Source organism: Mobula hypostoma, chromosome 28 (genome assembly GCF_963921235.1).
Source record: "Mobula hypostoma chromosome 28, sMobHyp1.1, whole genome shotgun sequence".
NCBI classification, from domain to species: Eukaryota; Metazoa; Chordata; class Chondrichthyes; order Myliobatiformes; family Myliobatidae; genus Mobula; species Mobula hypostoma.
In genome coordinates, this window is record NC_086124.1 from 34,961,081 (window position 1) to 35,023,580 (window position 62,500).

Consider the following 62,500-nt stretch of genomic DNA (forward strand, 5'->3'; position numbering starts at 1 on the left):
GGTAGTGTGTTAATATTTACAGTGGGTCTCCATGGAGTGTGTTAATATTTACAGGGGGTCTCTGGGTAGTGTGTTAATATTTACAGGGGTTCCCCGGGTAGTGTATTAATATTTACAGGGGTTCCCCGGGTAGTGTGTTAATATTTACAGGGGTCTCCTGGTAGTGTGTTAATATTTACAGGGGGTCTCTGGGTAGTGTGTTAAGATTTACAGGGGGTCCCCGGGGAGTGTGTTAATATTTACAGGGGGTCTGCGGGTGTGTGTTAATATTTACAGGGGTCTGCGGATGTGTCTTAATATTTACAGGGGGTCTCCGGGTAGTGTGTTAATATTTACAGGGGGGTCTCCGGTTAGTGTGTTAATATTTACAGGAGGTCTCCAGGTAGTGTGTTAATATTTACAGGAGGTCTCCTGGTAGTGTGTTAATATTTACAGGGGGTCCCCGGGGAGTGTGTTAATATTTACAGGGGTTCCCCGGGTAGTGTGTTAATATTTACAGGGCGTCTCCTGGTAGTGTGTTAATATTTACAGGGGGTCTCCGGGTAGTGTGTTAATATTTACAGGGGTTCCCCGGGTAGTGTATTAATATTTACAGGGGTTCCCCGGGTAGTGTGTTAATATTTACAGGGGGTCTCCGGGTAGTGTGTTAATATTTACTGGGGGTCTCCGGGTAGTGTGTTAATATTTACAGGGGGTCTCTGTGTGGTCTGTTAATATTTACAGGGAGTCTCTGGGTAGTGTGTTAATATTTACAGGGGGTCTCCAGGGATTGTGTTAATATTTACAGTGGGTCTCCAGGGATTGTGTTAATATTTACAGGGGTTCCCCAGGTAGTGTGTTAATATTTACAGTGGGTCTCCATGGAGTGTGTTAATATTTACAGGGGGTCTCTGGGTAGTGTGTTAATATTTACAGGGGTTCCCCGGGTAGTGTGTTAATATTTACAGGGGGTCTCCTGGTAGTGTGTTAATATTTACAGGGGGTCTCTGGGTAGTGTGTTAAGATTTACAGGGGGTCCCCGGGGAGTGTGTTAATATTTACAGGGGGTCTGCGGGTGTGTGTTAATATTTACAGGGGGTCTCCAGGGAGTGTGTTAATATTTACAGGGGGTCTCCAGGGAGTGTGTTAATATTTACAGGGGGTCTCCTGGTAGTGTGTTAATATTTACAGGGGGTCTCCGGGTAGTGTGTTAATATTTACAGGGGGGTCTCCGGGTAGTGTGTTAATATTTACAGGAGGTCTCCGGGTAGTGTGTTAATATTTACAGGAGGTCTCCTGGTAGTGTGTTAATATTTACAGGGGGTCCCCGGGGAGTGTGTTAATATTTACAGGGGTTCCCCGGGTAGTGTGTTAATATTTCCAGGGCGTCTCCTGGTAGTGTGTTAATATTTACAGGGGGTCTCCGGGTAGTGTGTTAATATTTACAGGGGGTCCCCGGGGAGTGTGTTAATATTTACAGGGGGTCTCCGGGGAGTGTGTTAATATTTACAGGGGGTCTCCGGGTAGTGTGTTAATATTTACAGGGGGTCTCCGGGTAGTGTGTTAATATTTACAGGGGTTCCCCGGGTAGTGTGTTAATATTTACAGGGGTTCCCCGGGTAGTGTGTTAATATTTACAGGGGTTCCCCGGGTAGTGTGTTAATATTTACAGGGGTTCCCCGGGTAGTGTGTTAATATTTACAGTGGGTCTCCTGGGAGTGTGTTAATATTTACTGGGGGTCTCTGCGTAGTGTGTTAATATTTACAGGGGGTCTCCTGGTAGTGTGTTAATATTTACAGAGGTTCCCCGGGTCGTGTGTTAATATTTACAGGGGGTCTCCGGGTAGTGTGTTAATATTTACTGGGGGTCTCCGGGTAGTGTGTTAATATTTACAGGGGGTCTCTGGGTGGTCTGTTAATATTTACAGGGAGTCTCTGGGTAGTGTGTTAATATTTACAGGGGGTCTCCAGGGATTGTGTTAATATTTACAGTGGGTCTCCAGGGATTGTGTTAATATTTACAGGGGTTCCCCAGGTAGTGTGTTAATATTTACAGTGGGTCTCCATGGAGTGTGTTAATATTTACAGGGGGTCTCTGGGTAGTGTGTTAATATTTACAGGGGTTCCCCGGGTAGTGTATTAATATTTACAGGGGTTCCCCGGGTAGTGTGTTAATATTTACAGGGGGTCTCCATGGAGTGTGTTAATATTTACAGGGGGTCTCTGGGTAGTGTGTTAATATTTACAGGGGGTCCCCGGGGAGTGTGTTAATATTTACAGGGGGTCTGCGGGTGTGTGTTAATATTTACAGGGGTCTGCGGATGTGTCTTAATATTTACAGGGGGTCTCCGGGTAGTGTGTTAATATTTACAGGGGGTCTCCGGGTAGTGTGTTAATATTTACAGGAGGTCTCCAGGTAGTGTGTTAATATTTACAGGGGGTCTCCTGGTAGTGTGTTAATATTTACAGGGGGTCCCCGGGGAGTGTGTTAATATTTACAGGGGTTCCCCGGGTAGTGTGTTAATATTTACAGGGCGTCTCCTGGTAGTGTGTTAATATTTACAGGGGGTCTCCGGGTAGTGTGTTAATATTTACAGGGGTTCCCCGGGTAGTGTGTTAATATTTACAGGGGTTCTCCGGGTAGTGTGTTAATATTTACAGGGGGTCTCCGGGTAGTGTGTTAATATTTACTGGGGGTCTCCGGGTAGTGTGTTAATATTTACAGGGGGTCTCTGTGTGGTCTGTTAATATTTACAGGGAGTCTCTGGGTAGTGTGTTAATATTTACAGGGGGTCTCCAGGGATTGTGTTAATATTTACAGTGGGTCTCCAGGGATTGTGTTAATATTTACAGGGGTTCCCCAGGTAGTGTGTTAATATTTACAGTGGGTCTCCAGGGAGTGTGTTAATATTTACAGGGGGTCTCTGGGTAGTGTGTTAATATTTACAGGGGTTCCCCGGGTAGTGTGTTAATATTTACAGGGGGTCTCCTGGTAGTGTGTTAATATTTACAGGGGGTCTCTGGGTAGTGTGTTAATATTTACAGGGGGTCCCCGGGGAGTGTGTTAATATTTACAGGGGGTCTGCGGGTGTGTGTTAATATTTACAGGGGTTCCCCGGGTAGTGTGTTAATATTTACAGGGGGTCTCCAGGTAGTGTGTTAATATTTACAGGGGGTCTCCGGGTAGTGTGTTAATATTTACAGGGGGTCTCCGGGTAGTGTGTTAATATTTACAGGGGGTCTCCGGGTAGTGTGTTAATATTTACAGGGGGTCCCCGGGTAGTGTGTTAATATTTACAGGGGTTCCCCGGGTAGTGTGTTAATATTTACAGGGGTTCCCCGGGTAGTGTGTTAATATTTACAGGGGTTCCCCGGGTAGTGTGTTAATATTTACAGGGGTTCCCCGGGTAGTGTGTTAATATTTACAGTGGGTCTCCTGGGAGTGTGTTAATATTTACAGGGGGTCTCTGCGTAGTGTGTTAATATTTACAGGGGGTCTCCTGGTAGTGTGTTAATATTTACAGAGGTTCCCCGGGTCGTGTGTTAATATTTACAGGGGTTCCCCGGGTAGTGTGTTAATATTTACAGGGGGTCTCTGGGTAGTGTGTTAATATTTACAGGGGGTCCCCGGGGAGTGTGTTAATATTTACAGGGGGTCCCCGGGGAGTGTGTTAATATTTACAGGGGGTCTCCGGGTAGTTTGTTAATATTTACAGGGGGTTCCCCGGGGAGTGTGTTAATATTTACAGTGGGTCTCCAGGGAGTGTGTTAATATTTACAGGGGGTCCCCGGGGAGTGTGTTAATATTTACAGGGGTTCCCCGGGTAGTGTGTTAATATTTACAGGGCGTCTCCTGGTAGTGTGTTAATATTTACAGGGGGTCTCCGGGTAGTGTGTTAATATTTACAGGGGGTCCCCGGGGAGTGTGTTAATATTTACAGGGGGTCTCCGGGGAGTGTGTTAATATTTACAGTGGGTCTCCGGGTAGTGTGTTAATATTTACAGGGGGTCTCCGGGTAGTGTGTTAATATTTACAGGGGGTCCCCGGGTAGTGTGTTAATATTTACAGGGGTTCCCCGGGTAGTGTGTTAATATTTACAGGGGTTCCCCGGGTAGTGTGTTAATATTTACAGGGGTTCCCCGGGTAGTGTGTTAATATTTACAGTGGGTCTCCAGGGAGTGTGTTAATATTTACAGGGGGTCTCTGCGTAGTGTGTTAATATTTACAGGGGGTCTCCGGGTAGTGTGTTAATATTTACAGGGGTTCCCCGGGTAGTGTGTTAATATTTACAGGGGTTCCCCGGGTAGTGTGTTAATATTTACAGGGGATCTCTGGGTAGTGTGTTAATATTTACAGGGGTTCCCCGGGTAGTGTGTTAATATTTACAGGGGGTCTCCTGGTAGTGTGTTAATATTTACAGGGGGTCTCCGGGTAGTGTGTTAATATTTACAGGGGGTCCCCGGGGAGTGTGTTAATATTTACAGGGGGTTCCCCGGGTAGTGTGTTAATATTTACAGGGGGTCCCCGGGTAGTGTGTTAATATTTACAGTGGGTCTCCAGGGAGTGTGTTAATATTTACAGGGGGTCTCCGGGGAGTGTGTTAATATTTACAGGGGGTCTCCGGGTAGTGTGTTAATATTTACAGGGGGTCTCCGGGTAGTGTGTTAATATTTACAGGGGGTCCCCGGGTAGTGTGTTAATATTTACAGGGGGTCTCCGGGTAGTGTGTTAATATTTACAGGGGTTCCCCGGGTAGTGTGTTAATATTTACAGTGGGTCTCCAGGTAGTGTGTTAATATTTACAGGGGGTCTCTGGGTAGTGTGTTAATATTTACAGGGGGTCCCCGGGGAGTGTGTTAATATTTACAGGGGGTCCCCGGGTAGTGTGTTAATATTTACAGGGGGTCCCCGGGTAGTGTGTTAATATTTACAGGGGGTCTCCGGGGAGTGTGTTAATATTTACAGGGGGTCTCCGGGTAGTGTGTTAATATTTACAGGGGGTCTCCGGGTAGTGTGTTAATATTTACAGGGGGTCTCCGGGTAGTGTGTTAATATTTACAGGGGATCTCCGGGTAGTGTGTTAATATTTACAGGGGTTCCCCGGGTAGTATATTAATATTTACAGGGGTTCCCCGGGTAGTGTGTTAATATTTACAGGGGGTCTCCGGGTAGTGTGTTAATATTTACAGGTCGTCTCTGGGTAGTCTGTTAATATTTACAGGGAGTCTCTGGGTAGTGTGTTAATATTTACAGGGGGTCTCCAGGGAGTGTGTTAATATTTACAGGGGGTTTCCAGGGATTGTGTTAATATTTACATGCGTTCCCCGGGTAGTGTGTTAATATTTACAGTGGGTCTCCAGGGAGTGTGTTAATATTTACAGGGGGTCTCTGGGTAGTGTGTTAATATTTACAGGGGTTCCCGGGGAAGTGTGTTAATATTTGCAGGGGGTCTCCTGGTAGTGTGTTAATATTTACAGGGGTCTCTGGGTAGTGTGTTAATATTTACAGGGGGTCCCCGGGGAGTGTGTTAATATTTACAGGGGGTCCCCAGGGAGTGTGTTAATATTTACAGGGGATCCCCGGGGAGTGTGTTAATATTTACAGGGGGTCTCCAGGGAGTGTGTTAATATTTACAGGGGGTCTCTGGGTAGTCTGTTAATATTTACAGGGGTTCCCCGGGTAGTGTATTAATATTTACAGGGGTTCCCCGGGTAGTGTGTTAGTATTTACAGGGGGTCTCCGGGTAGTGTGTTAATATTTACTGGGGGTCTCCGGGTAGTGTGTTAATATTTACAGGGGGTCTCTGGGTGGTCTGTTAATATTTACAGGGAGTCTCTGGGTAGTGTGTTAATATTTACAGGGGGTCTCCAGGGATTGTGTTAATATTTACAGTGGGTCTCCAGGGATTGTGTTAATATTTACAGGGGTTCCCCAGGTAGTGTGTTAATATTTACAGTGGGTCTCCATGGAGTGTGTTAATATTTACAGGGGGTCTCCGGGTAGTGTGTTAATATTTACAGGGGGTCTCCTGGTAGTGTGTTAATATTTACAGGGGGTCTCTCGGTAGTGTGTTAAGATTTACAGGGGGTCCCCGGGGAGTGTGTTAATATTTACAGGGGGTCTGCGGGTGTGTGTTAATATTTACAGGGGTCTGCGGATGTGTCTTAATATTTACAGGGGGTCTCCGGGTAGTGTGTTAATATTTACAGGGGGGTCTCCGGGTAGTGTGTTAATATTTACAGGAGGTCTCCAGGTAGTGTGTTAATATTTACAGGAGGTCTCCTGGTAGTGTGTTAATATTTACAGGGGGTCCCCGGGGAGTGTGTTAATATTTACAGGGGTTCCCCGGGTAGTGTGTTAATATTTACAGGGCGTCTCCTGGTAGTGTGTTAATATTTACAGGGGGTCTCCGGGTAGTGTGTTAATATTTACAAAGGGTCCCCGGGGAGTGTGTTAATATTTACAGGGGGTCCCCGGGGAGTGTGTTAATATTTACAGGGGGTCTCCGGGGAGTGTGTTAATATTTACAGTGGGTCTCCGGGGAGTGTGTTAATATTTACAGGGGTTCCCCGGGTAGTGTGTTAATATTTACAGGGGTTCCCCGGGTAGTGTGTTAATATTTACAGTGGGTCTCCAGGGAGTGTGTTAATATTTACAGGGGGTCTCTGCGTATTGTGTTAATATTTACAGGCGATCCCCGGGGAGTGTGTTAATATTTACAGGGGTTCCCCGGGTAGTGTGTTAATATTTACAGGGGGTCTCCGGGTAGTGTGTTAATATTTACAGGGGGTCCCCGGGGAGTGTGTTAATATTTACAGGGGGTATCCGGGTAGTGTGTTAATATTTACAGGGGGTCTCCGGGTAGTGTGTTAATATTTACAGGGAGTCTCTGGGTAGTGTGTTAATATTTACAGGGGGTCTCCAGGGAGTGTGTTAATATTTACAGGGGGTCTCCAGGGAGTGTGTTAATATTTACAGGGGGTCTCCGGGTAGTGTGTTAATATTTACAGGGGGTCTCCAGGGAGTGTGTTAATATTTACAGGGGTCTCCGGGTAGTGTGTTAATATTTACAGGGGGTCTCCAGGGAGTGTGTTAATATTTACAGGGGGTCTCCAGGGAGTGTGTTAATATTTACAGGGGGTGTGTTAATATTTACAGTGGGTCTCCAGGGAGTGTGTTAATATTTACAGGGGTTCCCCGGTTAGTGTGTTAATATTTACAGGGGGTCTCCTGGTAGTGTGTTAGTATTTACAGGGGGTCTCTGGGTAGTGTGTTAATATTTACAGGGGGTCTCCAGGGAGTGTGTTAATATTTACAGGGGGTCTCCGGTTAGTGTGTTAATATTTACAGGGGGTCTCCTGGTAGTGTGTTAGTATTTACAGGGGGTCTCTGGGTAGTGTGTTAATATTTACAGGGGGTCTCCAGGGAGTGTGTTAATATTTACAGGGGGTCTCCGGTAGTGTGTTAATATTTACAGGGAGTCTCTGGGTAGTGCGTTAATATTTACAGGGAGTCTCTGGGTAGTGCGTTAATATTTACAGGGGGTCCCTGGGGAGTGTGTTAATATTTATGGATGTACTCGGGGAACTAACATAGTGTTTGTGTTACCTATGCATCTCCCTCTTTTCCTCTCTCTGTATGCCCGTTCCTCTTCCACAGCAGGCCGCTGCGAGACTGGGGTGTGAGGCGCCAGTGGATCCATGGGACCGAAAGGCACATCTGTCGCCGAGGGAATGCATCTCCTGCTAGCCGTGGGTGTGGTGGGGGTTGGGTGGGGGACAGTGTCAGGAGAGCAGGGCCACAGCTCGAACCCACCCATGTCTCGATAATTCTGCTTTAATTTTGTTTGTATAAAAAATCTACAAAACTACTTGCTTGCGTGTGCCTGAGTCCATTCTGAAGGTGTCTATATTACTCCCAACTCCCTTGCCCTTGCATTTCCCTCTTCCTTTCCCATGCCTCCTCCTTTCTTCTTCACCTTACCGAAATCCATATAGGCATCATCCACTACTCTTCCTTCATCACTCCCCGTAGTCAGCTCTTTGGAATACCTCAAAGTTTCAACTGATATGAGCTGTCCATGAGCTAAACCATGTGGACTGCTCCAATTCAGGCCTTGTGATGAGAGATCTTGTCCCTGAAAATCCCCTCAAATAACTTCCCTACAACAGAAGTCAGACTCACTGGCCGCTTTTTCTCAACTATTGGAAGTACATTTATTATCAAAGTATGTATGCAGCATACAGCCCTGAGATTCGCCTTCCTACGAACCATGTGTCAAAGAAACACCATGGAACCCATTCAAAGAAAACATCAAATCCCCAACATGCAACAAAAGCATCATGCAAACAGCACTAAAAAAACACGAGTGAAATACACAGACTATACAACAACAAACCACCGTAGTCACGGGAAGAGTCCAAGCATATTCATATTCAGTCTGGTTCGGTTCAGTTCAACCCAACCCACTGCTGTGTCTTCAAAATTCCATATCAATATAGGGTCTTTTAAGAGACTTTTGGATAGGTACACGGAGCTTAGGAAAATAGAGAGCTGTAGGTAACCCTAGTAATTTCTAAGGTTAAGAACTTCGTGGGCCGAAGTGCCTATATTGTGCTGTATGTTTTCTATGTAAAATGGCAGCCAGAAACACACCGTAACATGAATGACAGAGTCCAATCACGTTGATTAAACCCTGCCCAAGACCCAGGACTCTGGCTGGGTAGAGGGGGTCTATTCAAATGCAGGGACCTTCCTCTTGACACTTTAATCGCAGAGAATTGGAGTCAATCCTGGGCTCACAACCTGTCTCCAGGGTTCTCGGCCTAGAGGCTGCGTACTTTGCTAGAAACCTCACTGAAACCCCTTGGAGACAGCAATGCACCAGATTGCTGAGTTGGCCCAAAAGCATGCCGGAGAATACGGGGAAACCAAGTAGTTCTGTGAACCGTCTGAAGGATGTCACCCTTGGCCGTGTTGTTCATTGGCCCTGTCCTCACATCAGGTCTACTCCAGTCTTCTGAAACTTGGCTAGCAACAGGTCCTCTATGATTTCCTCCCATAAAATCTGGAGGGTGGGGGTGTACTTGCCCGCCTTAATGAGACTCAAAACTACAAATGCCTCCTTCCTTAAACATCATCCAAGATCTCTCTGCTTATTACCCTCATTCCTTTGGGTTAGTGTCCATGATATGGAGAAAGAGACGCTAAAAATCTTAGCCATCTCCTGCAGCTCCACGCACCAGCTGTCCTAATGACCCAGTCTCTCCCTGGTCACCCTTTTACAGAACAAACCCTTGGGATTATCTTTTGACCCTGCCTTCCAAATCCATCTCGCACCCTCTTTCTGCCCTCTTTTTATATTCTCGTAAACCTTTTGTATTCATCAAGGGATTTATTTGTTCCCAGCTACCTAAATGCAATGGCTTTTTCCTGACCTACGCCCCTGCATTGGTGGAAGTCGGCCATGGTTGCTGTATTGCTGCAGTGCCATGTGTGGCTGTTTCCACTGGTACAAGTGAGGCAGTCTCTCTGCACACATTGCACCTGTAGTATGCAAGCCAGGGGCTGCCCAGTAGTTGCCCGTCAGGATTGAGTTTAACATAGGGCTGCCTTAGAGTCTTCCGCTTTGCATTTTTCCTCAGGGTTTATTCCCGCAATCTTCCCGATGAATGGGCAGTGGAAGATTGAGATCAGAGTTTTCCTTGTCCTAGATGAGTTGCTAACCACAGCTGATGAGCCCCATCCATCTGTTCATTTTTGACCGGAGCTTCAATATATCTTGTCAGCTGGGGTTCCCTGAAGTTGATAATGTCTATTCTTCACTTGAACAGGAACGTGGACTCGTTTTCCAACCCTTTTAAAAGCCTCCCACTTGCACCCAGTGCGATTGTGCCTCGTGCCCTTGAACTTGGCCGTGCTTCAGTTCAGAGCCTTAATCTGTGAATAAGGAACTTAGAACAGAACCTCACAGATCCAGTGTCACTGACATATGCTGCTTTTCTGCACCAGTATCAGAATTAGATATATATAAAATTAAGAAGTGCAAAAAATTAGGTAATCTACATTGCTTTTCAGACATCTGATAGTGGAGGGGAAGAAGCTGTACCTGAAATGTTCAGTGTGTCTTCAGGCTCCTGTAGCACCACCTTGATGGTAGTCGTGAGAAGAGTGTATGTCCTGGGTTAGATTGATTGTGGCCAAAAAGGATGTACTATTCTATGTTCTGTATTCTCATCCTCCCAAAATGAATTCTGACATTGCATTTACCTTCCTTACTGCCAACTCGACCTGTTTTCTCCCTGATTAGAAAATAATCTACACCTTTCTTCCTTCTGCCAAAGTGCATGACCATACACTTCCCTACACTGTATTCCATCTGACACTGTCACCTCTTCTTGTCTTTGTTGGGGTGGAGGAAGGGTTGTGATGGTGAAGTACAAGTTTACGAGGGGGTGCAGGGGAATGACTGAGAAGCTCCTCCCACGCCTGGGGTGATATGTGGGAGGTTCAGAGGGAGGATATTTTTCTATCCCGGGGTGGAGGTATTGGAATCCACCAAAAATATGGCCATCAGATCAACCAGAAGGGGGTATCAGAGCTCCGGTATCCTTGTGGGTGACCCCACTCTCATGCCATGCTTCCCACATCTCGGTGAAAGTGTTGTTGATCACCCCCGGTCCCCAACACATGTGTTGGAGGAGTGAAATGGGATTGAGTGGTTGGCTGTCAGCACGGTCTAGCTCAGGCAAATGCAGAGTGTCAGTGTGCCCCCTCAGAAGTCTCGGGATGGAAGGTGGACGTTCTCAACCACCGGCCAGCAGAGGTGGAAATGTCTGTAAAGTCTCATCAACTCTCGCAGCACAGGAACGGGACCTACGGACCATCTCATCCCTGTCCTGAGCTAGTTCTGTTTGGTCTATCTTCTAAAACTTTCCTGTCCAAGTACCAGTTAAATGTTAATGTGCCTGCCTCAACCACTTCTGGCAGCTTGTTCTGTACATGCACCACCCTCAGTGGAAAAAGTTGCCCCTTGGTTCCCTATTAAATCTACTCCCTGTCACCTTAAAGCTGTGCCCCCTAGTTCTTTATTGCCCAACCCCAGGGGAAAAGACTGCACATTCACCTTATCAGTACACCTCTGTGGTCACATTTTCTTACAGGCATCATGGGGAAATGAGATACAACAAATGGTATTGTGATTCAGAGTTTATGGATTGGACAATTGTGTTTATGGACTGTGGACTTTTTCAGACTTCCAGTTTTTATATTGTGTTTTTAATGGCCCGTTCGTGTTCTGTTTTGTTGTGCGAGGGGTGGGCGTTTTGAGGGTTGATATTCTATTAGTTATTTGTGTGGTGGTGGGGGGTCAATGTTCTGTTTTGTGCATGGAAGGGGGATTTTGGGAGTTGATGATTGGGATGCTATTCTTTTTTGTGAGTGGGTTTGATGTTTCTCTGAACGACTTTCATGTTCTTTCTTTGTTTCGTGGCAATCTGGAGAAGACAAATTTCATAGTTGTATGTGGATACATGCTTTGATAATAAATGAACCTTTGAAAAACTACTCATAAACAAAGACTGACCAACAACCAGTGTGCATATAAGAATAACACCGAGAACATGATTGTGGACTCTGAAAGTGAGTCCGTAGGTTATGGAATAAGTTCAGAGTGGAGGTGAGTGAAGTTATTCACACTGGTTCATGAGTCTGATAGTTGTTGGGTAGTCGCAGCTGGTCTTTGGAAAAATTGGAAGAATGGGCAAAAAAGTGGCAGATGGAATACAATGTTGAGTAATGAATGACAATAAAAGGAACAATACTGAGGACTATACTAAATGGGAGAAGGTTCAAACATCAGAGGTGCAGAGGGACTTGGGAATCCTCGTGCAAGATTCCCAGAAGGTTAACTTACATGTTGAATCTTTGGTAAACCTACCAAATGTTGAAAAGACTAGATAGGGTGGATGTGGAGAGGATGTTTCCTATGGTGAGGGTATCCAGAACTAGAGGACACAGCCTCAAAATTGAGGGGCACCCTTTTAGAACAGAGGTAAGGAGGAATTTTTTTAGCCAGAGAGGAGTGAATTTGGAATACTTTGCCACAGACCACAGTGGAGGCCAAGTTAATGTGTATGTTTAAGACGGCAGTTGAGTTTCCTGATTGGTCAGGGCATCAAAGGATATGACAAGAAGACAGGTTTGTGGGATCCGGGATCAGATTCAAAGGGCTGGATGGGATAGAATTTATCAAATGTGTTTAGGAAAGTTTCCTAAATCAATATATAGAGGTCCCAACTGGAGAGAGTGTGATACTTGATCTCCTATTAGGGAATGAGACAGGGCAGGTGTCAGAAATTTGTGTAGGGAAACACTTTGCATCTCATGATCACAAAATAAATATGGAAAAGGAAGTCTGGTCCTTGGGTTGAGATTCTAAATTGGAGAAAGGATCTGACGAGTGTGAGTAGGGACGGATTGTTCTGTGGCAAAGGTGTACTTGGTAAGTGGGAGGCCTTCAAAAGTCAAAAAAAATGAGAATACAGAGTTTCTATGTGCCTATCAGAATTGCAGGTTAGAGAACCTTGGGGTTTGATACAGAATAAGGCCTTGATGCAGAAAAAGGAGCATAGCAGGTATAGGCAGGCAGGAACAAATGAGGTACTTAATGAGAATAAGAAATAGAAGAGAACACTTAAGGAAATCGGAAGGGCTGAAAGAAGGCATGAAGACAAGGTGAAGGAGAATCCTTTGGACTTTTACCAAAAGACATAGGAGCAGAATTAAGCCATCTGGCCCATCGAGTCTGCTCCACCATTCAATCATGGCTGATCCTCAACCCCAGTTCCCTGCCTTCTCCTGTAACCTTTGATTCAATGTCAAGTCAAGAATCTATCAATCTCTGCTTTAAATACACCCAACAACCTGGCCTCCTCATCTGCATGTGGCAACAAATTCTGCAAATTCATCACCTTTTGGCCAAAGAATTTTCTCCACATCTCTGTTTTGAAAGGCCGCCCCTCTATCCTGAGTCTGTGTCCTCTTGTCCTAGACTCGCCTATCATGGGAAATATCCTTTCCACATCTACTCTGTCTAGGCCTTTCAACATTCGAAAGGTTTCAGTAAGATCCCCCTCATCCTTCTGAATTCCAGCGATTACAAACCCAGAGCCATCAAACGTTCCTCATATGATAACCCTTTCATTCCTGGAATCATCCTTGTGAACCTCCTCTGGACCCTCTCCAATGCTAAGATGAGGGGCCCAAAACTGTTCACGATACTCAACGTGAAGCCTCACCAGTGCCTTCAGCATCACATCCCTTCTCTTGTGTTCTAGACCTCTTGAAATGAACGCTAACATGGCATTTGCCTTCCTCACCACCGACTCAACCTGCAAGTTAACCTTCAGGGTGTTTTGCACAAGTCCTTCTGCATCTCAGATTTCTGGATTTTCTCCCTGTTTAGAAAATAGTCCACATATTTATTTTTGCTACCAAAGTGCACGACCATTTATTTTCCAACATTGTATTTCATTTGCCACTTTCCTGCCCTAATCTGTCTTCTGCATTCTACCTATTTCCTCAACACTACCTGCCCCCCCACAACCAATCTTCATATCATCTGCAAACTTGGCAACAAAGCCATCTGTTCCATCATCCAAATCATTGATGTACAGCATAAAAAGAAGGGTCCCTACACCGCCCCCTGCGGAACACCACCAGTCACTGGGTGACTTTTACAGAGATATTAAGAGCAAAAGGATTGGAAAGACCAAATTAGTCCTCTGGAAGACCAATATAGTCACCTATGCATGGAGTAGAAAGAGGTGGGAGAGATCTTAAATGGATTTCTTTTGGCACCTATATCTACTCGGAAGACGGACAGAGTCTATAGAAGTGAGGCAAAGCAGTGGTGAGGTCATGGACCCGACGCAGATTACAGGTGAGGAGGTGTTCACTGTCCTGAGGCAAATCAGGGTGGATAAATCCCTGGGGCCGGACAAGGTGTTCCCTCGGACCCTACGGGAGGCAAGAGCAAAAATTGCAGGGGCCCTAACAGAGATACTTAAACCATCCTTATCCACGGGTGATGACTTGGAAGATGGAGGATGGCTAATGATCTATTTAAGAAAGGCTCTAAGAATAAGCCATGAATTTATAGGCCGGTGAGCCTGACACCAGTAGTGGGTAAGTTATTGGATGGCATTCTAAGGGACTGTGTGCAAGTATTTGGATAGACAGGGACTGATTAGGGATAGTCAGCATGGATTTGTGTGTGATACATCGTGTCTGTCAGTTTTTTGAGGAAATTACCAGGAAAGTGGATGAAGGCAAGGCAGTGGATGTTGTCTACATGGACTTTAGTAAGACCTTTGGCAAGGGGCTGCATGGGGGTCTGGTCAAGAGGGTTCAGTGGCTTGGCATTTGGGACGAGGCAGTAAACTGGACTCTGAAAGATCTGCATGATAAAAGTGTGGATTAATTCTCAGCAAATAGATGGCCTTCATTGGTCAGGGCATTGAGTACAAGAGTTGGGAAGTCACGTTGTAGCCATATAAAATTCTGGTCAGGCTGCAGGTGGATATTGTGTGAAGTTCTGGTCTCCCTGTAACAGGAAAGCTGTGGGGAGCTTTGGAGAGGGTGCAGAGGAGCTTCACCACGTCTGGATTAGGGGTCATGAGCTGTTGTTTGACAAACTTGGGCTGTTTTCCCTGGAGAGGTGGAGGCTGAGGGGAGATCTGAAGATTACAAGAGGCAGAGATACAGCGGAACTTTTTCCCCAGGGTGGAAATGTCTAACACTCATTTTAAGGTGAGATGGGGTAAGTTCAAAGGAGGTGTGAGTGGCAATTTTTTTTTAGCCAGAGACTGGTGGGTGGCTGGAAGGTGCTGCCAAGGGTGGTGCTAGAGGCAGACGTGATAGAGGTGTTTAAGAAGCTGTCAGACAAACAGACCCACATGGAAATGCAGGAAATGGGGGACACAGACATTGTACACTCTCGTAGTCAATTGATTAGGTACACCTATACACCTATTTAATGCAAATATCTAGTTTGCTAGAGCTGCTTGGGGGGGGGTGGGTTAAACTAAATTTGCAGGGGGCAGGGATCCAAAGTATAAAGGACAGGTGGGGACTACACGGTTCTGGAATATTACGTGTGAAGTAGAGAAAGGTGAGGCGGAACGAGTGATAAGGAGGATACACGTGCAGAGGGATGGTCTGACGGAGCACGGAGTTAAATGTGCAGAAAGAGTAAGTAAATTTAAGAAGGACAACATAATTCAAGGGGTGTATAGCCCGGTGAGAGTTCGGGGAGCTGGGTTATGCACAATAGGCAGCGATTTAAACAGAGAGAAGAGAAATGGGTTAAAAATTCTATATCTGAATGCACGAAGTGTCAGAAATAAGGCGGATGAGCTTGAAGCTCAGGAGTGAATGGGTAACTATGATGTTGTTTGGATAACGGAGATATGGCTGCAGGGGGATCAGACCTGGGAATTGAATGTACAAGGGTATACGTGCTATCGAAGGGACAGAAAGGTGGGCAGAGAGGATGGGGTGGCCCTGTTGGTGAGGAATGAGATTCAGTCCCTTGCAAGGGGGGACATAGAATCAGGAGAAGTAGAGTCAGTGTGGATAGAACTGAGGAACAGTAAGGGCAAAAAGACCCTAATAGGTGTTACCTACAGGCCCCCAAACAGTAGCATGGATATTGGGTGCAAGTTGAATAGGGAGTTAACAATGGCATGTGGCAAAGGAAATGTCGCAGTAGTTATGGGGGATTTCAACATGCAGGTGAACTGGAAAAATCAGGTTGGTACTGGACCCCAGGATAGAGAGTTTGTAGAGTGCCTACGGGATGCATTTTTGGAACAGCTTGTACGAGAGCCAACCAGGGATAAGGCTATTCTGGATTTAGTGTTGTGCAATGAACAGGATTTGATAAGTGATCTTGAAGTAAAGGAGCCATTAGGAGGTAGTGACCATAATATGATAAGTTTTTATCTGCAAGTTGATAGGGATAAGGGCAGATCAGAAGTGTCAGTATTGCAGTTGAACAAAGGAGACTATGGAGCCATGAGGGAGGAGCTGGAAAAAGTTGACTGGTCAGATATCCTAGCAGAAAAGACAGTGGAACAGCAATGGCAGGTATTCTTGGGAATAATGCACAAGGTGCAAAATCAGTTCATCCCCCGGGGAAGGAAGGATTCAAAGGGGAGGAAGTGGCCACAGTGGTTGACAAAGGAAGTCAGAGATAGCATAGCATTAAAAAAGTATAACAGAGCTAAGGTGAGTGGGAAGACGGATGATTGGGAAATTTTTAAGGAGCAACAGAACTTAACTAAGAAGGCTATATGGGGAGAAAAAATGAGGTATGAACGCAAGCTAGCTAGGAATATAAAGGAGGATAGCAAAAGTTTTTTTAGGTATGTGAAGGGAAGGAAGATAGTTAAGAACAATGTTGGGCCCTTGAAGAATGAATTGGGAGAAATTGTTATGGGAAACAGAGAAATGGCAGACGAATTTAATAAGTACTTTGGATCTGTCTTCATGAGGGAAGACACAAGCAATCTCCCAGATGTATGGATGGGCCAAGGACATAGGGTAACAGAGGAACTGAAACAGATTGACATTAGGAAGGAAACGGTGATGAGCAGACTGATGGGACTGAAGGTTAACAAATCCCCAGGTCCAGATGGTCTGCTTCCTAGGGTACTAAAGGAGGTGGCTCTGGAAATTGCGGATGCATTGGTGATCATTTTCCAATGTTCCTTAGATTCAGGATCAGTTCCTGAGAATTGGCGAATGGCTAATGTTATCCCACTTTTTAAGAAAGGAGGGAGGGAGAAAGCAGAGAACTATCACCCTGTTAGCCTAACATCAGTAGTGGAGAAGATGCTAGAGTCCATTATTAAAGATGAAATAGCGGCATATCTTGATAGCAGTGATAGGATTGGGCCGAGCCAGCATGGATTTACCAAGGGCAAATCATGCTTGACTAATCTATTGGAGTTTTTCGAGGATGTAACCAGGAAGATAGACGTGGGAGATCCAGTGGATGTGGTGTACCTTGACTTTCAGAAGGCATTTGTTAAGGTACCACATAGGAGATTGGTGGGTAAAATCAGAGCTCATGGCATTGGGGGGAGGATATTGACATGGATAGAAAACTGGTTGGCAGATAGAAAGCAAAGGGTAGCAGTGAATGGGTGTTTCTCGGAATGGCAGGTGGTGACTAGTGGGGTGCCAAAGGGCTCGGTATTGGGACCACAGCTGTTTACGATTTACGTCAATGATTTAGAGGAAGGCATTGTGAATAACATCAGCAAGTTTGCTGATGATACTAAGCTGGGTGGCAGTGTGACGTGATGAGGATGTTAGGAGAATTCAAGGTGACTTGGATAGGCTGGGTGAGTGGGCAGAAACTTGGCAGATGGCGTTTAATGTGAATAAGTGTGAGGTTATTCACTTTGGGAGCAAGAACAGGAAGGCAGATTATTATCTGAACGATGTGGAGTTAGGTAAGGGAGAAATACAAAGATATCTAGGAGTACTTGTTCATCAGTCTCTGAAGGTGAATGAGCAAGTGCAGCAGGCAGTGAAGAAGGCTAATGGAATGTTGGCCTTTATTACAAAGGGAATTGAGTACAAGAGCAAGGAAATCCTTTTGCATTTGTACAGGGCCCCGGTGAGACCACACCTGGAGTATTGTGTGCAGTTTTGGTCTCCAGGGTTAAGGAAGGACATCCTGGCTGTGGAGGAGGTACAGCGTAGGTTCACTAGGTTAATTCCTGGGATGTCCGGACTGTCTTACGCAGAGAGGTTAGAGAGACTGGGCTTGTAGATGCTGGAATTAAGGAGATTGAGGGGGGATCTGATTGAGACATATAAGATTATTAAGGGATTGGACAAGATAGAGGCAGGAAATATGTTCCAGATGCTGGGAGAGTCCAGTACCAGAGGGCATGGTTTAAGAATAAGGGGTAGGTCATTTAGAACAGAGTTGAGGAGGAACTTCTTCTCCCAGAGAGTTGTGGAGGTGTGGAACGCGCTGCCTCAGAAGGCAGTGGAGGCCAATTCTCCGGATGCTTTCAAGAAGGAGCTAGATAGGTATCTTATGGATAGGGGAATCAAGGGTTATGGGGACAAGGCAGGAACCGGGTATTGATAGTAGATGATCAGCCATGATCTCAGAATGGCGGTGCAGGCTTGAAGGGACGAATGGTCTACTTCTGCACCTATTGTCTATTGTCTATCAGCTAATGATGTGACAGCAACTCAGTGGATAAAAGCATGCAGACATGGTCAAAAGGTTCAGTTGTTTTTCAGACCAAACATCAGAATGGGGAAGAAATGTGATCCAAGTGGCTGACTGCGGATCGATTGTTATTTATTTATTTATCCATTTCTTGAGATACAGCGTGAAGTAGGGTCTGTTTGGCCACTTGAGCTTTGCTGCCCAGCAATCCCTAATTTAACCTTAGCCTAATCGCGGGACAATTTACAATGACCAATTATCCTACCAACTGCTGTGACTTTGGATTGTGGGATAACGGGTGCATTGGTTATGATCTTTCAAGAATCACTTGATTCTGGCATGGTCCTGGAGGACTGGAAGATTGCAAATGTCACTCCACTCTTTAAAAAGACATGATAGCAAAAGAAAGGAAATTATAGGCCAGTTAGCCTAACCTCAGTGGTTAGGAAAGTGTTGGAGTCTATTATTAATGATGAAGTTTTGAGGTAATTGGAGACTAATGATAAAATAAGTCAAAATCAGCATGGTTTCTGTGTAGGGAAATCTTGCCTGACAAATCTATTAGAGTTCTTTGAGGAAGTCACAAACAGGGTGGACAAAGGAGAGAGAGTGGATGTCATTTACTTGGATTTACAGAAGGCATTTGATAAGGTGTCTCACATGAGGCTGCTTAACAAGATAAAATCCTGTGGCGTTGCAGGAAAGATACTGGCATGGATAGATGTGTGGCTGACAGGCAGGAGGCAGTGAGTGGGAATAAAAGAGGCCCTTTCTGGTTGGCTGCCGGTGACTCAGGGGTCAGTATGAGGACTGCTACTTTTCACATTGTTTGTCAATGATTTAAATAATGGAATTAACGTCTTTGTGGTAAAGTTTGTAGATGATACGAAGATAGGTGGAGGGGTAGGTAGTGCTGAGGAAGCAATGTGATTGCAGCAGGACTTAGACAAATTGGAAGAATGGGCAAAAAAGTGACAGATGGATACAGTGTTGGGAAAAGTATGATAATGCAATTTGGTAAAAGGAACAATAGTGCAGACTATTATCTAAATGGGGAGAAGGTTCAAACATCAGAGGTGCAGAGGGACTTAGGAGTCCTTGTGCAAGGTTCCCAGAGAGTGAATTAACAGGTTGAGTCTGTGGTAAAGGCGGCAAATGCAATGTTGGCATTTATTTCAAGGGGAATAGAATATAAAAGCAAGGCGATAATGCAGAGCCTTTATAAGACACTAGTCAGGCCACACTTGGAGTTTTTTTCAACAGTTTTGGACCCCTTATCTCAGAAAGATACAAGTGCCTTGGGACTCCCAGCACCAGGTTCAAAACAGTTACTACCTCTCAACCATCAGGCTCTTGAATAAAAGGGGACAGCTACACTCACTTACCCTGCAACTGGTGATCTCACTTTAAAGACTCTTTATCTCATGTTCTCGTTATTTATTGCTATTTATTTATGTCCGCAGGAAGATGAATCTCAGGGTTGTATATGGTGATATAAATGTACTTTGATAATAAAATTTACTTTGAACTTCAGAACTGTGATTGTCATAATTCCATTATAAACGATTCACATTACTTTAATTGACATTATTTGTATCGAATTATAGGACTTGATTTAGTGATTAAAGGAACACCCATACAAATAGCCTTATGATTATTTAAATTAATGATTAATTATGCGACTCTGCAAAAACACTGAGGCTGTGGCCTGCAACTAACTCACTTGCGTGAACTTCAGTTCTGAATGTTGTTTGCTTACTTTTATTGCTTGCGCGAGTTCGGTGTTGGACGGTCTGCTCTTGTTTTAATGGGTTAACATAGAAAATAGGTGCAGGAGTAGGCCATTCGGCCCTTCGAGCCAGCACCGCCATTCAGTATGATCATGGCTGATCATCCAACTCAGAACCCTGCACCAGCCTTCCCTCCATACCCCCTGACCCCCGTAGCCACAAGGGCCAATTCTATTGCGTTTCTTTGTTTTATGTCTGCCTGTAAGGAGACGAATCTCAAGGTTTTATAAAGTATACATACTTTGTAAATGAATGTACCATGAACTTAATAACGTTCATATAAGCAATTCACACTTAATATTACTTGTATAATTTACACACCAAAAATAGCTGTTCAGTCTCGTGCACGTGAGGCATAACTAACGTAATGTTAATACAAAGTGAGGATCATTTTTATCAATTAACTCAACCATAACCACTAATGATTATAATAAAAGTAAAAGCGTCGATAAAAGAATATGAGTTAAGTCAGAGCCGGGCTGCGCTCCGATGTCACTTTGCACCAACTCCCAGCCAGCAATGGCGGCAGTCGCCACCCAGGATTCCAAGCGCGTTGGGCAAGCGCCTGCATGTGGGCGAGCGGGCGGGCGCGCCTGCGCGGCAGACCCGTGGTGACGTCTGGGGGTCGGTCGGCTCGCGGCCGCGGTCGGAGCAACGCGCGCGCGGGGAACGGCGAGTTCAGGGGTCACCAACCGTCGGTGAAGCCCGCGGACGCCTTTTTCTCCCGCTTACGGCCAGCGGCCGCTCGTTAATCCGGCAACCGGGAAGGCCGGAGCGTGACAACACCGGTACCGGGTGAGGGGGCTAATGCAATGTGTATAGGGGGTGTTGCGGGCCGATACGGGGCGGGGGGCGGATATGGGTGAGGGGGTCCGATACGGGTCGGGAGGGCGGATATGGATGAGAGGGTCCGAGATGGGACAAGGGGGTCCGGTACAGGGTGAAGGGGGCAGATATGGGATGAGGGGGGCTGATATGGGACGAGGGACATAAATGGGCTGAAGGGGAGCAGATGTGAGGAGAGCACATATGGGGAATGAGGGGCCAGATACAGGGTGAAGGAGGTGGGTATGGGGTGAGGGGAGTAGATATGTGAAGAGGAGGCGGGTACAGGGTGAAAGAGCAGATATCAGGTGTGGAGAGCAGTTATGGGGTGGGGGCAGGTATAGGGCAAAGGGGGTCATATATGTGCATGGGGTGGATCTGGGTTGAACAGGCAGATATGGGGAGAGAGGGTCATGGCTGCAGTGTGAAGGGGATGGATATGGGGTGAAGGGGACGAGAGAATGGATATGGGGTTATGGGGTGGATATAAGGTCAGAATGTTGAATCTTTGTGGGTGGAATTAAACTGCAAGGGTCAAAACCCCATTATGGGAATCGTATATAGCCAAGATGTGAGGTTGAGATTGCAAAGGGAGCTGGAATCTGCATGGAATAAAGGTAATGACACAATTGTAATGGGGTACTTCAATATACAAGGGGATTGGGAAAATTCAGGTTGGTGTTGGATCGCAAGAGAGGGAATCTGTTGACTGCCTACGAGATGGCTTTTCAGAGCAGCTTGTGTTTGAGCCTTCTTAAGGAAAGGCTATCTTAGATTGGATGTTGTGGAATAACCCGGATTTTATTAAGGAGTTTAATGTAAAGGAGCCCTTAGGAGGCAGTGAACATAATATGATTCAATTCGTACTGCAATCTGAGAGAGAGAGAAGCACAAGTCAGATGTATCAGTATCGCAATGGAATAAAGGGAGTTACAGAGGCATCCACTCTTTATGATGATGGCAAAAATAAATGAAATTATAGGCCAGTGAGCCTAACCTCAGTGGCTGGGAAAGTATTGGAGTCCATTATTAAGGATGAGGTTTCAGGGTACTTGGAGACTAATGATAAAATAAGTCAAAGTCAGCATGGTTTCTGTAAAGGGAAATCTTGCCTGACAAATCTGTTAAGAGTTCTTCAAGGAAGTAACACACGGGGTGGACAAAGGAGAGGCAGTGGATGTTATTTACTTGAATTTTCAGAAGGCATTTGATAAGGTGCCAGACATGAGGCTGTTTAACAAGATAAAATCCTGTGGCGTCACAGGGAAGATACTGGTATTGATAGGGGAATAGCTGAGAGGCAGGAGGCAGCGATTGGGAATAAAGGGGGCTTTTCTGGTTGGCTGCCGGTGACCAGTGGTGTCCTCAGGGATCAGTAATGGGCCCGCTACTTTTCACATTGTTTGTCAATGATTTGGATAATGGTATTGATGGCTTTGTGGCAAAGTTTGCAGATGATAGGTGGAGGGGTAGGTAGTGCTGAGGAAGCAATGTGATTGCAGCAGGACTTAGACAAATTGGAAAAATGGAAAAAAAGTGACAGATGGATACAGTGTTGGGAAATGTATGAGAATGCATTTTGATATAAGGACCAATAGTGTGGACTATTACCTAAATGGGGAGAAAATTTAAACATCAGAGGGCGCCTTTGGAGTCCTCGTGCAAGACTCTCAGATGGTTAATTTATAGGTTAAGTCTCTGGTAAAGAAAGTAAATACAATGTTGGCATCTATTTCAAGGGGAATAGAATATAAAAGAAGGAGATAATGCTGAGGTTTCATATGACGCATTTGGACTATTGTCACCAGATTTGGGCCCCATATCTCAGAAAAGATGTGTTGTCATTGGAGCGAGACCAGAGGAGGTTCATGAGGATGATTCCAGGAATGAAGGGGAGCCTTTGGCAGCTTTGGGCCTGTACTCACTGGAATTTAGAAGAAAGCGGGGGGATCTCATTGAAACCTACCAAATGTTGATAGGACTAGATACGGTGGATGTGGAGAGGATGTTTCCTCTGGTGGGTTATCCAGAACTGGAGGGCACAGCCTCAAAATTGAGAGGCGACTTTTCCGAACTCAAGTAAGCAGGAATTTTTTTTAACCAAAGAGTGTTGAATGTGTGGAATGCTCTGCCACTGACTGCGATGGAGACCAAGTCCTTGGGAATATTTCAAGCGGAAGTTGATAGTTTCCCGATCGGTCAGGACATCAAAAGATATGGGGGAGAAGGCAGGTGTATGGGGTTGTGTGGGATCTGGGATCAGCCATAATAGAATGGCAGGACAGACTCGATGGGCTGAATGGCCTAATTCTGCTCCTATGTCTTATAGTCTTATGATAGAGGGTGAAGGGATGGATATGGAGTGAGGGAGCAGATAGGGGTAATTAGACACCAATACCGGCGATTGTGATAGGGGCCCACAGCTGACGATGGGGTGGGGGGAGGGTGCAGATATTGGAGCCGATACGGTGGAGGATATAGGGAGAATACTGGGTAGGTAAAAGGGCTGAGGGACAGCTGCGGCTATTGGGGACGACAAGTGTGAAAAGAAGGAGGTTGTGTGGATATGGAGGCAGATACAAGGAAGGTATATGGAGGGAGAAGGGAAAGGTACATGCATGAAGGGCATTGAGATGTGTCTGTGGGGAGGAAATGGGTGAGGAAAGTATATGGCGCTGAGCTTGATATAGAGTCAGAGAACTACAGCGGGAAACAGCCCTTCTGAACTGCTATGCTGCCTGGTCTTTTCAAACTGTGTCTGGACCATAGCCCTTCGTATCTCACCTATCCAAACTTTTCTTTAATGTTGAAATTGCATGCTCCACTTCCACTGGTAGCTCATACCACACTTTCACCATTCTCTGAAGAAGTTCTCCCTCATGTTCCTCTTAAATATTTCACCTTTCATTGTTGTCCCACCCAAGCTCAGTGGAGAAAGCCTGGTTGCATTTACCCTGTCTGTACCCCTTATAATTTTGCATACCTCAATCAAATCTTCTCCTGTTCTCCAATGCTCAAGGAATAAAGTCCTAAGCTATTCAATATTTCTCTGTAACTTAGATCCTCAAGCCCCAGCAACAGTTTCATAAGTTTTCTCTGTACTTTTTCTTTCCTGTAGATAGTTGAGCAGAACTCGATGCAATAATCCAAATTAGGCCTCACCAACGTCTTATATAACTCAGAATCAGGTTTAATATCATCAGCATATGTTATGAGATTTGTTAACAGCGACAACAGTACGATGCAATCCATGATAAATATAGCAAAAATCAATTACAGTAAGTATATATATATTAAATAGTTAAATTAAAAAGTCATCAATGAGGATAGGAGAGGTTCCAGAGGATTGGCAGGTTGTGGATGTTATTCCCTTATTCAAGAAAGGGAGTAGGGATAGCCCAGAAAATTATAGGCCAGTGAGACTTGCTTCAGTGGTTGGTAAGTTGATGGCGAAGATCCTGAGAGGCAGGACTTATGAACATTTGGAGAGGTATAATATGATTAGGAGTAGTCAGCATGGCTTTGTCAAAGGCAGGTCGTGCCTTACGAGCCTGATTGAATATTTTGAGGATGTGACTAAACACATTGATGAAGGTAGAGCTGTAGATGTAGTGTATATGGCTTTCAGCAAGGCATTTAGGTACCCCATGCAAGGCTTATTGAGAAAGTAAGGGGGCATGGGATCCAAGGGGACATTGCTTTGTGGATCCAGAACTGGCTTGCCCACAGAAGGCAAAGAGTGTTGTAGACGGGTCATATTCTGCATGGAGGCTGGTGACCAGCAGTTTGCCTCAGGGATCTGTTCTGAGGCCCCTACTCTTCACGATTTTTATAAATGACCTGGACGAGGAAGTGGAGGGGTGGGTCAGTAAATTTGCTGATGACACAAAGATTGGGGGTGTTGTGGATAGTGTGGAGGTCTGTCAGAGGTTGCAACGGGACATTGATAGGATGAAAAACTGGGCTGAGAAGTGGCAGATGGAGTTCAACCCAGATAAGTGTGAGGTGGTTCATTTTGGTAGATCAGATATGACAGAATATAGTTTTAATGGTAAGACTCCTGGCAGTGTGGAGGATCAGAGGGATCTTGGGGTCCGAGTCCATAGGACACTCAAAGCTGCTGCGCAGGTTGACTCTATGGTTAAGAAGGCATATGGTATATTGGCTTTCATCAATCGTGGAATTGAATTTAGGAGCCGAGAGGTATTGTTGCAGCTATATAGGACCCTGGTCAGACCCCACTTGGAGTACTGTGCTCAGTTCTGGTCACCTCACTACAGGAAGGATGTGGAAACCATAGAAAGAGTGCAGAGAAGATTTACAAGGATGTTGCCTGGATTGGGGAGCATGCCTTATGAGAATAGGTTGAGTGAACTCGGCCTTTTCTCTTGGAGTGACAGAGGATGAGAGGTGACCTGACAGAGATGTACAAGATAAGGAGAGGTGTGGATAGTCAGAGGCTTTTCCCCAGGGCTGAAATGGGTAGCACGAGAGGGCACAGTTTTAAGGTGCTTGGAAGTAGGTACAGAGGAGGGTAAGTTTTTTACACAGGGAGTGGTGACTGCATGGAATGGGCTGCCGGCAACGGTGGTGGAGGCAGATACAATAGGGTCTTTTAAGAGACTCCTGGATGGCTACATGGAGCTTAGAAAAATAGAGGGCTATGGGTAAAGTTTAGGTAGTTCTAAGGTAGGGACATGTTGGGCGCAGCTTTGTGGGCCGTAGGGCCTGTATTGTGCTGTACGTTTTCTATGTTTCTAAATTCTGCAAAACAAATAAAAGAATAGTGAGGTAGTTAGTGTTCATGCTTCAATGTCCATTTAGAAACGGACTACCTGATGCTCACAGTGAGGAGAGGGCATGTCCTGGCTGATGGGGGTCCTTAATAACGGAAACTGCCTTTGTGAGGCACCATGTCATGGACACCATGGAGGCTAGTACTAGTGATCATTGTTATTACAACTTTCTTTAGCTTCTTTCGATCCTGCACATTAGCTTCACTTCCACCCCGGTATACCAGACAATGATGCATCCTGTCAGAATGCTTTCCATGGTTTGTACTTCTGTAGAGGTTTTCAAGTGTTTTGGGTGACAAACCAATTCTCCTCAAACTCCTCATGAAATATAGCTGCTATCTTGCCTTCATAGCTGCATCAGTGTTTTGGAACTAGGTTAGATCCTCAGAGATATTGACACCCAGGAGCTTGAAATTGCTTGCTGTCTCTCCATTTCTGATCCCTCTGTGAGGATTGCTCATAAGATATAGGAACAGAATTAGACCATTTGGCCATTGAGTCTGATCTCAGCCCAAATCTCCTGCCTTCTCCCTGTATCCCTTGATGCCCTGACAATCAAGAAACTATTCTGCTCTGTGTCTTAAATCTTAAATATGCATAAAGACCTCATAGCTCACAGCTGCCTGTGGCAAAGAATTCTACAGATTCACCACTCTCTGACTAAAGAAATTCTTTCTCATCTGTGTTCTAAAAGGACACCCCTCTATTCTGAGGCTGTGACCTCTGGTCTTAGACTCTCCCACCACAGGAAACATCTTCACACCCACTCTATTCGAGGCCTTTCAACATTCGATGTGATTCAATGAGGTTACGCCTCATTCTTCTGAATTCCAGCAAATACAGGCCCAGAGCCATCAAATGTTCTTCATATGACAAGCCACTCAATCCTGGAATCATTTTCGTGAACCTCCTTTGAATCCTTTACAGTTTCAACACATCCTTTCTAAGATGACCTGTTCACAATACTCCAAGTGAGGCCTCACCAGTGCTTTATAACATCTCAAAATTACTTCCTTGCATTTATATTCTAGTCCTCTTAAAATGAATGCTAACATTGCATTTGCCTTCCTCACCACAGATTCATCCTGCAAATTTATCTTTAGGAATCTCTCAAGTCCCTTTGTGCCTCAGTTTTTTGTGTTTTCTTTCTATTTAGAAAATAGTCAACCCTTTTATTTCTTTTACTGAAGTGTATGACCATACACTTCCTGATACTGTATTCCATCTGCCATGTCTTTGCCCGTTCTCCTAATCGGTCTAGGTCCTAAGTAGCTTCTCTACTTCCTCAAAACTACCTGCTGCTCCACCTATCTTCATATCATCTGCAAACTTTGCAAAAAAGCCTTCAATCCCATCATCCAAATCATTGACATATAAAGTAAAAAGAATTGGTCCCAACACAGACCCCTGTGCAATACCACTAGTCACCCTTTATTCCTACCAACCAGCCACTGCTTTATCCATGCTAGAATCTTTCCTGTAATACCATGGTCAAAGGCTTTCTAAAAATCCAAGTACACAACATCAGCTGATTTTCCTTTTGTCTATCCTGCTTGTTATTTCTTCAAAGAATTCCAACAGATTTACCAGGCAAGATTTTCCTTTGAGGAAACCATGCTGACTATGGCCTATTTTATAGAAACATAGAAACATAGAAAATAGGTGCAGGAGTAGGCCATTCGGCCCTTCGAGCCTGCACCGCCATTTATTATGATCATGGCTGATCATCCAACTCAGAACCCAGCCTTCCCTCCATACCCCCTGACCCCTGTAGCCACAAGGGCCATATCTAACTTCCTTTTAAACATAGCTAATGAACTGGCCTCAGCAGTTTGCTGTGGCAGAGAATTCCACAGATTCACCACTCTCTGTGTGAAGAAGTTTTTCCTAATCTCGGTCCTAAAAGGCTTCCCCTCTATCCTCAAACTGTGACCCCTCGTTCTGGACCTCCCCAACATCGGGAACAATCTTCCCGCATCTAGCCTGTCCAATCCCTTTAGGATCTTATACGTTTCAATCAGATCCCCCCTCAATCTTCTAAATTCCAACGAGTACAAGCCCAGTTCATCCAGTCTTTCTTCATATGAAAGACCTGCCATCCCAGGAATCAATCTGGTGAACCTTCTTTGTACTCCCTCTATGGCAAAGATGTCTTTCCTCAGATTAGGGGACCAAAACTGCACACAATACTCCAGGTGTGGTCTCACCAAGGCCTTGTACAACTGCAGTAGTACCTCCCTGCTCCTGTACTCGAATCCTCTCGCTATAAATGCCAGCATACCGTTCGCCTTTTTCACCGCCTGCTGTACCTGCATGCCCACTTTCAATGATTGGTGTATAATGACACCCAGGTCTCGTTGCACCTCCCCTTTTCCTAATCGGCCACCATTCAGATAATAATCTGTTTTCCTATTTTTGCCACTAAAGTGGATAACTTCACATTTATCCACATTAAATTGCATCTGCCATGAGTTTGCCCACTCACCCAACCTATCCAAGTCACCCTGCATCCTCTTAGCATCCTCCTCACTGCTAACACTGCCACCCAGCTTCGTGTCATCCGCAAACTTGGAGATGCTGCATTTAATTCCCTCATCCAAGTCATTAATATATATTGTAAACAACTGGGGTCCCAGCACTGAGCCTTGCGGTACCCCACTAGTCACCGCCTGCCATTCTTTATGTGCCTCCACGTACCCTGAGACCTCACCCTTAATAATCGACTCCAACATCTTCCCAAACATTGAGGTCAGACTACTAGAGTATAGTTCCTTTTTTGAAGACTGGAGTGACATTTGCAATTTTCCAGCCTTCCGGAACCATTCCAGAATCTAGTGATTCTTGACAGATGCCTGCACAATCTCTTCAACCACCTCTTTCGGAACTCTGGGGTGTAAACCATCTGGTCCAGGTGATGTATCTACCTTCAGACCTTTTAGTTTCCCAAGGACCTTCTCTCTTGTTCTGGCAACTTCACGCTCGTCATGACCCCGGACACCTTACTGCTAATGTCTTCCACCATGAAGACTGATGTAATATATTTATTCAGTCTGTCTGACATTTCTTGTACCCATTACTACCTCTCCGGTATCGCTTTCCAGTGGTCTGATATCCACTGTCGCCTCTCGTTTGCTCCTTATGTATCTGAAGAAATTTTTAGTATTATGGGCTAGCTTACTTTCATCATTACCTTCTTAATGGCATTTTTAATTGCCTTCTGTTGATTTTAAAAGCTTTTTAATCCTCCAACTTCACACAAATGTTTGCTCTATTATATGCCCTCTATTTGGCTTTGACTTCCCTTGCTAGCCATGGTTGTGTCACCTTGCTTTTAGATTACTTCTTCCTCTTTGCAATGTATATATCCCATGCCTTCCGAATTGCTTCCAGAAATTGGGAGTGTATTGAACAGGGATCTCTGGGGAGTACATTCATATTTACAGTACATTCCCAAGGGCGTGTCAATATTTACTGGGTGTGTCTGGGGAGTGTGTTAATATTTACAGGGGTCCCTGGGGAGTGTGTTAATATTTTCAGGAGGTTCCCGGGGAGAGTGTGTTAATATTCACTGGGGGTCCCCGGGGACTGTGTTAATATTTTCAGGAGGTTCCCGGGGAGTGTGTTAATGTTTTCAGGAGGTTCCCGGGGAGTGTGTTAATATTTTCAGGAGGTTCCCGGGGAGTGTGTTAATATACACTGGGGGTCCCCGGGGAGTGTGTTAATATTTACAGGAGGTTCCCAGGGAGTGTGTTAATATTCACTGGGGGTCCCTGGGGACTGTGCTAATATTTTCAGGAGGTTCCGGGGAGTGTGTTAATATTCACTGGGGGTCCCTGGGGACTGTGCTAATATTTTCAGGAGGTTCCGGGGAGTGTGTTAATATTCACTGGGGGTTCCCAGGGAGTGTGTTAATATTTACAGGGGGTCCCTGAGGAGTGTGTTAATATTTACAGGGGATCGCTGGTTAAAGTGTTAATATTTATAGCAGTCCATGCCAATGTGTTAATATTCACAGGGGATCACCAGGGAGTGTGTTAATATTTACAGTGTGGGTCCCCGACATTGTGTCAGTATTTACAGGGCTCTCCAAGGAGTGCGTTGATATTTTCCTGGGTTCATCAGAGGTTGCATTAATATTTACAAGGGATCCCGGAGACTGTGTTAATATTTACCTGGGGAGTGTGTTCATTTCACGGGGGCCTCTGGGGTGTGTGGTAATACTTTCTGGGGTCCCTGGAGAGTGAGCTAATACTTAGAGTTTCACCAGTGAGTATGCTAGTATTTACAGGGGGCCCCCAGGGAGTGTGTTAATATCTACAGATGGTATCCCGCAAACGTGTTCATATTTACAGGGATCACCAATTAGCGTGTTAAAATTTTATATAGAAATATAGAAAACCTACAGCACAATACAGGCCCTTCGGCCCACAATGCTGTGCCGAACACGTACTTAGTTTAGAAATTACCTAGGGTTATCCATAACCCTCTATTCTTGTAAGCTCCACGTACCCATCCAGGAGTCTCTTAAAAAACCCTATTGTATCCATCACCGGCAGCCCATTCCTCTTACTCACCACTCTCTGCGTAAAAAACTTACCCCGACATCCAATTTTCTTGGGGCCGCCGGAGATTGCATTATCATTTACAGAGGTTCGCCGGGGAGAGTGTGAATATTAACAGTGGGTGTCAGGGGAATGTGTTAATATTTACAGAGAGTCTCCTGGAGTGTCTAAATATTTACAGAGTGTTCGTGGGGAGTGTGTTAGCATTCACAAAGGATGTCTGGGGAATATCTTAATATGTAAACAACAGGAATTCTGCAGATGCTGGAAATTTAAGCAACACACATAAAAGTTGCTGGTGAACGCAGCAGGCCAGGCAGCATCTCTAGGAAGAGGTACAGTCGACGTTTCAGGCCGAGACCCTTCGTCAGGACTAACTGAAGGAAGAGTGAGTAAGGGATTTGAAAGTTGGAGGGAGAGGGGGAGATCCAAAATGATAGGAGAAGACAGGAGAGGGAGGGATGGAGCCAAGAGCTGGACAGGTGATAGGCAAACTTCCTCCAAACTAAAGGTGTAGCTATGGGCACCCGTATGGGTCCTAGCTATGCCTGCCTTTTTGTTGGCTTTGTGGAACAATCTATGTTCTGTGCCTATTCTGGTATCTGTCCCCCACTTTTCCTTCACTACATCAACGACTGCATTGGCGCTGCTTCCTGCACACATGCAGAGCTCGTTGACTTTATTAACTTTGCCTCCAACTTTCACCCTGCCCTCAAGTTTACCTGGTCCATTTCCGACATCACCCTCCCCTTTCTAGATCTTTCTGTCTCTGTCTCTGGAGACAGCTTATCCACTGATGTCTACTATAAGCCTACTGACTCTCACAGCTATCTGGACTATTCCTCTTCTCACCCTGTCTCTTGCAAAAACGCCATCCCCTTCTCGCAATTCCTCCGTCTCCGCCGCATCTGCTCTCAGGATGAGGCTTTTCATTCCAGGATGAGGGAGATGTCCTCCTTTTTTAAAGAAAGGGGCTTCCCTTCCTCCACTATCAACTCTGCTCTTAAACGCATCTCCCCCATTTCACGTACATCTGCTCTCACTCCATCCTCCCGCCACCCCACTAGGAATAGGGTTCCCCTGGTCCTCACCTACCACCCCACCAGCCTCCAGGTCCAACATATTATTCTCCGTAACTTCCGCCACCTCCAACGGGATCCCACCACTAAGCACATCTTTCCCTCCCCCCCCGTCTCTCTGCATTCCGCAGGGATCGCCCCCTATGCGACTCCCTTGTCCATTCGTCCCCCCCATCCCTCCCTACTGATCTCCCTCCTGGCACTTATCCTTGTAAGCGGAACAAGTGCTACACATGCCCTTACACTTCCTCCCTCACCACCGTTCAGGGCCCCAAACAGTCCTTCCATGTGAGGCAACACTTCACCTGTGAGTTGGCTGGGGTGATATACTGCGTCCGGTGCTTTCGATGTGGCCTTCTATATATTGGCGAGACCTGACGCAGACTAGGAGACCGCTTTGCTGAACACCTACGCTCTGTCCGCCAGAGCATTTTAATTCCACATCCCATTCCCATTCTGACATGTCTATTCACGGCCTCCTCTACTGTAAAGATGAAGCCACACTCAGGATGGAGGAACAACACCTTATATTCCGTCTGGGTAGCCTCCAACCTGATGGCATGAACATCGACTTCTCTAACTTCCGCTAATGTCCCACCTCCCCCTTGTACCCCATCTGTTACTTACTTTTATACACACATTCTTTCTCTCTCTCCTTTTTCTCCCTCCGTCCCTCTGAATATACCCCTTGCCCATCCTCTGGGTCCCCCCCCCCTTATCTTTCTTCCCGGACGTCCTGTCCCATGATCCTCTCGTATCCCTTTTGCCTATCACCTGTCCAGCTCTTGGCTCCATCCCTCCCCCTCCTGTCTTCTCCTATCATTTTGGATTGCCCCCTCCCCCTCCAACTTTCAAATCCCTTACTCACTCTTCCTTCAGTTAGTCCTGACGAAGGGTCTCGGCCAGAAACGTCGACTGCACCTCTTCCTAGAGATGCTGCCTGGCCTGCTGCGTTCACCAGCAACTTTTATGTGTGTATCTTAATATGTACAGTGGTTTCCTGAGGAGTGTTTTAATAATTACAAGGTGTCTCTGGGGATATGTTAATATTTATAGATGATCCCTAGAGAGTGTCTCAATATTTACATAGGGTGTCATGGGGTGTGTGTTAATATTTACTGAGGGTCTCCCGGGGTGTGTGTTAATATTTATCGAGGGTCTCCCGGGGTGTGTGTTATTGTTTACAGAGGGTCTCCTGGGGTGTGTGTTAATATTTACAGAGGGTGTCCCGGGGTGTGTGTTAATATTTACAGAGGGTTTCCCGGGGTGTGTGTTAATACTTACAGAGGGTCTCCCGGGGTGTGTGTTAATACTTACAGAGGGTCTCCCGGGGTGTGTGTTAATATTTACCGAGGGTCTCCCGGGGTGTGTGTTAATATTTACAGAGGGGTCCCGGGGTGTGTGTTAATATTTACAGAGGGGTCCCGGGGTGTGTGTTAATATTTATAGAGGTTCTCCCGGGGTGTGTGTTAATATTTACAGAGGGGTCCCGGGGTGTGTGTTAATATTTACTGAGGGTCTCCCGGGGTGTGTGTTAATATTTACAGAGGGGTCCCGGGGTGTGTGTTAATATTTACAAAGGGGTCCCGGGGTGTGTGTTAATATTTACAGAGGGTCTCCCGGGGTGTGTGTTAATATTTACAGAGGGGTCCCGGGGTGTGTGTTAATATTTACAGAGGGGTCCCGGGGTGTGTGTTAATATTTATAGAGGGTCTCCCGGGGTGTTTGTTAATATTTACAGAGGGGTCCCGGGGTGTGTGTTAATATTTATAGAGGGTCTCCCGGGGTGTGTGTTAATATTTACAGAGGGGTCCCAGGGTGTGTGTTAATATTTACAGAGGGGTCCCGGGGTGTGTGTGTTAATATTTACAGGGGGTCCCTGGGGTGCGTGTTAATATTTACCGAGGGTCTCCCGGGGTGTGTGTTAATATTTACAGAGGGGTCCCGGGGTGTGTGTTAATATTTACAGAGGGTCTCCCGGGGTGTGTGTTAATATTTACAGAGGGTCTCCCGGGGTGTGTGTTAATATTTACAGAGAGTGTCCCGGGTTATGTGTTAATATTTACAGAGGGTCTCCGGGGTGTGTGTTAATATTTACCGAGGGTCTCCCGGGGTGTGTGTTAATATTTACAGAGGATCTCCCGGGGTGTGTGTTAATATTTACAGAGGGGTCCCGGGGTGTGTGTTAATATTTACCGAGGGTCTCCCGGGGTGTGTGTTAATATTTACAGAGGGGTCCCGGGTTGTGTGTTAATATTTACAGAGGGTCTCCCGGGGTATGTGTTAATATTTACAGGGGGTCCCCGGGGTGTGTGTTAATATTTACAGAGGGTCTCCGGGGTGTGTGTTAATATTTACGGGGGGTCCCTGGGGTGTGTGTTAATATTTACAGGGGTCCCGGGGAGAGAGTGATAATATTTATAGAGGATCCAAGGGGAGTGTTTTAATATTTACAGGGACCCCCCTGTATGTATTAACACACCCCGGGGACTTCAAATATATATTAGCATATCCCCGGTCACCCTCTTCAAATATAAACGCGCTTCCCGGCGATCTCCAGTAAATTTCAACACACTACCTGGAGACCCCTGTAAATATTAACACATTCAAGGCCACATTGGAAGTTTTAACATCTCCCCAGGCACGCCCTGTAAATATTAACACTCTCCCCAGAGACCTCCTGTAAATGTTTACACACTCCCCAGGGACCCCCAGTAAGTATTAACACACTCCCTGGGGACCCCCTGTAAATATTAACAAACTATCCCTGGGGTCCCCTCGTAAATATTAACACACTGCATGGACACCCCTGTAAACATTAGCACTCTCCCTGCTGCAAACATTAACACTCTCCCTCTGAACACCCATTGTTAATATTAACACACTGCATGGACACCCCTGTAAACATTAACACCCTGCTCAAGGATTCATTGGACATATGAACATATCCCCAGGCATGCCCTGTCAATATTAACACTCACCCTGGGACCTCCTGTAAATATTAACACACTTACAGGGAATCCCCAGGGAGTGTGTTAATATTGACAGGGAGTCTCCAGGGAGAGTGTTAATATTTACAGGGTGTTCCCCCAGTTGTGTGTTAATATTTACAGGGTGTTCCCCCGGTTGTGTGTTAATATTTACAGGGGGTTTCCCCAGGGAGTGTGTTAGTATTTACAGGGGGTTCCCCCGGTTGTGTGTTAATATTTACAGGGGGTTTCCCCAGGGAGTGTGTTAGTATTTACAGGGGGTTTCCCCAGGGAGTGTGTTAGTATTTACAGGGGGTTTCCCCAGGGAGTGTGTTATTATTTACAGTGTGTTCCTTGGAGAGAGTGTTATTATTTACAGAAGGTCCACGGGGAGAGTATTAATATTTACAGGTGGTCCCCGGGGAGTGTGTTAATACTTACTGGGGGTCCCCAGGGAGTGTGTAAACATTTACAGGCAGTCTCCTGGTAGAGTGTTAATATTTACAGGGCATGCCTGGGGATATGTTAAAACTTCCAATGTGGCCTTGAATGTGTTAATATTTACAGGGGTCTCCAGGTGGTGTGTTGAAATTTACTGGAGATCGCCAGGAAGCGCGTTTATTTTTGAAGAGGGTGACTGGGGATGTGCTAATATATATTTGAATTCCTCAGGGTGTGTTAATACTTACAGGGTGTCCCTGTAAATATTAACACGCTCCCCTTGGATCCTCTATAAATATTTACACACTGTCCCCAGACCCTCAGTAAATATTAACACACACTCCCCCCACACACCGGTTTCCCTCAGGATCAATAAAGTATGACTGTGACTATGACCCCCTGTAAATATTAACACACTCCCCGGAGACCCCCTGTAAATATTAACACACTCCCCGGGGATCCCCTGTAAATATTAACACACTCCCCGGGGATCCCCTGTAAATATTAACACACTCCCCGGGGATCCCCTGTAAATATTAACACACTCCCCGGGGATCCCCTGTAAATATTAACACACTCCCCGGGGATCCCCTGTAAATATTAACACACTCCCCGGGGATCCCCTGTAAATATTAACACACTCCCCGGGGATCCCCTGTAAATATTAACACACTCCCCGGGGATCCCCTGTAAATATTAACACACTCCCCGGGGATCCCCTGTAAATATTAACACACTCCCCGGGGATCCCCTGTAAATATTAACACACTCCCCGGGGACCCCCTGTAAATATTAACACACTCCCCGGGGACCCCCTGTAAATATTAACACACTCCCCGGGGACCCCCTGTAAATATTAACACACTCCCCGGGGACCCCCTGTAAATATTAACACACTCCCCGGGGACCCCCTGTAAATATTAACACACTCCCCGGGGACCCCCTGTAAATATTAACACACTACCCGGGGACCCCCAGTAAATATTAACACACTACCCAGAGACCCCCTGTAAATATTAACACACTCCCCGGGGATCCCCTGTAAATATTAACACATTCCCCCAGTATATATTAACACAGTCTCCAGGATTCCTTCTAAATATTAGTGTAACCTCTGCGACCCTCAGAAAATATCAACACACTCCTTGGTGAGCCCTGTAAATATTAACACATTTCCCAGGACCCCCAGTAAATATTAACACACTCTCCGGGAACATGCAATACATATTAACACATTCCCCAGACACCCATGGTAAACATTAACACATTAACCAGGGTCCCCTGTAAACATTAACAGACTCGTTGAAACTTAGAAACCTAGAAAAACTACAGGGACTTCGGCCCACAATGCTGTGTTGAACATGTACTTAGTTAGAAATTACCTCGGGTTACCCATAGGCCTCTCTTTTTCTAAGCTCCATGTACTTATCCAGGAGTCTTTTAAAAGACCCTATCATATCTGCCTCCACCACCATCATTGGCAGCCCATTCCACACACTCACCACTCTCTGCGTAAAAAACTTAACCGACGTTTCTGTACCTGCTACTAAGCACCTTAAAACTGTGCCCTCTCGTGTTAGCTATTTCAGCTCTGGGGGAAAAAGCCTCTGACTATCCACACAATCAATGCCTCTCATCATCTTATACACCTCTATCAGGTCACCTCTCGTCCTCCATCGCTCCAACGAGAAAAGGCCGAGTTCACTCAACCTGTGTATTCTCATAAGGCATGCTCCCCAATCCAGGCAACATCCCTGTAAATCTCCTCTGCACCCTTTCTATAGTTTCCATATCCTTCCTGTAGTGAGGTGACCAGAACAGAGCACAGTACTCCAAGTGGGGTCTGACCGGGCTCCTATATAGCTGTAACAGTACCTCTCGGCTCTTAAACTCAAACCCACGGTCGATGAAGGCCAATGCACCGTATGCCTTCTTAACCACAGAGTCAACCTGCGCAGCAACTTTGAGTGACCTATGGACTCGGACCCCAAGATCCCTCTGATCCTCCACTACATCCTGCCATCATATTTGATTTACCAAAATGAACTTCTTCACACTTATCTGGGTTGAACTCCCCAGGAATCCACTGTAAATATTAACAGTTTACACGGAGACCCCTTGTAATTGGTAACGTGTCTGCAGGGACCTACTGTAAGTATTAACACACTCCCTGCAGACTTCAAATAATTATTAGCACACTCCGGACGTATCCTTCAAATATTTACAGGGGGTGTCCGGGGTGTGTTTTAGTTTGCATGGGTATTCCTCGGGGAGGGTCTGGTAATATTTACAGGGGTTCCCCGGGGAGAGTGTTAATATTTACAGGGGTTCCCCGGGGAGAGTGTTAATATTTACAGGGGTTCCCCGGGGAGAGTGTTAATATTTACAGGGGTTCCCCGGGGAGAGTGTTAATATTTACAGGGAGTCCCCGGGGAGAGTGTTAATATTTACAGGGAGTCCCCAGGGAGTGTGTTAATATTTACAGAGGGTCCCTGGGGAGAGTGTTAATATTTACAGGGGTTCCCCGGGGAGAGTGTTAATATTTACAGGGGTTCCCCGGGGAGAGTATTAATATTTACAGGGAGTCCCCGGGGAGAGTGTTAATATTTACAGGGGTTCCCCGGGGAGAGTGTTAATATTTATAGGGGGTCCCCGGAAAGTTTGTTAATATTTACAGAGTGTTCCCGCGGAGATATTACTAATTACTGGGAGTCTCTGGGGAGTGTGTTAGTATTTACAGGGGATCCCCGGCAAGAGTGTTAATACTTACATGGGTTCCTGGGGAATGTGTTAATATTCCCAGGGTATCCTGGGAATCCTGAAGAGAGTGTTAATATTTACGGGGATTGCGTTCATAATTACTGGGGATCCCCGGGGAGAGCAATAATGTTTACATTGGGTCCTTTGATATTTGCAGTGTGACCATGGGGTGTTTAGAGGTTGCTGATCTCCTGACTCTTTTCTCTCCCCTCAGAGAACTGCTTGGAGGTGTCGGTGTCGATGTCGGTGCTGTCTCAGGGTTGCTCCATGCCGACTCGGATCAAAGAGGAGCCCGAAGCAGAGGCAGAGGCGGGTGGAGAAGGGCAGGGGGATAGGAGGAGAGAGAGTGCGCACGGACGTCACCTCTGCCCACTCTGCCCCAGGGCATTCCGTTACCCCTCACAGCTCGCCCTGCACAGATTCACTCACACCGGCGAAAGGCCCCACCTCTGCATCGTCTGTGGCCGGGGTTTTGCCGCCCCCTCCAAACTGCGTGCCCACCAGGTCATTCACACTGGCCTGCGGCCCTTCCGCTGTGGCCAATGTGGCCGGGCCTTTTCCCGCTCCTCGGCCCTACTGCGTCATCAACTCGTTCACACCCGCCAACGGCCCCACCCCTGCCCCCAGTGCGGCCGGGCTTTTGGCCAGCCCTCCCATCTCAAGGCCCACTTGCGTACGCACGCCGGACCCTTCATCTGTGCCCGGTGTGGCAAGAGCTTCCGCCGTTTCTCCACTGTGACAGCACACCGCTGCCGGCCCTCCCCAGACCCCCAGTGGGAGATCAACTTCCCCAAATTCAAGCTGCAGCCGTGTCTCTGCTCCCGGCTACAGACACAGGAGATCCACACTCCCGAATCCTGGCTGCAGCCCTTTCCCTGCTTCCCAACACAGTCACAGGAGATTCACACTCCCATATCCTGGTCCCAGGAGATCTACACTCATGATTCGCAGCCACAGGAGATCCACATCCCTGAATCTCAGTTGCAAATGCAGGGTCCCTGTCACCGTCCCTGCCTTTGCCTCCCTCCCCAGCCTCAACCCCAGTCCTCTGCCTCCATCCTCCACCATCAGTGCCCCCACTGCCCCCGGGCCTTCCGCTACCCCTCCCGGCTCTCTTTGCACCTGAGGGCCCACACTGGCGAGCGCCCCTTCCTGTGTGGGCAATGCGGCAAGCGCTTTGCTGTCTCTTCTGCCTTGCTACGACATCAGCTGGTGCACTCCGGCGAGCGCCCTCACCCCTGCCCCGATTGCGGCCGAGCCTTCTCCCAGTCCTCCCACCTTAAGACCCACCGGCGCCTCCATGCTGGGCCTCGCCCTCTACCCCTCCTCGCCCCCCATCCCTGCCCGCACTGCGGCAAACATTTCCGGTCAGCCAGTGGGCTTTCCCGCCACCTCCGCTCACACCGGCAGCCCCCCCACCCCCGCCCCGGGGCCTTCCGTTACTCCTCTCGTCCTCGGGCCCCACGCCGGTGTCCTCACCTCTGTCCCCTCTGCCCTAGGGCCTTCCGCTACCCCTCCCAGGCTGCCAAGCACCTACGGGCCCACACCGGCGAGCGGCCCTTTGCCTGTGCCCAATGTGGCAAGCGTTTTGCTGCCTCCTCTGCTCTCGGCCGCCACCGACTGGTGCATACCGGTGAGCGTCCCTATGCCTGTCCTGAGTGCGGCAGGGCTTTCTCCCAATCCTCTCACCTCAAGACTCACCAGCAAAGGGTACATAGTGTGGAGCACAGGCAGAGAGAACCCCAGTGAGGGCTGATGGGTGTGCTTCGATCTCTTCCTGATTCCCAGAGTCCGGGGATGAGGTCTCCTTCCTTAATCTCCCCTGCTCCCTACTCTAAAGAGAGGGGGGGTTGGGGGGGGAGCTGGTTCCATTCCATCCTGGTTCCTGCAGTGGTTTAAAGTATGGCACACTGTCAATCTCGGGGAGTGTTTGTCTGGGCTTTACTGCTCCGTTCCTGAGTATGTACATCTCACCATACAGTGCAACACTCCCTCATTACTGGGTAGAGTGTGCCTGGGGTTTAACACTCCATTCCTGCAGAATGTACATCTCCCCAGACAGTGTGGTGCTGGCTTGGTACCAGGGAGTGTGTGTCTGGTTGTAGTACTCGATTTCCTGAGTACGGCACTCCCTCACTACAGGGAATTGGAGTGCATTCCTACATACACCTCCCCTAATTTACCATATATACATGACTACATGCTCTTGCAAACATGGTTTCTTTAAGTGACATGACTTAAGTTAATGCAATTATTTGTATTTGGGAAGTTATACTACAACTGTACCACTGCTCATTCGAAACAAACTTTCTCACAAAGAAGAGTACTGTTCTGTTTCTATGATGTTTGCAGAGGTGGGCGTCCCAGAAATTGTCACCCCCTCCAACTGTGTGTATGGGGGAGGAAAGGTGCTCCCTCAGTGCTGTCAGTGGAGAGGGAGTTTTAGATTCAGGAAAGGAGGCAGTTTGGTGTTCCCCCTCTTCTTTGCCCACTTGCCCTCATCTTCCCAGGGCAGTGGAGGTTGGAGGGTTTGGGGAGGTACGTGAGGAAATATGGGACGTTCTGTAGACAACACACACTAAGGTTACGGTGCACCGATTGTGGAGGGAGAATGCATTCGGAGTGCTGATAGGTGCCTTGTCCTGGATGTTGCTGGGGCTTCTTGAGGGATTGTTGGATCCTCATTCCATCCAGGGAAGTGGGGAGTGTTCCCTCGATGCTGTGTGCATAGACTAACCCCATTGAGGGAAGTGGGGAGTGTTCCCTCGATGCTGTGTGCATAGACTAACCCCATTGAGGGAAGTAGGGCGTGTTCCCTCGATGCTGTGTGCATAGACTAACCCCATTGAGGGAAGTGGGGAGTGTTCCCTCGATGCTGTGTGCATAGACTAACCCCATTGAGGGAAGTGGGGCGTGTTCCCTCACTCTCCTGACCTGTAAATAATGGAAGGGTGATAGGTCGGATGCTGTGTGCATAGACTAACCCCATTGAGGGAAGTGGGGACTGTTCAGAAAATCAAACTTCTGAAGACACATATAATACCAAGTACCCCAGATAGCTGGGCCATTTCATTAGATGTTTAAGGAAATTCTTCACCTTCCCCTGTATATTACCAATGGAGATGGAGATTAAAGCCTTCTAAAGCCCCATACATATTCCCATCACAGCAATAGGAAAAGACAAGAGGTGGAGCTTTCAGAAGAACTGATTATTAAAAGCCTGGTAGCAGTGGCAGGTGAGAGCAACATCTATACTATTAAATGATTAAAGAACCTTGAAATTTTCAAAAAGATCGAGAAGTTCCGGAATAATGGGAGAAGTACTCCATGAACTACTCCAATTTGAAGAATTCAAGGTGGGGTTTGGGTACTAGGAGGGAAACATAGAAAAAACATAGAAAATAGGTGCAGGAGTAGGCCATTCGGCCCTTCGAGCCTGCACCGCCATTTATTATGATCATGGCTGATCATCCAACTCAGAACCCTGCACCAGCCTTCCCTCCATACCCACTGATCCCCGTAGCCACAAGGGCCTTATCTAACTTCCTCTTAAACATAGCTAATGAACTGGCCTCAACTGTGTCCTGTGGCAGAGAATTCCACAGATTCACCACTCTCTGTGTGAAGAAGTTTTTCCTAATCTCAGTCCTAAAAGGCTTCCCCCTTATCCTCAAACTATGACCCCTCGTTCTGGACTTCCCCAACATCGGGAACAATCTTCCTGCATCTAGCCTGTCCAATCCCTTTAGGATTTTATACGTTTCAATCAGATCCCCGCTCAATCTTCTAAATTCCAATGAGTACAAGCCTAGTTCATCCAGTCTTTCTTCATATGAAAGTCCTGCCATCCCAGGAATCAATCTGGTGAACCTTCTTTGTACTCCCTCTATGGCAAGGATGTCTTTCCTCAGATTAGGGGACCAAAACTGAGCACAATACTCCAAGTGTGGTCTCACCAAGGCCTTGTACAACTGCAGTAGTACCTCCCTGCTCCTGTACTCGAATCCTCCCGCTGTAAATGCCAGCATACCATTCGCCTTTTTCACCGCCTGCTGTACCTGCATGCCCCCTTTCAATGACTGGTGTGTAATGACACCCAGGTATCGTTGCACCTCCCCTTTTCCTAATCGGCCACCATTCAGATAATAATCTGTTTTCCTATTTTTGCCACCAAAGTGGATAACTTCACATTTATCCACATTAAATTGAATCTGCCATGAATTTGCCCACTCACCCAACCTATCCAAGTCACCCTGCATCCTCTTAGCATCCTCTTCACAGCTAACACTGCCGCCCAGCTTCGTGTCATCCGCAAACTTGGAGATGCTGCATTTAATTCCCTCATCCAAGTCATTAATATATATTGTAAACAACTGGGGTCCCAGCACTGAGCCTTGTGGTACCCCACTAGTCACTGCCTGCCATTCTGAAAAGGTCCCATTTATTTCCACTCTTTGCTTCCTGTCTGCTAACCAATTCTCTATCCACATCAATACCTTACCCCCAATACCGTGTGCTTTAAGTTTGCACACTAATCTCCTGTGTGGGACCTTGTCAAAAGCCTTTTGAAAATCCAAATATACCACATCCACTGGTTCTCCCCTATCCACTCTACTAGTTACATCCTCAAAAAATTCTATGAGATTCGTCAGACATGATTTTCCTTTCACAAATCCATGCTGACTTTGTCCGATCATTTCACCGCTTTCCAAATGTGCTGTTATCACATCTTTGATAACTGACTCCAGCAGTTTCCCCACCACCGACGTTAGGCTAACCGGTCTATAATTCCCCGGTGTCTCTCTCCCTCCTTTTTTAAAAAGTGGGGTTACATTAGCCACCCTCCAATCCTCAGGAACGAGTACCGCAAGGCTCAGTGCTGGGACCCCAGTTGTTTACAATATATATTAATGACTTGGATGAGGGAATTAAATGCAGCATCTCCAAGTTTGCGGATGACACAAAGCTGGGTGGCAGTGTTAGCAGTGAGGAGGATGCTAAGAGGATGCAGGGTGACTTGGATAGGTTGGGTGAGTGGGCAAACTCATGGCAGATGCAATTTAATGTGGATAAATGTGAAGTTATCCACTTTGGTGGCAAAAATAGGAAAACAGATTATTATCTGAATGGTGGCCGATTAGGAAAAGGGGAGGTGCAACGAGACCTGGGTGTCATTATACACCAGTCATTGAAAGTGGGCATGCAGGTACAGCAGGCGGTGAAAAAGGCGAACGGTATGCTGGCATTTATAGCGAGAGGATTCGAGTACAGGAGCAGGGAGGTACTACTGCAGTTGTACAAGGCCTTGGTGAGACCACACCTGGAGTATTGTGTGCAGTTTTGGTCCCCTAATCTGAGGAAAGACATCTTTGCCATAGAGGGAGTACAAAGAAGGTTCACCAGATTGATTCCTGGGATGGCAGGTCTTTCATATGAAGAAAGACTGGATGAACTGGGCTTGTACTCGTTGGAATTTAGAAGATTGAGGGGGGATCTGATTGAAACGTATAAGATCCTAAAGGGATTGGACAGGCTAGATGCGGGAAGATTGTTCCCGATGTTGGGGAGGTCTAGAACGAGGGGTCACAGTTTGAGGATAGAGGGGAAGCCTTTTAGGACCGAGGTTAGGAAAAACTTCTTCACACAGAGAGTGGTGAATCTGTGGAATTCTCTGCCACAGCAAACTGTTGAGGCCAGTTCATTAGCTATGTTTAAAAGGAAGTTAGATATGGCCCTTGTGGCTACAGGGGTCAGGGGGTATGGAGGGAAGGCTGGGTTCTGAGTTGGATGATCAGCCATGATCATAATAAATGGCGGTGCAGGCTCAAAGGGCCGAATGGCCTACTCCTGCACCTATTTTCTATGTTTCTATGAGTCCAGAATCTAACGAGTTTTGAAAAATGATCACTAATGCATCCACTATTTCTTGGGCTACTTCCTTAAGCACTCTGGGATGTAGACCATCTGGCCCTGGGGATTTATCTGCCTTTAATCCCTTTAACTAGACTCAAACTTCCAAATCCATGTGCTGATCCTGGCAAATGGAAATATGGGCTGGCATTGTCAGGGCATTGGAGTCAAAGATTTTAAAAACAATAACATCTCTAACTCTAGGATAACTGTGGGCAGGGCATAAAGAAATCAACACAGTCCTGTCTTAATGTGGGCAGTACCAAGGTGTAGGTCAGAGAAGTCCAGATAGTGTGAGAAGCAGTAAAGTATGTAAGTTGGACAATGATTTCTACCATATATTTATGTCATGTGTTGGGGGGTCAGGGAGGTTGGAATTAGTTATAAAATGGCAGATTGCCCAAAAAGCAAGGCTGTTCAGTACCCTGAGACTCGTGGAACCACAGATAACATGTGAAGATGCAACACTTTGGAAAACTGGCCTTATTTTTGCCAAAGTAAATCATACTGCTGTGGTTGACATAACAAAATGCTACAAAGATAACAGTCTGAATCTGCCACGGATGGTCCCAAGCCTGGCTGTGAAGGGAGGTTTGAGCATAGAGCTAGCAACCCCATTCCGTAAAAAAAACGTTGCTTAGAAGTATAGATGGGCTTGAAAGACTGGGCACAGATACAGAACTGATGAGCTGCTGTCAGCAGCCCTATTATGGGCTAAAGAAGAAGAAGAACAGTCTGCTTCAATCATGTCAATGCCTAAAAGGAACATGGTAACCCACCTCAATGACCATCACCCAGTAGCACTTGCATCCACTGTGATTGGTCATGAAACATCCATTCCAATGTACCTACTGTCACAACAGGTCAAAAGCAGATGCCATTTCATGGGCTCTTCATTCAGTGAAGACACATACATCAGAACTTCATGGACTGCAGCTCTTGATTCAAACCTGTCAACCCCTCAAAACTAATCAATAAGTTTTAGGGCTTTGGCCTCAATACCCCTTTGTGCAATTGGATCCTCACTTACAGACTGGCAACAATACCTCCACAACCTCTATCACCACAAGGTATGCTTGGCCCTCAGCTCTACTCACTTTATACTTATAAGTGTCTCGCTAAACACTGCTTCAATGCCATATTTAAATTTGCTGACTGGCCAAATCAAAGGTAGTGACAAATCAGTGCGTAGGAGGGTGATGAAAATCTGGTTGAACAATAACCTGACACTCGACGTCAGCAAGACTGAGGAGCTGATTATTGGCTAAGGAGGAGGAAACCAGAGGTTGACGAGCCAGCCCTCATTGAGGGATCAGAAGTAGAGGAGGTCAGCAACTTCAAATTCCTTGGCGATAACATATCAGAGGATCTATCTTGGGACCAGTACATCGCTAAGAAGGCACAACAGTTTCTCTACCCTTGCTAGAAGCTTGCACAGATTTGATACACCACCAACAAGTACTTTGACAGTGCAGAGTATCCTGATGGCCATGTATGGAAACACTAATGCCCAGGAACAGAAAAATCTACAGGAAGTGGTGGATATGGCTCAGTTCTCTCTACCACTGAGCACTCACAAGAAAACAGCATTCATGATCAAAGACCCCCCCCCCTCCGCCGCCAACACCATCCAGGCCATGCTTTCTTGTTGCTATCATCAGGCAGGAGGTACTGGAGCCCCAGGTCCCACCACCAACCAATAAGTTCCTGAACCAGCATGGATATCTTCACTAACTGATTCGATGACCTACAGGCTCTATAGCTCATATTCTCAGTGTAATTTATTTTTTATTTGTACAATTTGTCTTTTGCACATTGGTTTTGTCAGTCTTTTTTCATACATAGTTTATCATAAATTCTTTTGATTTTCTTTATTTTCCTGTGAGTCCCTGCAGGAAAATGAATCTCAGGGTAGTATCTGGTGGCATATGTGTACTTCGATAATAAATTTACTTTGACTTTATACTATGGAAATTGGAGGTCTGATAACAACAGGGTAGAAGCTGTCCTTGAGCCTAGTTTAAGGTGAGAGGGGAGGTTTGAAGAAGATATGTGGATATTCAGCATGGCTCCATGCATGGTACGTCATGTCTAACCAATCTTAGTTTTTTGTGGAAGTTACCTGGAAAGTGGATGAAGGTAAGGCATTTGACAAGGTCCCGCATGAGAGGCTGGTCAAGAGGGTTCAGTTGCTTGGTATTAAGGATGAGGTAGTAAATTGGATTTGGCTTTATGGGAGAAACCAGAGAGTGGTTGCCCTCTGACTGGAGGCCTGTGACTAGTGGAGTGCCACAGGAATTGTTGCTGGGTTCTTTTTGTTTGTCATCAATATCAATGATCTGGATGATAATGTGCTTAACTGGATCAGCAAATTTGCAGATGACACCAAGAGTGAGAGCGTAGTGGACAGTGAGGAAGGCTATCAGCTTGCAGAGGGATCTGCATCAGCTGGAATTTAATGCAGACAAGTGTGAGGTGTCGATCTTCAGTAGGACCAACCAGGGTAGGCTGAACACAGTGAATGGTAGGGCACTGAGGAGTGTGGTAGAACAAAGGGATCTGGGAATACAGGTCATAATTTGTTGAAAGTGGTGTCACAGGTAGATGAGGTCGTAAAGAAAGCTTTTGGCACATTGTAATCAATGTATTGAGTACAGAAGATGGGATGTAATGTTGAAGTTGTAAAAGATGATGGTGAGGCCTAATTTGGAGTATTGTGTGCAGTTTTGGTCACCTACCTAGAGGAAAGATGTAACAAAGGTTGAAAGAGTGCGGAGAAAATTTACAAGGATGTTGCCGAGCAACAGGCAAAATGCTGGAGGAATTTAGCAAGCGAGGCAGCATTTATGGAAAAGAGTATAGTTGACATCTTGGGCTGAGACCCCTCATCAGAACTGGAGAATAAAGGGTGGTGAGTCAGAGTTGGAAGGTGGGAGAGGAGGAAGAAACACAAGATGATAGGTGAAACTGGGAAGGATGAAGTAAAGAGCTGGGAAGTTGATTGGTGAAAAAGATACAAGGCTGGAGAAGGGGAAATCTGATAGGAGAGGACAGAAAGAAACAAAAGGGGGGAGAGCACCAGAGGGGGGTGATGGGCAGGCAAGGAGATAAGGTGAGAGAGGGAAATGGAGATGGGGAATGATGGAGTGTGTGGGGAGGAGGTGTGCCATTACTGAAAGTTTGAGAAATTGATGTTCATGCCATCAGGTTGGAGGCTACCCAGATGGAATTTAAGGTGTTCCTCCTCCAGTCTGAGTGTGGCCTCATCGCAACAGTAGAGGAGGCCAAGGACCGAAATGTTGGAATGGGAATGGGAAGTGGAGTTAAAATGGGTGGCCACTGGGAGATCACACTTTTTCTGGTGGATAGAACAGTGCTTGTCAAAGCAGTTTTCCACTCTACGTCAGGTCTCACCAATATAAAAGAGGCCACACCGGGAACAATGGATACAGTTGATGACCCCAACAGACTCATGGGTGAAGTGTCACCTCACCTGGAAGAACTGTTTGGGGCCCTGAATAATAGTGAGGGAGGGGGTGTAGCTTGCTAGGTTATGAACCAGGAGGGAGATCAGTGGGGAGGAACAAATGGACAAGGCAGTTGCATAGGGAGTAATCCCTGCGGAAAGCAGAAAGTGGGGGGGGGGGTGCGGGGGTGGAGGGAAAGATGTGCCTGGTGGTAGGATCCCACTGAAGATGGCAATGTAGCGTAGGAAAGGTAGGGGAGTGACACCAAGTCTGATTCATGAAATGCTGCTAGAGGAACTCAGTAGGTCAGGCAGCATTTGTGTGAGAACAGTCAACATTTTGGGCCAAGACACTTCTTCAGGACTGGGAAGGTGCCAAAATATAAAGGTGGGGGAGGAGCATAGCTAGAAAGTGATAGTTGAAGGTAAATGGCCGGAGAAGGAATCTGATAGGAGAGGAGAGTGGACTATAAGCGAAAGGGAAGGGGGAGGTGATAGGCAGATGAGAAGAGGTAAGACTGGGGAAGCAGAGGAATTTTTTTTTACCGTAAGGAGAAATCAATATTCATGCCATTAGGTTGGAGGCTATCCAGGCGAAATATAAGGTGTTGCTCCTCCACACTGACATGGCCTCATCTTGACACAAGAAGCCAAGGACTGACATATGGGAATGGGAATTAAAATGTTGGGCCATTGGGAAGTTCCATTTTAAAAAGCAGAGCAGAAATGCTTGACGAAGTGGTCCCCCAATTTATGATGGATCTCACCAATGTAGGGGAGGTCACATCGGGAGCACTGGGCACAATAGACAACTCCAGCAGATTTGAAGGTGAAGTTTTGCCTCACTTGGAAGAACTGTTTGGGACCCAGCAAATTCACAGGTAAAGTGTTGCCTCACCTGGACTCTATTCCCCACTCTGGCCTCTTCTTCACCTGCCTATGACCTCCCCTGGTAACCAACCTTCCCTACCTTCCATTAGATTCCTTCATCCCCAGCTGGCTTCACCTATCACCTAGCTACCCTTCTTTTCCAGTCCTGATGAGAAGTCTTGGCCTGAAAAATTGACTATTTATTTTCATAGATGCTGTCTGACCTGCTCTGAGTTCTTCCTGCATTTTGTGTGTGTTGCTCTGGATTTGCAGCATCTGTAGAATTTCTTGTGTTTGTACCAGTCAAAGGGATTAGATTGGCACAGATGTCCCATTTCTGTGCGGTACCACTCTCTGCCCTGATGAAGGATCTAGGACCTGGAACATTTAACTGTCTGTCTCCATAGAGACTGTCCGGTTTGTTGTGTTTTCAGATTTCCGACAGCACACGATCTAGTGTTATTTTCCAATTGTGCTGTGGTGCTGAGACATGTCCCTGAACTTCCTTGCTGCAAGTCGGTGAGTACAGGTGGGAACTGGGGTGAAGGGACTCAGAATAGGACGAATGATTTAAAACAAAAGCAAAGTTAGAGTGCACTCAGACTGTCAGGAAGGACAGGCAGATGATGGGACAAAATTGCAGACAGCAGGGTGAGTATCAGTGCATTAGGGATGCAGAATCAAAAAGAGTAGCAAAGTGTATCTCAATGCAGGGAGTATAAGAAATAAGGTGAAATGCTGTAGAAAGGGTGTGTCGAAAGGGCAATGTTATAGTCATGGGAGATTATAACATGCAGGTTGATTCAGAAAATAGGGTTGGTAATGGATCTCGAGTGATTTGTTGAACGCCTACGAGATGGCTTTTAAGAGCAGTTTGTCTTTGGGGATCAGCTATATTAGGATAGGGTGATTAGGGAGCTTAAGGTAAAATAACCCTTGGGAGACAGTATGATTGAGTTCAACTTGAAATTTGATAGTGAGAAAGTAGTCTGATGTAACAGTATTTCAGTGGAGTGAAGGAAGTTACAGTGGTGTGAGAGAGGAGTTGGCCAAAATAAATTGGAAGGAGCTGCTGGCAGGAATGACAGCAGAGCAGCAATGGCCCGAATTTCTGGGGAAAATTAGGAAGGTACAGGACAGATGTATCCCAAAAACAAAGAAATACTCAAATGGCAAAATAGTACACCCGTAGCTGACAAGGGAAGTCAAAGCTAATGTAAAAGCAAAAGAGAGAGCATACAACATAACAAAAATCAGTGGGAAGACAGAGGATTGGGAAGCTTTAAACTCTACAGAGAGCAACTGAAAGAATCATTAGGAAGGAAAAGAAAAGAGAAAGCAAGCTAGCAAACAACATCGAAGTGGATAGTAAAAGCTTTTTCAAGTACGTGAAAAAATAATGAGAGTGGATATAGGACCGCTAGAAAATGAGGTTGGAGAAACAATAACAAGGGACAAGGAGTTGGCAGGATGAAAATGAGTATTTTGCATGTCTCCACTCTGTGGACTAGTGTGGTGGATATTGAAGGGTGCCAGGGTAGAGAAGTGAGTGCAGTTAATATTACAAGGGTGCTCAAATATCCAAGGTATTGGACGAGATGAAGTGGATTGTAGGGTTCTGAAAGAGGTAGCGGTAACAATGTTTCAAAAATCATTGCACTCCGATATGGTGCCAGAGGACTGGAAAATTACAAATGTGACTCCACTCTTCAAGAAAGGAGGAAGGTAGCAGAAAGGAAATTATAGCCTCATTATCCTGACCTCAGTGGTTGGGAAGATGTTGGAGTCAATTATTATGGATGAGGTTATGGAGTATTTGGTGACAGAGGACTAGATAGGACAAAGTCAGCAGGTTTCCTCAAGGAAAAATCTTGCCTGATGAACCTGTTCTTTGTGGAGATTACAAGTAGGATAGATAAAGGGGATGCGGTGGATGTTGTATATTTGGACTTTCAGAAGGCCTTTGACAAGGTGCCACACATGAGGCTGCTTACCAAGTTAAGAGTGCATGGTATTACAGGAAGTTTACTGGCATGGTTAGAGCACTGGCTGATTGGTAGGAGGCAGCGAGTGGGAATAAAAGAATCCTTTTCTGGTTGGCTGCCAGTGAGTATTGGTGTTGGGACTTTTTTTTAAGCTGTATATCAATGATTTAGATGGCTTTGTAATGGAGGTAGTCACAGCCATTAGGTTAGCTGCCACAAATTTGGTCTGTGGTCAGGGACAAGAGGGTGTGACTGCGAGTGAGGCAGTAGTGGGATCCATGAGACAATACTGGAGGAGCCCCAGTCCTTTAGCTTGTCCAGCAGGTCTGAGGTTCTGAGGTCACCCTGTGTGGATGAGAGTCGGGGCTGCAGGAAGGATGGGCAACCTAACTGTGGCACTGTAGTTCAGGGGAGAGAAGAGAACTGTAGTGGTAATTGGGGATAGTATGGTCAGGGGAATAGACAAGAGTTCTCTGTCATGAGGATAGAGCATTCCGAAGGCTATGTTACCTGTCTGGTTCCCGGGGTCTGGACATCCTACCTGACCTGCAGTGGGGGGGGGGGGGAAGATCCAGTTGTCATGGTCCATGTGGGGACCAACGACACAAGTAGACTGAGGAAAGGGGTTCTACTGAGGGAATTTGAGCAGCTAGAGACTAAATTAAAAAGCAGAACCAAAAAGGTAGTACTCTCTGGATTACTACCTGAACTACGTGCAAATTGGCATAGGGTCAGGAAGGTTAGAGAGTTAAATGCGTGGCTCAAAGATTGTTGTGGGAGAAGTGGGTTTGAATTCATGGGAAATTGGCACTAGTACTGGGGAACATTGGGACGGGCTTCACCTGAACTGTGATGGGACCTGGATCATAGCGAATTGCATAACTGGGGCTGTGGATAGGGCTTTAAACTAAATAGTAGGGGGGTGGGTTCAACAGATTGGAGAAGTATGGATAAAGTAAAAAAGAAAAGTGTGGATAAAGATAAAGTAAAAGCAAAAGATAAAAAGAAAAGTAAGAGTGGAGTGAGGAAAGTCAAGTGCAAAAGAGTAAAAGATTACAAGATTTTAAAGGCACAATGAGTGTAAGGCAACTTTATCTGACTGCCTGTAATATTCGAAACAAGGCCAGTAAACTTGTGGCACAAATTAGTACAAAAAGGGGTATGATTTACTGGCCATTACAGAGTCGTGGTTGCAGGGTGGAGAGGACTGAGAAATAGGGAAGGATAGGCAGGAAGATAAGGGAGGTGGGGTAGCGCTGTTAATTAAAGATGAGGTCAGAGCGATAATGAGAGGCGATATAAGATCTAAGGAGCAGAATGTTGAGTCCATTTGGGGGGAGATTAGGAATAGTAAAGGGAAAAAATCACTGATGGGTGTTGTCTATCAGTCACCAAATAATAGCATTACAGTGGCGCAGGCAGGAATCGGAGAAATCTCTGAGGCATGTAAGAACAGAACAGCAGCTATCTTCAGAGACTGGAAGTTGCACATAGGTTGGGTGAATGAAGTTGGTCGAGACAGTCTTGAGGAGGACTTCATAGAGTGCATCCTGATGGCTTTCCTGAACAGCATGTTACTGAACCTACAAGGGAACGTGCTATCTTAGATCTGGTCCTGTGCAATGAGACAGGTAAAATTAGCAATCTGATAGATAGGAACCCTCTTGGAAAAAGTGATCATGGTATGATTGAGTTTCTCATGCAAATTGAAGGTGCAATGAAGAAGTAGAAGAAGAATTAGGCAAACAACAGGAATTCTGCAGATGCTGGAAATTCAAGCAACACACATCAAAGTTGCTGGTGAACGCAGCAGGCCAGGCAGCATCTCTAGGAAGAGGTACAGTCGACGTTTCAGGCCGAGACCCTTCGTCAGGGCTAATGATGTAGTCCAAGGGAAGGGCAAGTGCCAATACGGCTTGGCACCAGTGTCATTGCAGAGTGAAGTTATAAACAACATCAAACTGTCTTAGGGACCCTGGCTCCAGATTTCTTCCTCGGGGTTTACTCCCGAAGCCTTTCCCATGGGTGGGTATGGCCACAAGGCAGCTGAGATTTAAAGTCAGAGTTTTCTTTCTCCAGGATGCAGTAGTTCGATCTAAAACCAGTGTATTATGCCTAAACAACGGAGACTACAATGGAATGAGGGAGGATTTGGCTAATGTAGACTGCAAACACAGGCTATATGTTGGGACGGTTGAGGAACAGTAGAAGAGATTTTTCACGGTGCTCAACAAAAGTAAATTCCAGTTAAAAGCAAGGACAGGAAGGGTGGGGAGAGCCAGCCTTGGATAACCAAGGAAATAAATCAAGGCATTAAACTAAAAGATTATGCATACAAAGTCGCCAAGAGTATTGAGAAACTGAAAGATTGGGAAAACTTTAAAAAGCAACAAAGAACCACTAAGCAAGCAATAAAGAAAGGGAAGATAGATTATGAAAATAAACTAGCACAAACATAAAAATGAATAGTAATAGGTTTTATCATATAAAGCAGAAAAGGGTGGCTGAAGTGAATTTGCGTCCCTTGGAGGACGAGAAGGGGGAGTTGATATTGGGTAATGAGGAAATGGTTGAGGTTGTGAATGACTATTTTGTGTCAGTCTTCATGGTGAAGAACACATCTAACATGCCAAAGAGAGATTATATGGATGTGATGGGAGATGAGGATCTCGATACACTAGCTATCACTAAAGAGGTACTGATGAGGAAACTTGTGGGCCTGAAGATAGACAAGTCCCCTGGTCCTGATGGATCCCAGGGTACCGCACATCTGTAGTTGGGAAACTGCTTGCAGCTATCATTAAAGAAGAAATAACGAGGCATTTGGAAAGAAATGGATCCATCAGGTAGACGAAGCATGGGTTCAGCAAAGGCAGGTCCTGTTTGACAAACTTACTGGAGATCTTTGAGGATATAACGAGCACAGTGGATAGAGGGGAGCAGATGGACGTTATTTACTTGGATTTCCAGAAGGCGTTCCATAAGGTGATGTATAAAGGACTTATCTATAAGGATGCATTGAGTTGGGTGTGATGCATTAGCATGGATTGGTTAACCAATAGAGAGCAGAGAGTTTGGATATATGGTTGTTTCTCTGGTTGGCAATCAGTAGTGAACGGTGTGCTGTAGGGGTCGGTGCTGGGCCCACAACTGTTCACGATATACACTAACGATCTGGAAGGGGGGGCAGAGTGTAGTGTATCTAAGTTTGTTGATGATACTAAATTGAGTGGAAAAGCAAATTGTGCAGAAGATACAGAGTGTTTGTAAAGAGATAGGTTAAGAGAGTGGCAAAGGTCTGGTAGATGGAGTACAATGTTGGTAAATGTGAGGTCATTCACTTTGAAAGGAAAAATGAAAGAGCAGATTATTACTTAAATGGTAAAAGATTGCAGCATGCTGTTGCGTAGATAGTCTTGGGAGTGCTTGTGCATGAATCACAAAGGGCTGGTTTGCAGGTGCAGCAGGCTATCGAGAAGGCAAATGGGATGTTGGCCTTCATTGCTAGAGGGATTGAATTTAAGAGCAGGAAGGTTATGCTGCAACTGCACAGGGTACTGGTGAGGCCGCACCTGGAGTACTGTGTGCAGTTCTGGTCTCCTTACTTGAGGAAGGATATACTGGCTTTGGAGGCAGTGCAGTGGAGGTTCACCCGGTTGATTCCAGAGATGAGGGGGTGAGACTATGAGGAGAGATTGAGTCAGCTGGGACTGTACTCACTGGAATACAGAAGAATGAGAGGAGTTAGACCATAAGACAAAGGAGAAGAAGTCGGCCATTCGGCCCATCGAGTCTACTCCACCATTTTATCATGGGCTGATCCAATCTCCCATTTAGTCCCACTCCCCCGCCTTCTCACCATAACCCTGGCTACTCAGATACCTATCAATCTCTGCCTTAAATACATCCGATGACTTCACCTCCATTGCCGCCCGTGGCAACATATTCCACAGATTTACCACCCTCTGGCTGAAAAAATTTCTTCTCATCTCCATTCTGAATGGGCGCCCTTCAATCCTTAAGTCATGCCCTCTCGTACTAGACTCCCCCACCATGGGAAACAACTTTGTCACATCCACTCTATCCATTCCTTTCAACATTCGAAATGTTTCTATGAGGTCCCCCCTCATTCTTCTAAACTCCAAGGAATACAGTCCAAGAGCAGACAAACGTTCCTCATATGTTAACCCTCTCATTCCCAGAATCAGCCTAGTGAATCTTCTCTGAACCCTCTCCAACGTCAATACATCCTTTCTTAAATAAAGAGCCCAAAACTGCACACAGTACTCCAAGTAAGGTCTTACCAGTGCCTTATAGAACCTCAACATCACATCCCTGCTCCTATACTCTATTCCTCTAGAAATGAATGCCAACATTGCATTCGCCTTCTTCACCACTGACTCAACCTGGAGGTTTACCTTAAGGGTATCCTGCACGAGGACTCCCAAGTCCCGTTGCATCTCAGAACTTTGAATTCTCTCCCCATTTAATTAATAGTCTGCCCATTTATTTCTTTTACCAAAGTGCATAACCATACACTTTCCAACATTGTATTTCATTTGCCACTTCTTTGCCCATTCTTCCGATCTATCCAAGTCTCTCTGCAGATTCTCTGTTTCCTCAGCACTACCAGCCTCTCCATCTATCTTTGTATCATCAGCAAACTTAGCCACAAAGCCATCTATTCCATAATCCAAATCGTTGATGTACAATGTAAAAAGAAGCGGCCCCAACACGGACCCCTGTGGAACACCACTGGTAACCGGCAGCCAAGCAGAATGGGATCCCTTTATTCCCACTGTCTGTTTCCCGCCAATCAGCCAACACTCTATCCACGTATATAACTTTCCCATAATTCCATGGGCTCTTAACTTGTTAAGCAGTCTCATGTGTGGCACCTTGTCAAAGGCCTTCTGAAAATCCAAATATACAACATCCACTGCATCTCCCTTGTCTAGCCTACTTGTAATTTCCTTAAAAAATTGCAATAGGTTTGTCAGGCAGGATTTTCCTTCAAGGAAACCATGCTGAGTTCTGCCTTCTTGTCATATGCCTCCAGGTACTCTGTAACCTCATCCTTGACAATCGACTCCAACAACTTCCCAACCACCGATGTCAAGCTAACAGGTCTATAATTTCCTTTTTGCTTCCTTGCCCCCTTCTTAAATAACAGAGTGACATTTGCAATCTTCCAGTCCTCCGGAACCATGCCAGAATCTATTGACTTTTGAAAGATCATTGCTAATGCCTCCGCAATCTCCACAGCTACTTCCTTCAGTACATGAGGGTGCATTCCATCTGGTCCAGGAGATTTATCTACCCTTAGACTATTCAGCTTCCTGAGAACTTTCTCTGTTGTAATTGTGACTGCGCTCACTGACACCCTGCCACCCTTGAGTGTCCGGTATACTGCTGATGTCTTCCTCAGTGAAGACAGATGCAAAATACTCGTTCAGTTCCTCTGCCATCTCCTTATCTCCCATTATAATTTCTGCAGCATCATTTTCTATCCGTCCTATATCTACTCTCACCTGTCTTTTACTCTTTATATACTTGAAAAAGCTTTTAGTATCCCCTTTGATATTATTTGCTAGCTTCCTTTCATAGTTCATCTTTTCCCTCTTAATGACCTTTTTAGCTTCCTTTTGTAAGCTTTTAAAAACTTCCCAATCCTCTGTCTTCCCACTAATTTTTGCTTACTTGTATGCCCTCTCCTTTGCTTTAACTTTGGCTTTGACTTGCATCATGGTTGCATCCTTTTTCCATTTGAAAATTTCTTCTTTTTTGGAATATATTTGTCTTGCACCTTCCTCACTTCTCACATAAACTCCAGCCACTGCTGCTCTGCTGTCTTTCCTACCAGTGTCCCTTTCCAGTCAACTTTGGCCAGTTCCTCTCTCATGCCACTGTAATTTCCTTTACTCCACTGAAATACCAACACGTCGGATTTCGGCTTCCCTTTCTCAAATTTCACAGTGAACTCAATCATGTTATGATCACTGCCTCCTAAGGGTTCCTTCACCTCAATCTCTCTAATCACCTCTGGTTCATTACACAATACCCATCCAGTACAGCCGATCCCCTGGTGGGCTCAACAACAAGCTGTTCTAAAAAGCCATCTCATAGACATTCTACAAATTCTGTCTCTTGAGATCCAGTGCTGACCTGATTTTCCCAATCCACTGGCAGGTTAAAATCCCCCACAATTATCATAACACTTCCTTTCTGACAAGCCTTTTATATTTCCTGTTGTAATTTGTAGTCCACATCACTGCAGCTGTTAGGAGGCCTGTATATAACTGCCATCAGGGTCCTTTTACCCCTGCGATTTCTTAGCTCAACCCATAAAGATTCTTCACCTTCCGATCCTATGTCACCTCTTTCTAATGATTTAATATCATTTCTTACCAATAAAGCCACGCCTCCCCCTCTGTCTACCTGTCTATCCTTCTGATACACTGTGTATCCTTGTATGTTCAACTCCCAGAGACATGCATCCTTTAGCCATGTCTCACTGATGGCCACAATACCTGCCTATCTGTAGCTGTACGACAAGATCATCCACCTTCTTCCTTTTAAATCTTTTTATTAATTATTATTGAAAATCAACAACAGAAAAAATTACATCAAAATAATCAAGATAACATATCCATATGTAGAGTAAAAGTTAAACTATCAGCCAGGCTGAGCAATATATCAATAATAATCAAAAAACAAAGTATTAAGGTCTTTTTATAGAAAAAAGGAAGGAAAGAAAAAAAAACCCTTACTAACTAAAACAGAGAAAACCCCTAATAACTAAAAAAAAAGAAAAATAAACCCATTTGGAGCACGAACCCAAAGCTATGCGCCATACAAGCTTCCATAAAAAAAAGACATCAAACCGCCAACCAAACCCATATAACCAAGCATCAGAGAAGGGCCATCTGTATTAACTCAAGTCAAATGGTAATAACGGGCAAAAGAACCCCACCTTTTCTCGAAGTCAAATTTGGGATCAAAAATTCGACTTCTAATTTTTTCCAAACTAAGACATAACATCACCTGAGAGAACCATTGTATCAAAGTGGGAGCAGAGACATCTTTCTATTTTAATAAAATAGCCCTTCCAGCCAGTGCAACAAATGCAATTACGTATTAGTCAGATATAGAAATACTGTGAGTATGTTGAGGAATTATACCAAACAAAACTGTCAATTTATTAGATTGTAAATTGATTTTTAAAGCTCTAGAGTTTGTAGAAAAAATAGATTTCCAAAATTGTTTCAATACAGAACACGACCAAATCATGTGTGTCAATGTAGCTCTCTCAGTTTTGCATCTATCACACTGACTATTTACTTTAGGAAATATTTTAGACAATCTCTCCTTCATCAAATAATAATGATGTACAATTTTAAATTGAATTAGAGAATGACTGGCACAAATTGAAGAAGAGTTAACCAGCTTCAATATTCGCAGCCAATCCTCTGTTATCAAGGTCATATTAAGCTCTCTTTCCCAATCTTGCTTAATCTTAAGTAAAGGATAATTATCCTGTTGTAATAATAAATTATAAATTTTCCCAATAAAACCTTTCACTAAAGAGTTCATTTTTAAAGTAATGTCTAACAGGTCAGAGTCTTGTATATATGGAAAATTACTTAAATATTCTTGTAAGAAATGTCTGACCTGAAGATATTGCAAAAAATGTGAGTATGAGAGAGAGTATGTAGTTACTAATTTCTCAAAGGACATCAATCGACCATCCACCTTATTCCTTATGCTGCGTGCATTTAAGTATAACACCTTAAGTCCAGCATTTGGTACTTTTTGCTTTGATTGCACTGCAACTCATCCCAATGGCTGCAAATTTGCCCCATCACCTGCCTGTCTTTCCTGACCTCTTTACTGCTCACTATCTTAGATTTATTTCTGTTTTCCCCCTCCTCTGCTCTATCATTTCGGTTCCCACTCCCCTGCCAAATTAGTTTAAACAAATTAGTTCTTATAGAAGCATATAACATTATGAAAGGGATAGATAAGATAGAGGCAGGAAAGTTGATTTTTGCATTGTTGGGGAACTAAGGGTTATGGGGAAGAGGCAGGAAGGTGGAGACGGGTCCATGGTCAAATCAACCATGATCTTATTGAATGGTGGAGCAGGCTCGATGGGCCAGATGGCTGACTCCTGCTCCTATTTCTTATGTTTATATGTTCAGGTTTGCAGATGATAGGAAGACTGGTGGCAAGGCAGGTAATGTTGAGGAAACAGGTAGGCTTCAGAAGGACTTGGATTAGGAGAATGATTAAGAAAGTGGCAAATGAAATACAATGATGGAAAATGGATGGTCATGCACTTTGGTAGAAGAAATAAATGTTCAGACTCTGCTAAACTGGAGAAAATCTGAAAATCTCAGATGCAAAGGCACTTGGGGGTCCTTGTGCAGAGCACCCTAAAGGTTAACTTGAGTCGTTGGTGAGGAAGGCAAATGTAATGTTAGCATTCACTTCAAGAGGTCCAGAATACAAGAGCAGGGATGTGTTGCTGAGGCTTTATAACAAACTGGTGAGGCCTATCCTTGAGTTTTGTGAACAGTTTTGGGATCCTCATCTAAGAAAAGATGTTCTGGCATTGGAGAGGGTCCAGAGGAGGTTCACAAGGATGATTCCAGGAATGAAAGGGTTATCATACCAGAACGTTTGATGGCCCTGTGTCTGTACTTGCCGGAATTTAAAAGGATGAGGAGGGATCTCATAGAAACCTTTCTAATGTTGAAAGACCTAGAGAGAGTAGATGTGGAAAGGATGTTTCCCATGGTGGGGGAGTCTAGGACAAGAGGGCACAGCCTCAGGATAGAGGGGTGTCCATTTAAATCAGAGCTGCGAAGAAATTTCCTTAGCCAAAGGGTGGTAACTTTGTGATCACAGGCAGCGCTGGGTGCCAGGTCGTTGGGTGTATTTAAGGCAGAGATTGATAGGTTCGTGATTGGACATGGCATCAAAGGCTACGGGGAGAGGACTGAGGAAGGGAGAAACAGATCAGCGATGACTGAATGGCGAAGCAGACTCGATGGGCCAAATGGCTTTATTCTGCTCCTGCGGCCAAGGAGGTGGTTTTATTAGCGGTGTGTGATCCCGGGCCGAGCCGCGGGATGATCGACATGTAAACACCCCGCTGATGAAGACAGAAAACAAAGAGGCAGCGGAGTGGAGCGGCCGGCAAACGACGCGTGCGCAGTTGGTCCAGGCCCGCCAGATCCGGCCACAGTTCACGCCGCTCCTATTTGAGTGACGGCTGAGTAGGCGGGGTCTCGAAAAGCACATGCGCATTGACGTGTATCTGGAGGATTGCAGGCTGACCCGGGGTGAGGGGCGCTGTCGACGCATGCGCATTGCGGCGGGAGCCTGCAGCCATCTTCCGTGGCAGCCGAAGAGGTGGGGGAAGAGGAGCGGGCGGTAGCGGCGAGATCGTGGTAAGCGGAGCTCAGGCCTGTGAGCGAGCCCTCCTCTCCACTGCTTCTCTCGGCCTCGGCAGCGAACGCTGTCGCCGTTCTGTTTCCAGTTATAGGGCGGGTTCCCGCTCGCGTGGGATTGTGGGAGGCGCTACCACCATTGCTCCTCTTCCTGGAGGATGTCAAACGTTTCCCTCAGGATTAAGTTCTGCATATAATAAGACCATAAGATGAAGGAACAGAATTGGCTCAGCCATATCATCATGGCTGATATATTACCCCTCTCAACCCCATTTTCCTGTCTTCTACCCGTAACCTTTGATGCCTTTACTAATCATAAACCTATGAACTTCCACTAAACCTATACACCCATGTCTTGCCCTCTCTGTGGCAATAATTCCACAGATTCACCACCTTCTGGCTAAAGAAATTCCTTCTCATCTCTGTTCTAAATGTACGCCTCTCTATTATGAGGTTGTGTTCTCTGGATCTAGACTCTCCCACCTCAGGAAACGTCTCCACATCCAGTCTGTCAAGGCCTTTCATTGACAGATTCCCCTAATTCTTCTAAACTCCAGCGAGTACAAGCCCAAGACCTTTCAAATGTTCCTCATAAATTAACCCTTTTATTCCCTGGATCAATCTCGTGAACCTCCTCTGGACCCTTTCCAATGTCAGCATGTCTTTTTTCTTAGATAAGGGGCCAGAAACTGCTCACAATACTCCAAGTGCAGTCTGACCAGTGCCTTAGAAAGTCTCAGCATTATGTCCTTGCTTTTATATTGTAGTCCTCTCGAAGTGAATGCTAACATTGCATTTACCTTCTTCACCACTGACTCAACCTGCAAGTTAACCCTTAGGGAATCCTACACAAGGACTCCCAAGTCCCTTTGCACCTCTGATTTCTGAATGTGCTTCCCGTTTAGAAAGTAGGTTACGTCTTTATCCCATCTACCAAAGTGCATGGCTATCTGCTTCACTACATTATATTCTATTTGACACCTTTTGCCCATTCTCCCGATCTGTGCAAGTGCTTTTGCAGACTCCCTTGTAGTGTTTAGTCCCTACACACAACATCCACTGCACTACCCTTTTCCCTTGCACTTACACAGGGATGGAGCCGGCGGAGGGACCCGTGGGCAATGGCAGCAGTGACGGGAGTGGCAGCTACCGGTGTTCACTCTGTGGTAAGCTCTTCCGGTGGGCCTGTGTGTTGGAGTCGCACCAGCGCTATCATCGGGGCGAGCGACCCTTCGAGTGCAACATCTGCGGAAAGGCCTTTGTCACCTCCAGCAACCTGACCGACCACCGGCGGGTCCACAGCGGCGCCAAGCCCTTTGGCTGCCCTGTCTGCGGCAAGAGCTTCGTCTCGTCCAGCAACCTCATTGCCCATCGGCGCACCCACACTGGAGAGCGGCCCTACAAATGCACCATATGTGGCAAAGGTTTTGCTGCCTCGCCCAACCTGGCCGTGCACCAGCGTACACACACTGGCGAGCGGCCCTACGGCTGTCGGCTGTGCGGCCGTGCCTTTGCCGAGGCAGGCAAGCTCTCAAGGCACCAGCTGATCCACGGTGGCGGCGAGCGTCCCCACCGCTGTCCCGAGTGCGGCCGCGGCTTTCTCGAGTCAGGCAAGCTAGCACAGCACCGGCGTACCCACACCGGCGAGCGGCCCTTCCGCTGCAGCGCCTGCGGCAAGGGCTTCATCGCTGCCGGAAACCTGGCCGCCCACCAGCGCACCCACACCGGCGAGCGGCCCTTCCGCTGCTCTCTCTGCGGCAAGGGCTTCGTCACCTCCAGTAACCTGGCCGCGCACCAGCGCACCCACACCGGCGAGCGGCCCTTCCGCTGCCCCCTCTGTGACCGCGGTTTTGTGGAGTCAGGCAAGCTGTCGCGGCACTTGCGGATCCATACCGGCGAGAAGCCATTCCAGTGTGGCGCCTGCGGCAAGTGCTTCACCCGCGCAGTCTCGTTGCGCGCCCACCAGCGGCTCCACTCCGGCCCCTCAGATGGCCTCTGAGTGTTGCCGGCAGGCTGGGGACCTGTGCAGACTGCAACGCCGAGGCCCTGGGACCCTCTGCTATTTTGCGGCCGTATGGAGAATGTGTCTGGTGCAACTCTGTGGCCTTTCGGAGACTGTGACTGGCAGAATTGTGCAGATGTTTCGACACTGATCTCTGCAGCCATTTGGAGGGTGATGAGGCGGATGCTCATAGACTAACCCCTCCCAGGGAAGTAGAGAATGTTCCTCGGACACCACGAGATTTTTATTAATAGTGGTGGGAATTGATAGCGAGAGACGTTGTAATGTTGATGCCGATGGATGCTGCAAAACACATAAACAGTCCCGTTAATATTTACAGAGGGGTCCCGGGGTGTGTGTTAATATTTACAGAGGGTGTCCCGGGGTGTGTGTTAATATTTACAGAGGGGTCCCGGGGTGTGTGTTAATATTTACAGGGGTCCCCGGGGTGTGTGTTAATATTTACAGAGGGTCTCCCGGGGTGTGTGTTAATATTTACAGAGGGTCTCCCGGGGTGTGTGTTAATATTTACAGAGGGGTCCCGGGGTGTGTGTTAATATTTACAGAGGGTCTCCCGGGGTGTGTGTTAATATTTACAGAGGGGTCCCGGGGTGTGTGTTAATATTTACAGAGGGGTCTCCGGGGTGTGTGTTAATATTTACAGAGGGGTCCCGGGGTGTGTGTTAATATTTACAGAGGGGTCTCCGGGGTGTGTGTTAATATTTACAGAGGGGTCCCGGGGAGTGTGTTAATATTTACAGGGTTGGGGGTCCCTGGGATATGTGTTAATATTTGGGGGGGGGGGTTCTCTGGGGAGTGTATTAATAGTTACAGAGGGTTCCCAGGGAGAGTGTTAATATTTGCAGGGGCTCACTGGGGAGTCTGATTTGTACAGCTGCACTCTGAACAAAGACGTTTCAATAAACTGAGTCTGCCCATAAATCTGAGATATTTTAAACTTTATTTGTGTACAGTTTTATTTCTCAGCTGCTGTTTGTTGTGCATTTAATCTCATGTTGTTCTTCATCTGCAGCTCAGCACAGATCTGTCACTGTATAACACTGGTTTATGGTACCGGCAGGAGTGGGTTAAACCTCTCCAACAGGGAACGTGCGCGCGCGCGTGTGTGTGTGTGTGTGTGTGTGTTTAGAGGGAGAAAGCCCCTGACACTCATGGACCTCTGGAACACTTGCTAGTATCTTCCACGGTGAAGGCAGATGCAAAGTACCTATTAAGTTCATCTGCCATTTCTTTGTCTCCATTACTACCTCACCAGCATCATTTTCCAGTGGTCCAATATCAACTCTCACCCCCCTTTCCCTCTTTATATCACTGAAAAAATACTTTTAGT

The 62,500-nt window shown here is 46.1% G+C and overlaps 3 protein-coding genes across 5 annotated transcripts in view; all 3 read left to right on the top strand.

Moving 5' to 3' along the window:
• LOC134338809 (serine/arginine-rich splicing factor 2-like) overlaps window positions 1-11,557 on the top strand; it is a 50,440-nt gene extending 38,883 nt beyond the window's left edge. The window contains exon 5 of one of the 3 annotated variants that reach the window (XM_063034883.1): window positions 7,640-11,556. The gene's annotated coding sequence lies outside the window, so the exon portion shown is untranslated. Of the gene's footprint in view, window positions 1-7,639 lie in introns of all 3 variants that reach the window. The other 2 variants (XM_063034881.1, XM_063034882.1) reach the window with 2 other exon arrangements.
• Window positions 11,558-20,655: 9,098 nt separating this feature from the next.
• On the top strand, window positions 20,656-40,775 carry LOC134338804 (zinc finger protein 497-like). Its single transcript, XM_063034873.1, has 2 exons — window positions 20,656-20,824; window positions 37,676-40,775. Exon 2 carries the CDS (start codon window positions 37,702-37,704, stop codon window positions 39,208-39,210), a length of 1,509 nt encoding a protein of 502 aa, XP_062890943.1. The 5' UTR covers window positions 20,656-20,824; window positions 37,676-37,701; the 3' UTR covers window positions 39,211-40,775.
• An 18,296-nt stretch (window positions 40,776-59,071) lies between these two features.
• On the top strand, window positions 59,072-61,668 carry LOC134338808 (zinc finger protein 239-like). Its single transcript, XM_063034880.1, has 2 exons — window positions 59,072-59,147; window positions 60,239-61,668. The coding sequence occupies exon 2, from the start codon at window positions 60,241-60,243 to the stop codon at window positions 61,144-61,146; it is 906 nt and encodes a 301-aa protein (XP_062890950.1). The 5' UTR covers window positions 59,072-59,147; window positions 60,239-60,240; the 3' UTR covers window positions 61,147-61,668.
• Window positions 61,669-62,500: the final 832 nt, after the last annotated feature.

What these genes read in the sequence shown, in the direction of transcription:
- LOC134338804 (XM_063034873.1), top strand. Translation starts at nt 37,702, where the DNA reads ATGTCGGTGCTGTCTCAGGGTTGCTCCATGCCGACTCGGATCAAAGAG.
- LOC134338808 (XM_063034880.1), top strand. Translation starts at nt 60,241, where the DNA reads ATGGAGCCGGCGGAGGGACCCGTGGGCAATGGCAGCAGTGACGGGAGT.